Here is a 60,948-nt window from a genome sequence, read left to right on the forward strand (position 1 = left end):
CCTACTTACGTTTGACGCGTAATGGATTAAATAATCGCTTCTAACTCCTTAATAATATATAGTCATAGTAGATAAGGTATATATTTTTGACAAAATTATTGTGTTTGAGTGTAATTATAGCAGTAAAAATAGTCAACTTTTTTATATCCAAGTTGGTTGGATAAAATAAAAATGGGAGTATGGTATTCCAATCCAATGTTATATTTAGAAGATAAAGAGTGATAGGAAGAGATAAGGATAGATGAAATTGAAAGTAAAGTATGGGTATTGTACATTAATTCAGGAGGGGGCCCAGGGCATAATGGCCTAGGTAATAAGGACAAAATAAAATATCTCTAAAGAGGTAAATATACTGTAAAGAGTGGAGAGGAAGGAGTTTCAAATGAATGAAGGTGAAAGGGCTAAGAAGTATGATGGAGTTTTTTTAAAAGGGGGGATGGGAGGATAAAATAAAATTTCATAATAAGAAAATGAAGATTAGGACATTATGAGATTAGAATGGGTATAAATGAAGAAATAGGTTTAAGGCTGTAGACCAAAACAAAGTTCTAAATTTCAAAAACAAATTTTTTTTAAAAATATAAAACCAAAAACAAAATTTATATTTTTTAGCAACCCTATGTCTAAATGAGTGATCTGCATCGAGCCTAATTTTCCAAGCCCGAAATATGTTTCATATTTAACAAAGAATGAGACCGAGGGGCTAATTTTATATCTTCATAATCTCTTACCTATCATAGTAAAATCTAAGCTAAATCTGAATCTTCATTATTATTAAAATGTTTTAATAAACTAATTTTCTATTGTCAAGAAAAATAGATAGCACACATTAACAGCATAATAAAAAATGTTAGGCTTAATATTAGTTTGAGTTTTATAGAATATTGAATAATTTATCACTTATTGTGATTAGAATTATACACATTATTTTATACATTATATCAAAAATTAAATCAAAATAGATAGCACACATTAACAGCATAATAAAAAATGTTTGGCTTAATATTAGTTTGGGTTTTATAGAATATTGAATAATTTTTCACTTATTATGATTAGAATTAAACACTTATCAATTATTTTATACATTATATCAAATATTAAATCAATGAAAGTCAAAATAAATCATGTAATTTTTTTTTACCTAATAAGTATTGATTACTAGTGCAAGTTACTATTTTTCATATAAAAATTATTTAATTCTGGAATAAGTTTTTGTCTTTCATTATATTAAGTATTTTGATCAAATATAGTAATGCATCAAATTTATTTTTATTAACCAACCCTTAGAATTAGCATAGCATATAGAAGAAATAAATCATAATTAGTAGGATTCAAATTCTCATTATACAATAAAGATTTCTCTAAAAAAGGCACAATATAATACTTAATATACATTATTATTTGTGATAAGATGGGAGTCTTGACCACATGCGCCATATTTTTGCACGAAATTCCTCACGAATTCGGGGATTTCGCTATATTATTAAAATCGGGATTTAATACTTGGTCCGCCATTAAAGCTCAGGTATATATTTTTTACTCCGTAAATTTTCCATATATTATATTATCGATAATAATTTACATGTATAATATTTTATTTATAAAAATGAAAGATGATTACATCAATTGGATGCATATTAGGAGCGTTTTGTGGGATTCTTCCTTCGCTTCTTCCATCATTATTAATAAGTATTAATTAATTTCTAATCAAATGTTTATAAATCCTTTTTAAAAAAATTATAGCCTCTTCCACTTATCGCATATTGGCCTTTACTTCAGGAGGATTTATTCATATAGTCATGGTCAAAATACTTCCCGATTTATTGAAACAAAGCATAAATATTCGGTAAATAATATATATATATATATATATAATCTAAAATAACAAGCATTCATTTAACATGAATTTTCGATTTATTCTATTTATTTTTATGCGAATGATAAATTCAAAATATCTGTTTTACTAATATATTTTTTGCATGCATTTTTCCCCCGATTAAATGGGAAATTTATCCTCTAGTTTCCCCAATTATAGTGTTTTTTTTATAAAATAAAAGTTTTCTCATAGTTCAAACAAGTTTTCACTTTAGCTATGTCGTCTTTTGATAAGCCTATTCAACTATAGTCCACGCCCCGGCTGGATTACTAAAATTCTTTGTAAATAAGGTAGGTTTCTTATAGTGAAGGTCAACGGTCCTTTCCTGTAGATCTTAGACGGGGTTACAGGACCGGAAGGACCTGCCTTTATCAGAGGACCATGATCCAGATCTATCTTTAATTTTTCCCGATCCGGACCGGTATTTTATTAATTTTTAAGTTTGCCTTCATTTCTTGTTATATTTTTACCTAATTTTCATGTATATTTAATTTTATATTACCAAAAGTTTATTGTTTTTTGTTTTTCTTAGTTCATTTTTGTTTGCAATATACTATGAATGCGAAAAATTTTCAAAAAATTTTATTTTTAAAATAAATAGTTTTTTTCTTTCAATTATTTCTTTATATAAGGAAATTAAAAAGGAAAAACGTATTTTTTGAAAACAAAATTATTAGAGACGATAAATATAAAATTATTAGAGCCCGTCAAGAACTTTCTTTTTTATTCGATGATAGATGAATTAGAAATTTCCATTTTATTTGATGATGAGAATCAGAAATTTTCCTATCTTATGAAATGTAATTCAGAAATGAACCTTTATTTTGATGAGGGATTATTCTGAAATTTTTCAATATTGCTCCACAAACCCTCAAAATTTCTCCTAATCATAAATTATAACACAAAATATTTCGGTTATCAAACAATTCTGATTTTATTAACAATATAAATACTATACAATAATTTTGTAAATAAAACAAGATAAAATCTAATAAAGATAATTATGCCACGAGAAGAAATTAGAATGCCCCAGGTTTGATCCCGCCATTCCCTAGGACAATCCAAATAGTCAAGTCTAGCGACCTTTAAAGAGACCCAAAATACGGGTTTCATATACTAAAAAATACGATGAAAAAATATTGAAGAAATATGGCCTTAATTTCACAATTAAAAATAAAATTGGTATTCATTGTTAGGTGTTGTACATGAAAAAAAGGTATGATTACCATAAATTTTGAAGATTTCAAAATATGCTTTATGTTTTGATTAAAAAAAATTGAAAAAAGGCTAGCATCCGGTTATAGACCAACATAATGGAAACACTAGCCCATTTTTGAATAAATAAATATAAAAAAGGTCTAAATTAATTTTGTCAAATATTAGTATTTTTAATATTATTAAAAATGAAAAATTTGAGGATATTAAATATTATATATTCTTAATAAAATACGAAATCATAAATAGCAAGTAAGTTTTGTGTTTTATAGTTATAAAGATTTTTTAAATTCCACGTTAAATAAATATAAAAACGCTAATTAGGCTGGTTATTTTTTTGAAAAAGATTTTATCACGATAATAGTTCGAAACTTATTGACATCAATATTTTATATGATCATCTGAATCTTTATTACTGTTTAAAATACGGCTAATTACCTGATTTTAAACAAAGACAATTAATAGTAATATAATATATTCTCGAAAACTATTGGCTAAATTTGATTGACATTTTTTGAGGATTATATATTTAGGTAATATTTTTGAACTTGGGATTAATTCCAGTACAACTCGGTTTAGGAATATTTGAATCGTATATAAAAATCTTTTTTATATACTTAATCTCGTTTATGTATAAAAAATAAAATTTTTATTTTATTTATAATAATTTACTTTGGTGATTTTAAAGATTGGATAATAATAACGATTGTAAAAATTTTAAAACCATTAAAATATCGCAACCAAACGTTTCCAATCTAAACAGTTAACACTCACAGTTTTTTATGCAGAATAGTGAAGATGCCGCCCTAAACTAGAAAAAAATTTAAACCATTTTTCTCAATTACTTTATACTTGTCTTAAGGCAGAGAAGAATGGTTTATATAGAATGTCATTCTCTTAGCTGTGTGCGAAAAGGCATGTTAATTTATGGAGTCGGATTAAAACCATATCCACACCCATTTTTTCTTATAATAGTTCTGATGAAGTTATTTATTGAACAAGATGATTTCGAATAATTGATGCAACATAAAAAAAAGTCAAGAAAAAATACTTTAAAAAAGCAAACGATTGCATAGAAAAGTATTGGAACGATAATTACTATACGTAGCAGAAACAACAAATAAAATTATAGATAAAATATATCAGTCCCAAAAATGCAAAATATATTCCTTACATTTTAATTCAAAATTTCATTGAGACAATTTTTGGGATTCTAATTTTAATCATTTTTGTTTGGACCTTCTCCAGATATTAAATCTCGTTTTTTCCGCATGACTTAAATTCAAATAGGACGTCGCAACTTAAATCGATGGCGGGTCTATTCTCTATTCGATAATTAGCCAATTCTTATAGTTTCAATTTTTTTTCACCAAAACCTGATTACTTATTAGCCCTTAAGGGTTAGGACATTCATTATTTTAGCACGTTGGTTTACGACATGTTCTGATAAGAACTCACGTGGTTTCGGTTTTTTTTGCAAAGAAGGTGAAATAACTTTATTACCCAACTAAGAATTATAAGAGGGAGAACACTAAAAATCTCTTTCTAGTTGTTTAATTATATATAATGTAACAAAATATAAAAACTTAATTTTTAAGGTGGAATATTTATAAAATCTTAGAGCATTCTTTATATTAATAAATACTCCTTCTAATTTAGTTATCAATCAATGTTAATATTTTTTATTTTATAATAAATAAAGACCCGAAACTTTCCGATGCCAAAAGGCGCCACATTTATAATAACACTGAAATATAGTAAATATGATTTTAAAAAATTATCCAGAATGCATAGTGGTTTTAGAACGTTTCAGGTTCTCATAAAACTTTATAGCTTATCGAACATGATTGGAAAATATCTTTAAATTTTTTCTTAAAGGAACTAGGACCATTTTTAAATTTAAAAGAACGGAATTAAAAAATGCCAATAAAAATATAAATTTTTCTAATGTGTTAAGTTTCTATTCAGATTATTATTAACCATTTTTCATTTAGTATTATCATTGTTTTTTTTATTATATCATCTTTTAATTTATTTATTTTTAGCGAAAATTTCATACAGATAGCAGGATTCATCTCTGGACTCTTTTTAATGTATGTGGTAGCAAACATTGAGTAAAAATCTAAACAAAAGATAGTGCTCCAAAGCGGATCTTATTATTATTTTTTTTAATTTCATATTGAATTCACGGAAACTTAATATATAAAAGATAACAAATTATTTATATAACCAACCTTATTTCCAAAAATATTTATTATAACCTATTTATAAAACAAAATTTTTATTAATGCAATAAAAAAATTACACTATCCAAAATTATAAAATTACGCTATCCAAAATTATAAAATTACGCTGGCTTTTCATTTATACGCAATATATATCGCATAAAATAATTTAGGCGTTTAAAAAGTTTTCATAATTTATTAATTTTTTTTTTAAAATTCAATTTTTTTATTAAATATCGATTTTATAAATAAATATACAGTATCTTCATTGTACAAAATAATAAAAATTTATTCCATTATATTTTACAAATTTTAAATTACGATTAAGTGTAGATTTTTTTGCAAGCCACTCAAAATTTCATGACTATATCATTGTTTGGAATGGAAGTGATGAAAAAAAAAATTACAATTGCATAAGAATCAAATAAATATTTTTTTAATCAATTATTTGGGTTTAAAAATGCAATTATGTAACAAACCATTTATATAATAATTATGTTAAGCGATTCTTAATATTAAAATCTATAACTTTCTTAATTCTTATAATATGAATTGTTTTTAATTACAAATTTGATTGATTATATTTTACTAGTGATAAAAAAATTGTAAAATATTTTATATTAATAATATAAAAACGAGCATAGGATGAATAATGCGGATTATTAATTTTTGTGCATCATTGTACAACCTTTTCTTCTTTCTCTTCGCTATTTATATTTTCTTTTAGGTCTTGTTTTTCTTCATTAGTTTCGTAGTATTGATAAATAGGGGCCTCTCCATTTAATATAACTTTTTCGTGGATATTGACAAGTTTTATGCTGGAACCCGGGACTTCAAACATCGATTCTAACAGGAGATTTTCCTAATTTAAATAATCAAACATATGCTTAATCATAAACAGTCATTTGATATAGTTAAATTTAGTGCTGTAATGTTCTTTTTTTTAAGGAAAAGGACGCCATTCGTTATTTGTTTTAAAAGTTAACTAATAACAAGTTTCTTTTTTTGAGTAACGGTAAACGCAAAACGTTAATTAAAATTATTTCTTAAAAATTTATTTCATTATTTATTAGATTTTTGTTGTTGAGTCAAGATTGTTAATCTAATTAATATTGAATCAATCAAGATGTGTTAATTTATTTTATATGGAATATGTCAATAGTACTTATTTCTTCAGATGATTTAACTGCCCTGGTATTAAATATTTTTTACACACCAATAAAGGAAATTAAAGACACTAAACCTATACTTTGTAAGTGTAGATTGTGCCCTAATTCAAATGTTAAAAAAAAATATATTTAAATATTTTTAATAAATTTCCCCAATTAAAATTTTTATTTATTAAATAAAATACAACCCTACCATCCTCTGTGCCAGTTTATTTAATATTTTTTAAGTTACGCGTTCCCTTTTTCAAACGTAACGAATTTGTAATTTTGAAGTAACATTTACAATTAAATTTATTAAAATATCTACCATAATAGCACGAAGACCCCTAGCTCCTGTTTTCTTTTCCATAGCTTTTTTGGCTATTAATTTCAAAGCAATCTCGTTTATATCCAAGTCAACCTTTTTAGTATTTATATAGAATAATTTAACTTGAAAATTATTTTTGTTTAAAAAAAGAATTTTTTAAAATTATCAATTGAATTCTATATATTAGATAAAAATGGCGATATGTGGGATATAGCATACCCCCTTTTGGTTATATCTCATTCTAATTTTTATATTAAGCTTTAACATTTTAAACATATAAGTTAACCTTAAATTAATTATAATTTAAAAAAATTATAAGGATTTTTGTACAATTGAAAAAAAATTGCCATAAATATATTTCATATTTTTTGCTACAAAAATATTAAGATGAATAATTATAATTTTATTTTTCCAGGTAATATATTTATTTATTTTTAATAAGAATATATGATCATTTAATTGAGATGTTACAAAATATGATTTCAAAAATCACTTTTGTTGCAAACCCTAAAGTAGAAACGCATATTCAACTTCGCAACCAGGTCCGTTTCCAATTTTTTACTAAGGTTGCCTGGCCTGGTTTATTTAAATATAAGGTTTAACCTGAAATATATGTAGTTGAACATATTTATAATATGATTTATCACTTCTATCAAATATCAATTCCAGCCCAATAATTTTTTCCAAAAGTTACTCGCGCTGGGCATTGCAAACCTTTAATATGTACAGGCTTGTTAATCGATCCTTTTATAAGAATAAAATCACTATCTTTTCAAAAATAAGAATTATAGATATTTTTTAAAAATGATCGCGATGATCATTTTATAAACAACACAAATATTTTTTCACATTTCTAAAATCCGAAATACTTATTTTATAAAATCCTAAAGAAATATTATTCCCGATGCAAAATAAACCAATAAAAAAAATATATAGTATTAATATTTTGTAATAATATAACAAATTCATCAATCATTTTATATATGACCATAGCTGAACTTATTCAAGGGGCATGTTTCAGTACTTAATGCGTATTTATAAAGTTTTAGTGCTTTAACTCTTTTGGTAGATAATTTAAATTTTTGGCAAAATAATAAAAATCGGCATCATGCTAAAATAAAAAATTGAGTGTGCCGATATGTAATGCCTGAGCACTTACTAATTAATTAATCAGTTCCAATACCAGTTATAAAAGAAATTAAACTATAAGGGCACGCCTTAGCCCGAGTCTTAAATAAACAAAATACGTCTAAACGCATCAAGGTTTCTTTTTCGCCATTCTACGATCTTTATAAATATTATTTGTTCTTTTCAGTTTAAAAAAGTAAAATATTTGATTTTATTATATAGGGTAAATTATTAAAAAAAAACAAACAATTAAAATAAAATAACAATATGTTTTTTTATTTTTGCACAACCCTCAAAAAAATAAATGACAATCAAATATATAATATATAACAAAACAGATTTAAAAAATACATTAAAAATTGGATATTTTAATTTTCGTTTTTTCTTTATATATATATTCTCCTTTTTCTAAATTCCTTTAAAATATATTTCAATATAAATTATATTTTTATAAATTTACCTTAATTCATTGGTTGTCCTCGATAACCAATCTCCAAAAATTGATGCATTTTATTATAATAATTTGAAAAATCAAAAGGAATAGTAAATTCATTAAGAATTGATGTTACATTATTAATTATTTCGTTTCGAATATTTGGTCGGGGATTGATCGACCTATATTTGTTTTTTAACACTCCAAAAAAAAATTCTATCAGGTTTAGTTGCGGCGAATAGGGTGGCAAATATTCTATTCGCGCTCTAAAACGATGGATGCATTGTCCATAACAATAACTGCATCACTCGGTAGAATATTAATTAGTGCATTCATATAATCTCTAAATAAAAGGCTATTATAAGGTCCTTCAATGATGCGATAAAGTATCACACCATCGATTCCCATATTTAATGTAAATGAATTTGTATTACTAGATAAAATTTGTCGTATATTAAACATTTGAAAAAAATATTAAACTCTATTTTATAAAAAAAATTAAGTTATATAAAAATTGTAAATGCAAAAAAATTACCGTATGTATTTTATAAAAAAAATTAAATTATATAAAAATTGTAAATGCAAAAAAATTACCGTATGTATTTTTTAAATCTGTTTTGTTATATATTATATATTTGATTGTCATTTATTTTTTGAGGGTTGTGCAAAAATAAAAAAACACTGTTATTTTATTTTAATTGTTTGTTTTTTTTAAAATAATTTACCCTATATATTCAAAATTTGGATATAAATCTCATGAGTTTTAAGTACAATTTTGAAGGCACTAATTTTAAGGATACCCTTTAATTGCACAGTAGAATAATCGAAATTCAGTTTTATAATAATTTATTTCACAAGTTTTTAATTTATGAATTCAGTTTCAAATAAATTTTTCGGCTTTTGTTAATTATTATTTCTCCTCTACTAACCCTTATCTTAAGCTAGCCACTAGAGCAGTCCATAAGTTTGGTATGCTAATTTAAAAACTGTAAAATCACATTTAAAAAACTGCATATCGATTTATAAACTGTACATAGAATTTGCTCCCTAATATTAACGCTCAGGCCAATATGTAATGCACAAATATATATTTTAGTTTAATTCTTCAATCCATTCGGTAAATAGTATAGTAAGTGTTCGGTTTTGAGATTGGCATTCGGTCAGGCCATTTTCAATAAAAAAAATTTTTTATTTTATTTTTTTCAGGCTCAAACAATTTTTCCAGGCCAATATGTAATGCACAAATATATATTTTAGTTTAATTCTTCAATCCATTCGGTAAATAGTATAAAGAAGAAATTTTTAACAAAATAAGAAAATTTCTAAAATTGGTATCAAAATAAAGATAGAACGAATCCATTAAAATAATTATAATAAAAAAACATTAGATAAATGAAATATATCTAAAAAAATAACTATAATTATTATAAAATAAACTTTTTATTGTATTTTAAATATATGACTTTAGTCCTTAATAATAATTTTTTTTTCTAAATGAATGTTATTTAAACACCAACGTTTTTCATTAGGAACGTGTTAATACTAAACAAATGAAAGAAAGAAAGGTGTATTATATTCTATAAAGATTTGCTTAAAATTTTTAAAAATATTAATTGATTCAATAAAAAAATTATTAGCATAAAAAGTTTCAAGTTTTCCATATTATGATTATCATTGGAATCAAATCTTGATATGGTGATTAATTTAATTTTTCAAATGAGTGACAATTTGGTCTTTCAACAGCTTATTCTATGGCAGAAGGGCTTGAATCTTCAGTGGATCATTGCTATAATAATTGGTTCTTGTAAAGTGAAGGAAATCCATATTAAGAAATTTTAATTTTTCTTCACCAAGTAAAATACTTACGAAGCTGAGGAAGAGATAAAGGGTCTAATTTACATTACTATGATTTTATTCCTCTCCACTTGACCAATTGTATTTTTTTCTAGATCTGCATCTTTAACCTCAGTAATTATAGACATTGATAAACTTAAAAATTATTTATTTTATCATTCAATATTTTAAAAAAACTTGTGAACTTCTACCTAGAATAAAATACCTATTATCATATCACTTTAATCCCCATTGTTTCCGACACAATAGGTACTTTTGGATCCAGAGCCCATAATTTTTTCAAAACACTCGGCAAAAAATTGCGTTTAATTTCGGGTGATCTTTTCATCTCCCGCAAAGGATTTCAATTGAGATGCAGGTCAAATTGTATATCAATCGTGCCATTACCTAAAGGCACCTTTTCAAGTTTATTTATAAATATTTTTTTTAAATTTTCCTTTTTTAATTCTCACTTGTTTTTTTAAGTATTTTTAATTTTATCTTATCCTTATTTTATAAATTGAAATCGTTTTTAAATAAAATAATTTGACAAATAAAAAAAATTACCTTGATTAAGATTTAAATGAAAAATGAGCGACAAATTTGTTAAAATATGATGGAGATAGATTTCATTTATTTTAACTAATATTTTTTAAAATTTTTTTATTTTATTTATATATTTTATTTATATATTTTAAGATTATTTTAAATTTTTTTATTATATTTATATATTTTAAGAAAAATAAAAATTAAATTTTTAAAAGGATCGTATATTAAATTAACAAATAACGATCCACGAAAATCATCGACCGGACAATTGTCGATCTTTTGATCACGATCCTATAACAACTCTCTATGAACCATGGAAATGAAATATTAATGGGAAGAGTATTTGTTAATGTAAAATAAAGCTAATTTGCGTTTTATATATCTTTAATCTAATAAATGAAACGGATAGCGGTGAAACATGGCAAATTATTGTGTCCGAACACTAATATCTTATCATTTTTAGAAAATAATCATGCATCCATTCAAAAAATATAGTTTTTCGATTACATTATAAATAAAGTTAGCTCATTTGAATAATGGTTATATAGGTTAATTTAATTCAGGATAAATATATTGAGTACATATAAACAATTGTTAACATATTAATTTCTGCAGAAATAATATTTTCTTCATTTGGGCTGACTCATTCTAAATTTAGAAAACATTTGGGAACCAAAATAATAGGAAAATTAAAATGATAACGTATGTCAAAATTTTAAATAGAAAATAAAATCAAAGGAGAGATTATTTACTAACCTATTTAAATATAATCTAGTAAATAAGTTTAAAATACTGATTTAAATTATCAATTATTTTAGAAAAATTAGCGAATAACATTTATAAATTAAAAAACAAATGGGTGACAATTTGCCAAAATATCAAAAAATAGGGATAAACGAAGTCAAAATATTTACAGGTTTTTTGAAATCAAGATTTTAAATTTCTGAGGTACCAAACACCACCAAACCTATCGAGAAAGATAATATATAGCAATTTTGGGTAAGAAAATAGTGGACTATACAATCATGTGGGCAAGGGTAAATCTATGCAAGGCGAAGGCTAGATATATTTAAGGATGATTTTTAAACGATTACTACAATCCTTACAGAAAATATAATCCATCAACATAATTTAGCAATGTTTTTAATTTTTTATTTGCACAAACGATTTCCAATTTGCTCCTTTTTTTAAATCGTGTTATTTAAAAAAAATGTATTAAAAATTTTGTAACTAAAAGGAATCAAAACTATCCAGGATTATCCATCCCGGATTTAAAGGAATCCTTTTAAGAGTTCGAATTTTCAAAGAGTTTTAACCATGATAATAGGGAATCTAGATATGTCCAATATAATTGAATAGATAAATAATAAAATCTATCCATTTGGGTCATCCTCCCCTTCTTGTGAGGCGAACCGAAGCTATGTGAGGTCAGGAATATTTACATGAACACAAAAAAAGATATGGATATCTAATAAAAGCTAATTGGAATATCTTTTGACTGAAACTCGCCCTTGGTCTTAATGGGTTGGACTTGGTCTAGGGGGTTAAAAATAAAAATTCGATATGGATATCAAGGAAAAGGTTATTAAAATATCTTTTGATTCTAATAATATATAACACCTTAAAGGGTGTATCTAGGTTTGATTTTAGGGGGGGGGGGGTGGAGAGGAGGTCAGGAATTTCTAAAAACATAAATATTCATTATGGATATTAAATGGAAGTGAATTAAAAGATCGTTTGAGTGTAATGTAGTATTCACATTGGATCTCAATGTGTGGAACTTGATCTATGGGTGGGGGAAGTTAAAATATAAAACATCTTTTGACTATAATGTTAATTATGAGCGGGTCTGGGTCTTAGGGGGCAGGATTTTAAATGTCTTTTTTAAAATAAATATTCATTATAGGTATCAAATAAAAGAACATTAAAATATATTTTGATTCTAATGGTAGTTATAACTTTGTGTGAACGGGTCTAGATCTTGAAAGGGTGGGGTCAGAATTACTTTAAAAATTTTATGAGATAGAGATTGAATAGAGGTATCATCAAATGGAAGTTTAATGAAATATCTTTTGACTGAAATGATAATATTAATCTTGGTCCTATTAGTTAGGAATTAGTTCCGAGGGAGGGATTTAATATTATCGTCATTTTTTAAGCGCATCGTCCTTTCATGCTATTAAAAACAACAGAGCTCTTGATTCTTCTCACGCCTATTAAACTGAATAAAAAGATATATTGGTTTAATTTAAAATGACAAGAATCATCCATCAATTTTTGGGCAGGCTGCAGTTATCTGTGCTTACATAAAGGCTAGATTTATGCTTAAACGCTTATTGGTGGTAAAAGATAGTTTAAAAGAGCCCATCGCTTTAAACAAAATTTTCTTTTATTTGGTAAGGGGTTGCAACAGTTAAATTTAAATTTTACTGACTTGAAGTTTAATAGGTTTACACCTATGTTCGTGTGATAGCTTAGTTCTGAGATAATTTAGTTTTATATAGATATTCTAAAGATTTAATATAACATTATGAATTCAGATATATTCTAAATGAGTGAAATTTAATATTAAATTATATTTTCCTTCAAAATAAATATATTTCTTTTATCAATTGTTCAAATTCAGATTTAATCACCCTGGCATTAAAATGCGAAAAAGATTAAAAGTCTATGGCAGAGAGAAGATATTCTTTTCTTTTGGAAGGAAGGTTCTTTCTTCTCTTTGTCGAATGTAAATATATTAAGTATAATTCTAAGTTTATATCACATTTAAGGTTCATAATGCTTAATGCTCATCTATGATAAGTATTTTTTTATTAATTGAGTATATAATATAATAAATTAGTACGTTCCTACTGGTTAGCGTTAATTATACGTTAAAGAAAATGTTAGTTAGAATTATAGCGAATTAGGTTGAAATTTGGATACTGTTAGAGTTCCCAGTTTTTATGTAGTTATCTTTTGTTTTTAATATTTATTATTTAATTTGGTGAATTGTTTCATGTTTAATGGAGGCTGCTAACATCGCTTGAGGTTTTATATAACCAATATAATTTGTAAAATCTGTACTTCTTCCCTTTGTACGAGTTGAGCCACAGTAGAGCATCATATGTTACATTATGTTTATAATTCCTTAATATATGGCCCAGAAGTTCGATTCTCTTTTTCCGTAATGTTATGTTACAGGTATATGTGATGATTTTTCCCAAGTTTTTTTTGATATGATATTGGGATAAAAGTATCCGTTTAGTTGTCTGAGGCATTTATTTATAAAGTGGATTCTTTTTTAGTTTGTGATTTATTTATATCCATGTATCACCTCCTCCCCATTCAAACATCATTACTAAACCAAGTATCATTAATTAAGACAAAATATAAATACTATAATTGCACTCAAATTATCTTAATTAACACTCATTTAATACTCATATTTAATATTTGTTATAAAAAAATTAAATTTCACACCCTTCAAGACTTAACCCCCATTTAGAAGATCATTAATATTACAATCAAAATATAATTTAATTACCATATATTTGATACCCATATCAAATTTTTATTTTTTAACCCCTCCCACATTCTCTAATCTTCCTAGATTAAGTCCAACCCATTGAAACCAAGATTGAATACTATTATTTCAGTCAAAAGATATTTTAATTAGCTTTTATTTGATACCCATATTGATATTTTGTGTTAATAAAAATTTCATTATCACACCAAGCCTAGATTAGTCCATTAAGAAAAGAGGTTGATCTCCAATCAATTGAATAGATCTTTCGATTAGCCACATTGATACCTATATTGGATATATTTATTTTCATAAGGCTAAAAAAAATTAAATAAAACAAAACTAACTCAAAATGCTTTTTAAATAATATTTCCCATAGCATGGTTTAAAAGTGATATGCCTTATTATCATACCTTATATAAAAACCATACTTTTTATCAAAACTAGGCATTGGCTAATGTAAATGCTTGATGTGAAATAAACTAGAGGTTTGTAAAACCTGGCCTGCCCGTTAAGAATTTTTTAACAAGTGCCCAAATTTTTTTTACCAGGCTCGACTAATTAGTTTTTTTTAAATTTTCAAGGTCCTTAATAATTTCTTTAAAAGTTTTCTCAGCCTGGCCCATTAAAGTTTTACGAAAAGTCCTCCGTTAAATTTTGTTTGTACGAATTCCGGCCATCCCACTTAATATCTATAACCCTTTATCAATGTCAATTAAGACTATTATATCTCTCCTCTATAGCTATTTATAACAACTATTATATTATGTTTGTATCTGTATTGTGCATTTGTAATTGTAACATATCATTAAAAATTGTTTAATTTTTTGTGAATTTTTTATATTATTTATTGATTTAGTATTCTAGTTAGACCGCTCTTAAAATACAAAGAAATAATTATATTGCAATTTATATTCAATGTATAACAAAATATCAGACAGGACAGGCCAAAATTTTATTTTACCAATTTGCCCAGCCCGGACTGTTAAATATTTTGACCGCCCGTTTTAATTTTTTTTAATTAAGGGGCCGGCACGCGAGAGCTTTGCTGATCTCTAATGTGGACTCAGGTAAATATCTACTATTATTTTCTTTCAAATAATTAGTTTATTTATTAAATATACTGTTTATTGTAAAAGTATATGAAATTTTATTATCATTGCTTTTTTTAATTTAGGACTAAATAATTTTATTTGATAAAACAATATAAAAAGGGTATTTTTACTAGTATCTTTTTATCCTGGAATTTATTAGTTAATATATATTATAAATATTAAAAAGTCAAGGTACTTTTAACTCTATAAAATAAAACATTTGTCAGCCAAAATAAATATACTCGGTCCATCTTGAAGAGCGCCTTGTACTGGCTTACGAGGCAATTCTTGGGCTCGGTTAAGATTCTAACAAGTGATTCTTGATCTAATCCATGAAACGGAACGACGACTGGCATGCGCCCTACGAATTCCGGGATCATTCCAAACTCTATCAAGTCTCGACTCTCTACCAGTTTTAGCCATTGATCCCTTTCGTCAACCATGTAATCCGTATTTGCGGAGTTAGGTGTATTGCTATCTTTGATATATGCATTAGTGGCTTCTCGCCGGCTAAGACCTTCTGACGGGGTAAGGTGATCTTTCGAAACCCCGAAGCCTATGTACTTGAAGTATAAAATGGAAGGAAAGACGGAATTGTTTATAATATAAATTTGTTTTTTATTTAGAATTTGATGAAAGGTAGCGGTTGAAGGATAGATATCTAAGTTAATAAAAAGCAGCACATTGATGTAATCTTAAAAGAATTTATATATTGGTCAGAAATATATTATATATTAACAAAAAATAACTCTTTCGTTAATTCTACGACTGATGATTCTGTCTAGCCCGTTAAAAGCTCCAGAAGCTACAAATAAGATATTTGTTGTGTCGACTTGAATACTTTCTCCTCGAAGTTTTCTAGAATTTCTTTCGGGCACGTTGACCACAGTTCCTTCCAAAATTTTTAGGAGGCCCTTAATTATAATTTAAAAATATATTTTAATATTGGAATCTCCTAAAAAATTTTAATAAATTATTGTAAACTTGTTGAACTCCTTCACCACCCACATCTCTTAGTTGATGAATTCCAGGGACTGCTCCTATTTTATCAACTTCGTCCAGAAAGACTATACCTTTAAAGAAAATAATTTACTAGTTAATTCCAAAATTAAACAAAACTTTTTGTTTTCAATATCAAAAAGAAAAGATTAAATTTAAAAAATCAGCTAAATTTATTAATTAAATCAAGCTTAAATTTACATGGCTTATTTTAGAATTAAGAAATGAATATATTTACAAAAAATTAGACCTAGAAAAAAAATAACGTTAAAAAAGGAAAAAAGGAAGGAAGGTTTAATCTTTAAAGTGACTTTAATTATCTAATAAGGGAGCCTAAAGGCTGCTCATATCCCAAACATTTTTGAACCTACCAATTTATCACCAGTGGGTTTGTCTACAATCTCTTGGAAGCCAGGCAAATCTCTTATTTGGGACTTCATTTGCGTCTCCCTTTCCCCGTTAGACAAAATTTGAAACTTTACTAACAGCCAAAACAAAGAAAATATTTAGAATTATCAAACTACATGTTGACTGTTATATCAACAACAAATATTTTTCTCCCTTAACATAGAAATTTTTAAAACTTTTAAGCTCAAAATCAAGGCATTTACTAATGATTCAAGAGAATTTCTCTTTTTAAGGCAAAAAATGCAAATTGATATGTTCAAATACAAGTCTATTTGGGAACCCAACAAAATAATAGTTGGCCATGATATTTTATGCATTTATAATAAAATTCTCATTTCATTAAATTTGATTTTTATCAATTTTTATGTCTTTAAAGTATACTATTTTTTAGTGACGAAGCGTGAAGTTTACTAGCAGGGAAGTAATCAATTTTTTTACTTTCAATATCATCCAAAATTCTTTATCAGTCCAAACATATTTTTTATTGGGAATAATAGGCATGATGTACAATATAGAGAATTAGAAAATTCACATCCAGTGAGCCACTCATATTTTTCATATTTAAAGGGATATAATTACGAATGCAAGTTTTGATTTCATTTTTTAGTTTTGCAAAATTGGTTTTGGTCTTCCCTTTTCAATAATCAATTTCTTCACACCAAAATTTATTGAGCTAATTGATATTTTAAATCAATTTTCAATAATACAATTGCTTTTGAAAAAGGAAGATTAAAATAAAAAAAATTTCTTTCTCCTTTGTTTATTAAAAAATATGCACATTTTTATTTTCTTCCCCAATGCCAGTCCGAGTTTTTATTTATTCTTAAATCGGACCTTGGTTTTTCAATCATACCAATTTCCGCCTGTAGGTCTCTGAATTTTATAAGTAAGGGTTTTTCTATTTTAAAGTCTAGACACTGTGTTTTAATTAATAGTTCGCCAGCAGTCATAAGTACCAAAAATGATAAAGAAATTGTGGCAGATGTCGTTAAATATTGCATTGAAAGTTATTATTTAATGAATCACTATTTAGCAAATATACCATAACAAAGTATAAAGTTAAAGAAGTTGATTTATTGAAAATATTTGGAAAATTCCTTAGAAGAAAATTTTCCGTAATTTACATATTTCGATTATAAAAAGATTTCTAACTAAATAAAAACCATATTACTTATTCTTCGTTCGTTAGTTAATCATTTCCAAAAATTTTGTAATTAATAATAAAAAAATTTAAGTTTAAAAAAAACCCATTTGAGCCTTTTCTACATTGTTATTGGCGTCCTGAAGCAACTTGGAAATAACGCTTTCGATATCCTCCCCTACATAACCTGCTTGGGTAAGTGTAGTACAATCGCAAATAGCAAAAGGAACGTCCAGGCATTTAGCTATGGTGTGGGCTATCAGAGTTTTACCTGAATTATAAATAGAAGAGAAGTTTACATAAAATCAATCGTTTTGCGTGTTTTTTTTTAGATATATTGACTCAGGATTCACGTGTGTTCTGCCAAAATAATCATATGATACCAAGCTCATCACGTGAACTGGATTATGTAAAGATTCGTGTTCATTATAAAAAATGTTCAGTAAAAAATAATATTTCTGTTACAAGTTTGTTATAAATTAAAAGATTTTAAAATACTTGAAAATTGTAATTTTAGGCGAACGATTCAGCATAAATAACAATTTATTATTGATAATGACTTTTCATTTTTAGATTTATAGTTTAATTTGTTTATTATAATTATTAATTACAGTATTAAATTAAAAATATATAAATTTAGGAAATTATAAATGAGATGAAAATTTGGTATTTTTTAACCATCTTCTAAGTTAAAATGCTAGTTCCTTTGAAAATCACAAATGATTCTCATGACTAACTTGAAGAAACAAAGTAACACTTCCTATATATTTTAATTTTTATAGATATGCTAAATTCGATAAATATCGATGGACAAAAAGATAAAGCTAAAAATAAAGATACTCTGCAAGAGGCTGATATTAGAAAAAACTTATAAGTGTACCCCTAACTTTCAGTTATCTGTCAGGCCTAATCCATATCTATTTTCAGAGTAATAGAAAAATTATTAATTAATATTGTATCAACTTTAATCCCCGGTTGAGCAGCCAAATTTGTACCTGGCCCAGCTCTAATTTTCTACTAAGGTGCTAGGCTCGATTTTTAAAAATATAGGCCTAACCCAAAATATATGTAGTTGAACATCAAAATAAACAACTATTTATAATATTAAGGAGTGGTTAAATTAAGAACACTATACTTTATGGGATTATCACTTCTATCAAACATCAAATTCATCTATAAAGCCTAATACAGTACATAATAGGTCCTATTTCTGTCAATGATGATTTGACCATGTTTTAAGATTAAATTAAAATTCAAGATTATGAACAAAAATATGAGCAACAAACCTAATAATAATGTTAATTTTATTGTCATCTTTATTTAAATAGGGTTATATTGTTCACCATGACCGCCGTTATATTCTTTCCACGGTCTCACCCCAAATTAACATTTTCTGACTTTGACCATCCCTTCGACACTATGAAGAAGCGAATATTTTATTGGTTATATATATATATGATGATTTCATATCAAATCAACTAAGGTTTCAACTCGATCTCTTCAGAATTTTTAAAATTTTGTATATTGACATGAAATTTTACTTTGCATCACTAAGAGCAAAAAAGTGGTACATTTTTGATAAAATGCTCATCATTTAAATCAATATCTCGATAAAAAAAAATAGGTTAGATAAATAATTTAAATTTATTCGAATCTTAAATATTCTTAATATGGCATATAAAAAATGTGATCTGTTGAATAATGAATATTATTGTTAAATAATTTATTGTTATTTTCAATTGATATGTAAATCTTTATTTTTACTATCTAAGGCGTTAATTGCATATTATATTTTGACTTTACATGTCCATTTAAATGTTTTTTTATTTTGAGGCGTCAATTTAATTACAGATTAATTTATTTAACCAAGTGTATATATAACTGTATTATATATAAAAAATTGATTATTGAATTTTAAAAAAATAAAATTCGTATATATTATCAAAATATTATCGACTTAAACCCCAACGTTAGTGCATTCTCATTCTTATATATTATCAAAATATTATCGACTCAAAACTCCAACGTTAGTGCAAGTTTCCTCCCTTTCAACATGGTGGAGGATAGGGGCACCAGCTTATTGGTAGCTGGTGGGGAAGAAGCCTGAATACGACTTTCGCTCTCCTGGTATAGGATTGAACGAAGAGACGCTTGTTTAAATTGATGACAGACTCGATATAAAAAAAAATTTTTTCGTTTGTTCTTCCTCGAAATTGAATGATATTTTAGACAAGAACACTTGTATGGAAAATTTTGTAATCATATTTTTTTTAGTCAAAATGATTTTTAAAGGCTTTAAAATTTTTTTTGTGTAACATTTAAATTAAGTTTAATTTTTAATAACAATGATTAGTATTTTTAAGTAACTACGGTAGAAACAATATGTGGTGTAATAAAAACCAGAGGAAACAGATTCAATATGATGGTCAAAATCGCAACAATTACCGATCCTATAATTACAACTCATGATTACAACCAGAGAAAGTAAATACAATATAATGACCAGAATCAATATAACAATAACAATTACAACATAAATATTGAAGAAATTGTTGAAGACAAAGTCGGCACTGCCAAAGACAATAATGATAACGATCTTAACATCAAAAACTTAACCGAGAACACGCTTAATGATAATGCTTTTATGACTATCATAAAATTAAATGATGCTACAACAATGCAAGTCGACACAGGATTAAAATTCACCATCGTACCTCATAAGATGGCTAAGAAAATTGGCATAAAAGAAATTAAAAAATCCAAGATGCAACTTACAGCCTACGACGGAAACTTTATCAAAATCATAGGAACAACCCAAGTCAAAGTAAGTTATGAAGGTATCACTAAAAATTTACAAGCAGTGGTTGTTGAATCAAGAAAAAATGCATTATTAGAACGTTCACGGATTAACGCCTTCAAAAATATCTTGAACAAATTTATAGCAAATATTGACACAATTATGAAGATGAAATTAAAAAACTGATTAAAGATTATGAATCCAAAATGACCAATCAACAAAACAAATGTCAAATAAATTTAAGAAGAGATGCCCAACACCAAGACGTATACCCTATGCAAAGATTGATCTTGTGGACAAGAACTTAATAGATGGATACAAGAAAAAAACATTGAGCCGGTAAAAGATGTTCGATGGACAAATCCTATAACAGCTGTCTACAAAGATGATGGTAGCATTAGGTTTTGGGCTGATTTTAAAGACACTATAAACCTAGCTCTAGAAGATTTCAGATATCCACTTTCACGAATAAATAATCTAATAGCTAAACTTTCGGAAGGAAAGAAATTTACCAAGATCGATTTTAAAAATGCGTTTCTACAGATTCCGATTGACAAAAGTTGCAGAAATCTTTTGACAATATCCACACACAAGGATACTACCAATTTACTAGACTTCCTTTTGGGTTAAAGATCTCATCTGCAATCTTTCAACATATCATGGATCAAATATTCGGTGACATGAAAGATGTCATATTTTATATTGATGATTTACTTATAACTGGGAATAACGATGAAGCGCATTTAAACAACATCAAAAAAGTGTTTGAAAGAATATTATCATATGGATTAGTACCTAACTTCGCCAAAAGCTTATTTTTTAAAAACAAAGTGAGATTCCTGAGTCATGATATTAACGCCAAGGGGATTCATGCTAACCATGACAAAATTGAGGCAATAATAAACATGCCAGAACCAAAATCAGCTGCTGAATTATCAACATTTCTGGGAATGGCTGGTTACTATAAAAAATTTTTGACCAACTTAGCAGAAATTGCTGATCCTTAATACAAAAGTGTCATCAAAGAAAAATGGGCATTGAACTTAGAACACTCTAGAAATTTTAACGAAGTAAAGACGTTGATTAGTCTTCCTCCAGCTTTGACTTATTTTAATCCTGAATTATCTATCGGAATTGCAACTGATGCATCTAAATGTGGTTTAGGAGCTGTATTATTTCATACTGAAAAAGATGGCAAAGAAAAACCAATAGCTTTTGCGTCGAGAACCTTATTAAAATCCGAAATGAATTACACCAATATTGAGGGTGAGGCTCTCAATATTATGTTCGCTATAAAAAGATTCCAGGAATATTTAATATGGACTAAATTTACAATTATTACTGACCATAAATCTCTAGCCCATATCTTTACCAAAGGACTTAAGAACAATAGTACTATGTCCTTAAGACTTTAAAAATGGAATATAACATTTAGGAGGTTATGATTTCAACATAAAATATAAGCCGGAAGATATAACGTTGTTCCTGATTGTCTTTCAAGATTACCACAAGAAAGTAAAGATGAAGTTGTTGAAAATATCACAATTACAAATGATTTTGGGGATATATCTATAAATTTTAATAAAATATGTGATGAAATTCACAAAGATATTGAAATAACACAAGTCATCAATGATATTAAGAACAACAAGCCTATAAAAAATAAGATTTATAAAAACATTGAATTGGAATTAAGTATAATTAAAGATTGTCTATACAAAAACAACAAAATCATAATTCCATCTAGTATGAGGAAAAACGTATTGCAGGCATTACATGAAGGTCATTTGGGAGCAGGTAAAATCAAATCCTTAGCCAAAGATCATATGTGGCGGTCTGGTATGAATAATGAGATAGAGATGGAGGTAAAAAGTTGTGACGACTGTAACATATATCATGACAATCCTAAAAAGATATAAAAACCATGGGTTTCGGCAACCAAACCATTTGAAAGGATAAACATAGATTATGCGGGTTCGTTTTTCACAAAAAATTGGTTGATAATAGTCGATGCCTATCAGGGGTTCGAACCGAACCGAACCGCAAAACCGGAATGAACCGTTATGATTTTCTGAACCGTAACATTAACCGAACCGTTATGAAGAAAATATTAAAAGAGCGAACCGAACCGTTATTAAACCGGTTCAAAACGGTTTTAAAAATAATTAATTTTAAATTATTAACCTAAATTTAAAATTTTAATTTTCCTTGGGGGCATTTTTTAAATTAATGATTTCTTTTCAAATTAAATATTTCTATATTATCAACATTATATATCAAATTAAATATTTTTATATTATCAACATTATATATCAAATATACCAGGTTTGTTGTTTTTTCTTTAAATACTTAATTTATAAGAGATTAGACAATTAATCTGTTAATTAAATAAGATATCTTAAAATCATTAGTGACATATTAAAAGCTTTATATCCAGCATATGTTTTGACAAAATATTTACAAAGTGAACAATTGACAATGGGCGATTTTTATGCTGCGTGGATCAAATGTCTCATGCAAACGAGTAAAGTAGACACTCCATTTGCCAGACTTTTAGTTTCTACGATGAAAGCAAGAGAAATAAATTTCAAAAATGAAGTTTTTTGCTCTGCTATTTATCTCGACCCTAGATATAATGTATTTTTAACTTTTGAAGAAAGAGAGATCGCCAGAAAACATCTTTGTAAAACTTGGAACTTGATACAAAATCTAAATAATCAGAATATTGAAATTCTAAATACTATGCCTACGTGTTCGTATTCGAAGGATAATTTAGATGATGATTTTGAAGATTTATTAAAGTCGCATGAAAGTCTTAATAAGAATAATTCTCAGGGCATCAAAAATTATAATAAATGTATAGAAATAGAATATATAATTCGGTCATTTGATAATATAGAGAGATAAGATACTAATCTTTTGAATTATTGGGAAAATGTAAAGAATAGTATGCCAGAACTTTATAAGTTAGCTATAACTGTGCTAGCAGTTCCAGCTATGCAGGTCTCCGTAGAAAGAGCATTTTCAAGCCTTAAGTTTATACTCTCTGCGCAGAGAACTAAATTAAATCCTGAAATATTAGAAAATATTTTAGTTATCCGTTCGAATTCTCTTTTTAAACCTAAATAGTATAGTATACATATTATTTTATTCATTATTGTATTTACGCATGTTTGTTTTTATCTTATTTATTTATGAAATAAAAAAAAACTGTCTAATTTATATTTCCTAAATTTAATAAAAATATCTATTAGATTATCATGGATAAATTAAATAAGAAATTATAAACTAAAAAGATTTTTTTCTAAAATTAATATATACATGGTTAATGATTAATTTTTTTAAAAATTAAATTTATAAAAACCGGAACAAACCGAAAAGAACCGTTATAAATTATAAACCGAACCGAACCGATATGATTTTTTTTAAAAAACCGAAATCGAACAAAACTTTTATAAAATTTTAAACTAAAAACCGGAACGAACCGAACCGTTATACTAAACGGTTCGAAACCCTGATGCCTATAGTTAATTTCTAATTATTGTTCCTGTCAAAAATATTACGACAAAAATCACATTAAAAGAAATTTTTAAAGCCATTTCGCTATTCGGAATACCTGAAACTTTAGTTACTGATAATGGCAATAACTTCACAAGTAATGATTTTGAGAAAAATTGCAATGATTATGGTATTAAACATGTACTTACGTCCGCATACCACCAGCTGTCTAATGCCCGGAACGTATGGTGAGAACGTTTAAGGCACATATGAAAATAAATATAAAGATTGACTTAGATACTGCACTTGACAAAGAGGATAGAGTTAACATAACATTATCACGCAATAGAACCTTTAATGTAGGAGATTTGTTTGGTACAAAATACAAGGTGATGACAAATGGTGGAAAGGCAAGGTCATACACAAAGAAAGTGACATGATGTTCCAAGTTAAGACAGATAAAGGTATATTAAGGAGATTAGATTAATTAAGAAAAAGAGATTGTTATAACTAGTGCTGTAAACATTTCTAAAAAAATCGAACGCGTTCAACGTTCATTGATCGAATGCGTTCACTTTCAAAAAAAAGAACACGTTCACGAAGGCGTTCACATTCATGAACCGTTCAAAATTATGATAAATTTTTTTTTTAATTTCTAATATAAATGTCTTATATTTATTAACATAATATTAGCCATGTTAAAAAATATATAGTTTTATTTTGATAATATAATTATAAATTCAAAACAATATATCAAATAAAAAGATATTTTTATTTATAAAAAATTTTTCTTATTCATTTTTAATAACAATATTTTTCAAAATTTTCATCTGATAGACAAGAACGCTTGGCAGTTAATATGGCATTAGCTATACTAAAAACGCGCTCAAGGGTAGATGAGGTGATTGCGGTATTATACTTAATAAATAACTCTTTTAACGTCGGGAATTTATTAGAAACATTTATTGTTTTGTTATATGCTTCAAAAAATTGAGATAAGTATCCCTCCAATCCATTCTCTACTCCCTCGACAAAAAAAGGATATCTCAAAATTAACAGTTCTTGCATTATCATTTCTAGGGTTTTCAAAGCATTTTTTTCAATAACGCTATAAGTTTGTTTTTAATAGGTTCGTTCTGTGGAAGTTTTATCCATGGTTATTGAAGCTTGAATACTGGATGTATAATTGCAGAAAGAACATAATGATCTTCATATATATATGTTTAAATCTTTAAAAAAAATAAAATATATGTAATTAATTGAGAGTGATAGGTTTAATACCTTTTATTAATCCCATTTAATACAGCGTCTATTAATGGTTGACCATATTTGAGGCCACTAATTTTTTTAATTTTAAAATAACTATCGTTATTGTTCGGGTCAAATATCTTAAGTGCATTTCTTCAAATTTAATGATTTTAGTTAGTTATATTATATTATATAAAATAAAATAATTAATATTACAATCAAATGTCGTTTTAAATTGGAACCTAAAGATTTTGACAATATAATACTTTTTAAGCACATTTTACACTTGGTAAGCATTGAATTAGTTCCTTCAATATAGGATATTACTGTAAAACATTTATCATATTTGGCCATGGTAATGATAATTCATCTGATTTTGGATTTTCAGAATCAGATGATGAGGATTAAATATTAATACATGCTTATGCTAATCTATTAAATTAAAATATAAACAATAATATTCAAATTAATAAACTATGTGTTAAAAAAATTGAAATGTGAAAAGGAAATACGCAGCCGATTAAAAAACATAAATAATATTTTTTTAAAAAAATTCGGAAATAATAAATTTTTCAAATAAATAAAAATAAAAGTATTTTTAAAATTGAACGAACGTTAAATTCGAAAGCGTTCGTCATAAAAAGGGAACGCGTTCACGTTCAAAGTTCGTCAAATATAAAAGGAACGCCGTTCAACATTTTTTTCAAAAAGTTTGCTTACAACACTAGTTATAACACATTTTTAAATTATGATTCTAACTCTAAAAATTCTTTTAAGGAGGGAAAATGTGGACATAAATAAAAATACCATGGATAAAGATAAGATAATACCGATTTCTACACCAACATTAAACAATGCTTATTTAAAAGATTATAAAACTTAATATAAAAAAAATATATATAATAAATATTGGACACTAAAACGCGAAAAATAAATTAAACATTAAAAATATTATATAATAATTTTATTGATTTATCATTTCAATATTCGATTATTCGATTTATTCAATTTGATTCTATTCTATATATTATTCCAAATTCATATTATTCTAATATACAATCTGATCAATTATTATTCCTGATTATTCACGACTTATTGATGATAACAATTTTGAAAATTAATAATAATAACAACCGAGTACCACAAGCAGCATACACGATGATATTACGATCGATGAAGACAACTCACGATAAGGATATCAAACTAACGATTTGGACAATTTAAGGTAAAACTTTATAAAAACGATTAGGACAATCCAACGTACAAACTTTAAAAACAACGATTTGGATAAACCAACGTGTGAAGTCGAATGCGATACATACAAGCCAACGATAACAAATTTGACTTATGCAACGACGTGAACAAACGATAAACCATTTGGACAACAAGCTCTCGACGACATCTTAGGGAAAGCTTCGTCATAAAGGGAGAATGTTGAATAATGACCTTCTTATTTTTGAATTTTCTATTTTTATAAAAAAACTTATTCATATTAGCTTATTTTTACTTTTGTATAAGTTTATTTTATATTGAATAGATTATTTGATTATATTTTTCATTCAAATGATAAATGATATGTTTTGTATATATACTAGCGATATATTTTATAAAAAAGATAATACAATTTATGAAATAATAAAATGGTGTAAAAATAAAAAGCTTCTTTTTTACATGATCAAAACCCGGTTTATACTAAAAACTGGAAGTACAAAACTGAAAATGGTTATTGAAAAAAAGGGTATTTTTTTCCCCAATTTTTTTACTGAAGATGTATACCAGACTCTGCTTTATATTTGTACAATCTTAAACTTGGATGAACATGGGTCTAAGGGTTATGACCCTTCATAAGGATATAAGTGATAAATTTAACATAAATATCATCCTATTTAAATTTAATGGATACTTAGGTAATTATTTTTATTTAAAAATTATGTCTAAATGAAAGACCCTTACTATATTATTTTTAAAAAAATACATTTGAGGGGGAAGGGATGTATTTATTTAATACTTTGGTTAAATTTTCACTCGAAAATACGTGGGAAAATAATTCTAATAAAATTTATAACTTTATTTGGATAAATAATTTCTATAATTACATGTATTACAATCAAAAATTTATAATATATAAATAAAATGTACTAAATCACTTTGAATAAATTTTGACTTTCATTTTATTTTCTCCTAGGGAAATAAAAGTATAAAAATTTTGTGTTCAAGAAATTCGTTTTGCTGTGAAAAGCTGTTTTTCATACTTAATATTCATCATTGTTCGGTAATTCCATACCAAATCGATAACTATTCGGCCCGACCATTTTAATTTCGATAAAATTTTGCATACTAAGAGAATATCATAAAGCATCGAATCCAAAATTTTAGCCTCCTAGTACTCATAGTTCTTGATAGTGTTGTTAAACGGCTCGTTTTGAGCCGATTTTTAAAAACGGCTAACTCATTACTTCACTTAGAAAAATATTGCGCAAGCCTGAAGATTTTGCTCATAGAAGGAACAAAGGTCCATATATATTATCGAAATCTCAAGGCTTAGGCTATATTTTTCTGGCTAAAATATTGAGTTAGCCGTTTTTAAAAATCGGCTCAAAACGAGCCGTTTAACAACACTAGTTCCTGAGATATCAATGGTCAAAAGTGCCAAAAATGACCTTTTTCGAATACGATTTTTTAAAATAAAATAATGATTTTAAAAATATAAGTTATATGTGATTTTGTAACTCTATTAAAGGCTTTTTATTATTAAGGATTTTTTTGAAATAATATTGTTGCTATTTTTTTTACGTTATAAATTTTAAACATGAAAACTCCAGGTGTTTCTCTTTCCAAATTTTCTTAAATTTAATATTTTTTTATTCGCTAACCTTATATCTATTCATAAAAAAAATTTAAACTTGGCAGCCATGGGTTTTTTAGTTATTAAGATTTAAAAAATTAAAAAATAGATGGCGCTCCTTTATAAAAAACGTGTTTTGTTAAGATTATTATTTTTTTAAACTTTTTTATATTTTTAAACATAAATAACAAGATTTTCTATCATTAATATCATAAAATGAGATTATTTAGCTGCGGTTATAATCATATTTTTCTTATAGAAAATTTCAATTTTCGTAAAATTATTTTATAAATTTTGTAGATATACTAGATAAATTAAAATTCATGAAAGATATTACCTATTTTCGGTTTTTCATTAAATTTAGTTTTTTTGACGCCATGATAATTTCGTTTTGCGATAAATTATATGTACGCCTAGTAGCCGTTGATGGGCTAACTATTGTTAAATATTATTTTTTGGTATGAAAAGGATATTTTGTGCAGCTGGATAAATAAAAGAATTTGTTGGTCCTTTAGGGGGAAGAAAATTAATTTTTACTTCATCTCTAATTACGTTCACTTCTTGTACAAATCCTAACCACCAATTGTTTTCATATGCAAATGTTACATATCCTCTAATCTCATCGATTAATAGATCCTCAACCAAAGGATCCTCACGTGGATATACTAAATTCTCCACAATAAATGTCTGCGAATTAGAATATAGTTTAGTGTTGAGTTTAGTTAAACCAATGAAACACTGCATGAATTTTTTGTGTCCCAGGTATTGACATAAATTTACTAAATTTATACCTTTTATATGCTCTTCCGCATATTATAAAAATTGTAAAAGTGTAATTATTTGTTCAGTATAAGATCTATGTAAGCTTGCATTGGCAACTAACCTTTTTACTGTGCCGCCTATGCCGTCGCAGGCACTTTTATCATGTGCCGTAGGAAAAAAATGTCATTCTGCTTGAACACCAAAATCAATTTCATGGTAGCAAACAATAATGTTTTCCTATTTTTATATTGCGCTGCTGAACCATCAGAAAAGTAGTGAATTTTTTCTGGTGGAGTGTAGAATTTTTTTTTTTTAAATGAATCAAATGCGATAAGAATAAAAGGAATGAAACAGTATTATGAATTAAGGATTCCGATATTACCACAAAAGGTTGTTTATTTGTCATTTTATAATAAATTGAGAAAGGATGCAACGTAACTTGCGAAGTTGTCCAATGATAACCCTGAATTTCGTCTTGGACAATAAAGGAATAATTTTCTAAAAGTCACAAATAATTAGATAGTGATTATTTTCTAAACTATTTTTAATATTGTGAAATGAACTTTGTTGTTCACAAATAAATGAATGGCATATGAGAATATTCATTTTATCGAAAAAATAATGAATAAATTCGTCTGCAGATTGAGAAATAGTCTCCAGTTGTTCTATCTACCGAAACTCACTGTTTAAACGTAACAAAAGCTATATCAATTTTTATAAATAATTTTTCGATGCGTTCTTTTATAAGAGTGTCGAGCCAGGACACTTTTGCAGTCACCAAAATAACAGGTGGGTAACAGGGGATTGCAAATCATTCTGCCTATAACATCTCTATAATTGTTAATGTACCTCACCATTTTTATGTTGCTATTTCACATTCTAAGATCATAAGTTTAATATTCTGGTGTATGCCACAAACGCATACACTATGGGTTCCGCTAGCCCCTGCTAATATACAATTTTTTTGTCTTAAGCTAGCAAATTTCAAAATTCCAATTGTTATGTTTGAATTACTCGCCTTAAAATGATTATATAATTCTTTTAAATTATTAAGAACTAACCTTTTTTGAGCGCTCACTCGTTCCCCCTTTTCAATGATAGATATGCAATCCTTTTTTCCTGGTAATACCCTACTAACTTCATCACTACAAAATTTTTTTTTAACAATATTAACTGTTTTTTAATTGAGATATTTTGCAGGCTTTCGATTTGGAGTTAAAAGTATTCCCTTTTCTTCTAAAATGATTTTGGGATTATATGCCATATGATATGTAGCGTTGAATGTAGTTTTTATTTTATTTGCTCTCCAATTAGGAGGCAGAATGGTCAGCAATTAAATAAATTAAGATATTGTGATTTCATATTATTAAGTATATCAATATTGTCTTTTGCATCCGATTCTGGATTGTTAATTATTATATCTGAAACAGCTTTTGATATTTTAGCTACCTTTTTTTTAGCTAATTTTTTTCGGTTATAATAGGAGATATTACAATTTCGTTTAAAGTTATATTGTATCAATTGATGTTGATGTTGTGTTGATATTATTTACTTACATATTCGCTATAAGAATTTATATTTTCAATATTTTTTTGTGATAACCGTTTAGACATTTATCACAAATATAGTGTTCCGCCTCAATGTTTGGATATTGTGTCATCCACGTCATGACTTTACGCAGGTTCTTTTTGTAACTAAAGTGTTTAGATTCTTTAAAAGGATTTACGCATTTATATTTATACATTATAAAGAATTTTAAGAAAAAAAAAATTAATATCAAATATTTGTAAAATAAAAATTAATTAATATTAGGGCAGGCATGAAAACTTGCTTTTATCTTTCAACAATTAATTATATATTTTCTTGTTAGAGATATCGGAATCCTATCTTTTTAGGAAATTTAATCATTTATTATAAAAACACTAATTTTTACAAGTTATCAATATAGTAATATAAGTAAGCCTATCAAACGATCTATATAATATTTTTTCATAATAGTAATGCTGGAAAATCTTATTATTTATGTTTAAAAATGAAAAAAAGTTTGAAAAAATAATAATCTTAACAAAACACGTTATCTTATAAAGGAGGGCTCATCTATTTTTGAAAAAATATTTATTTTTTGATTTTTTAAATCGTAATCTAAAAACCCATGGCTGTCCCAAGTTTAAATTTTTTGAAAGTATTAAACACCTGGAGTTTTCATGTTTAAAATTTATAACGTAAATAAATATCCGCAACAATATTATTTCAAAAAAATCTTTGATATTTAATAAAAGGCCTAACTTATATTTATAAAATCTTTATTTTTTAACTTATCTCAAAAAAATCGTATTTTTCGAAAAAAGGCCATTTTTGGCAATTTTCATTGATATCTCAGGAAATATGAGTACTAGGAGGCTAAAATTTTGGATTCGATGCTTTCTAATGATATTCTCTCATGCAAAATTTTATCGAAATTAAAAAAGCCGGGCCGAAAAGTTATCGATTTGGTATCACAAATATAAATTTATCCCTCAGATATATTTCTTGCATAGTTATATAAATCAATTGTTGTCAATATATGATATGCATGTTGCAAGCTGCTAACCTTTTAGAAACGCTCCCGAAACTGTCGCAGGGACTTTTATCAGATGCGGTTGCAAAGAAATGCCACTCTGCCTAATAGTTTGGCACTCTTCCAAATCCTTTTTTTTAAAGAATAAGATAAATTTTGTTTGAAATGAATAAAATGCACATCCAATGAAATCTTTTTGTATGGTTCTGCACTACAAATGCATAATTTTTTAAAGGTCAGCAATAACCAAGAATTCGCCAACATATAATGTGGATTTTAATGTGAAATAAGGATTGTTGGGAGGTTATATGAATGAGGAATCATTATTTAATTTTTTAATGAAATCTATAAGTTGGCGGATTTTGTCAGCGTTTCAAGAAATGTTATATAGTCTATTGAATTCACGTCAAAATTAAGCCTTTCTTTTATTTTTGTATAGGCTAAAATAAAATATTAATAATAATTTTGCCAAGTAATTCCAAGAGAAGATTTAACCAAAGTGTTAAATAAACCAAATTGCACCCACCCCTCACCTCTCAAAATTTTTTAAATAATTTGACATAATTTTTAAATAAAAAATATTACGTAAATATTCGTTAAATTTAAATATGATGATATTTATGTTAAATTTGATCAATTTTCGCCATATAAATAGACATAACTCCTAGATCCACGTTCATCTCAGTCTAGAAACTTGTACAATTATAAAGCAGTTTGGTATACATCTATAGAAAACATATCTTTTTATTCTATAGCCATTTCCGGTTTTGTACTTAAGGTTTTTGGTATTAATTGGCTTTCTATCACATTCATTTATATGTCATAAAAGATCTAATATTCAGCTATATAATGAAATTAAAATTTTTGCTTAACTTAATTTTTTCTTGAGATATTTTAAAATTAATGAAGTGCATTTTGTCAAAAATATACCTTTCCGCTCTTTAAACCCACATATCTTAGCGAGAAAGTAGTGAAAGAAAGTAAAATTTCATTTTTTCTTAGTTATAGTATATACTACCAATATAAATTTAAAAATATTATGAGTGGTTCGGGTTGACAATCGACTTATTTAAAGTTTATTTGATATGGAATTCATCATATATATAATATGTATAAAATAGTAAATATTTTAACAATTTTTTGTTCGGCTCGTCAATTTTTCTTCCCGGTCAGGTTCATATAAATTTTTCAAACGTTGCCTGCAGATAATTAATTTGGATCGAGGGGGATTAAAGAAAGGTGATTAACCTGATCCAGTGGGTCCGAGCATCAAAATATTGCTCTTTTCTATTTTTAGATCGATTTCCTCGTTATCCAATATATCACTACCGATTGCAGAATTACTGTATTTGGTGAAATTGATATTTGCATTGCCAGTACCATTATTTGTATTTTGAGTAGTGTGGTTGAATGGATGTTTGAGATTTTGAAAATCGATCGGCGTAGTTGGATCGTCGTTATTTGGATTTTGCCCTGAAGGTGGAGGAGCTGTAAACTGAGACATATTCTTGTGAGTGTCTAAGATAGAAAAGCCTGTCAAGTTTAGGATATCTAAACATGTATTTTTTTTAAAAAACGGATAACATTAATGGGCCATTTTTGTGTCAAAAATAAAATTGAGATTTTCGGCCCTTTCAATTTAAAATTTGCAGGAACGTTATATATGTTCTAGTAATATCTGAAGCAAAATTTTAGCTCATTATCAATTATATTACTTGAGGTAATGGGGATTAAAGGTATTAAAAATCGACCTTTTTTTATATACCTTTTACTGATGCTAAATAATTAGTTTTAAATTAAAGGCTAAATTACTTCGAATATTGAATCTAATATTATTAACTAAGTCAATAATTGATAATTATGGGCAAAATATGAAAAAAAATTTCTTTAAATATTGGTCATCTTATACCTATTTTGAAATTTAATCTTAATAATATTTCGTATATATTATGAGCTTCAATTTTTTATTTTCTATTATTCTTTTACTATTTTTTTATTAATTTCTTCAATAATTAACGCAGCTGGATAATTATAAAAATTAAAATAAATAATGTATAAAAAACATATAGATGGCACTATATATATGAATATTTCAAAGCAATAAAGGGATTTTCTATCTTTAAAAATCATTTTGAGGCATTATAAATGATTCATGAGTAATTTTATTTTCAATATGCATGATATTACTCGTAAATCAAATTTAAAGCCTTGAAATCATTAAAAAAAATAAGCCTTTTATTGCATTGGAATGTCCATATATAGCGTCATTTCAACTATATATTCTATGTTATTCACAATATTTTAAAATAATTGTCGTGCGAATTATTGAAAAAATTATTAGAAAAAAAAATGCAAAATTTAAGCTCATAATCATTTTGAAATATTAATTTTAAATTTTCTGCTGGACGTAAGATGATATATATTTTTAAGAAAATTGATTTTGATACTTTCCCCTTAATTATCAATTATTGACTTAGTTATTAATATTAGATTCAATATTCGAACTAATATAGTTTTTAATTTTAAACTAATTATTTAACATCAGTAAAAGGTTAAAAAAGGCAGATTTTTGTACCTTTAATTCCCATTAACTCAAATAATATAATTGCTAATGAGCTAAAATTTCGTTTCAGATATACCTAAAATATATATAACGTGCCTACAAATTATGAAAATATTTGATAATATTATTATGAATTTAAATGCATAAAAGTTTCATATCTGCCGATTTTTAAAAACGACTCGCTCAATATTTTATCCAGAAAAATATTACGCAAACCTGAGGATTTTTCTTATAGGCACAAAGGACATCTTAGCAAAATCTCGAGGATTAGGCAATATTTTTCGGGCTAAAATACTGAGTTAGCCGATTATAGAAAATCGGCGTAAACTGAGCCATTTAACAACACTAATATTATAAAGAAATCATATAGTTTTGCGAATTAAAATAAATTTAAACATGAGCGATAGTATATTTTTTTAAAATAAATTTTCAAATTATTTAAAAAAATATTCCAATAAAGTATTTATAAGGGCCAATAAATTGAAAAATAAAGTAACATAAATACCTCCTCTATGAGTTGTAACAATCTGATCGGGATGTGATGGTTTACCAAAATGAATCACAGAATTTTCATTCTCTACAAGCACTGAATTGCTATTAGAACCAAAATATGGGGAGTTAGAATGTTTTGATGTATTTTTGATAGTAGAAGTTTGACTAGATGGGAAGTTACTTTTTGGGCTGTTACCCTTGAACGCAGAAAATGGAGGATTATAGGGAGGGGAAAATTTGAATTCTTGGCTTGCCTCTCCCGGTGGCCCTTTACTGTCGGAAAATAATTTGGAAGTTGATTGTGGACAGATAATATTTGTGTAAATTCGTTTATAATGATTGTAAACTGCTACGGATAGCACTTTTTTGGCACGTTCTTGACCAATTACATACCTGTTTAGGAACTCATAAATCTGATTGGGGGTTATCGATAAATTAAAAAGAGAATTATAATTCGAAAATAATTAGTAGTTGGATACCTATTTCTAGCTTGCTAAACCTAGTACTTAGCCAAAAGCGATCATTTCTGCATCGCGGTTTTATTGATATATAGTTCAACTTTGAAGAAAGTATAAATAAATTAACTAGCAGATTTTCTTTTACTGTAATTCTAATTAATAATCAATTATATTAGATACCTGAGCATTGATCTTATACAACGACAATAATTAATAAAGGAAATTGAGTTTAAAATGTCTGACTACCGAATAGAATTTCATTAGAGGTGTACCGATACTACCTTTTGAAGGCCGATCCTATATTGCCTATATATAGTATCGGCCGATTACCGATTCCATATTAATATAATTTTCTCATTATACATATTTAATATATTTTAAATTTTAATGTACTCATCCACTTTTTTTAATAGCATACCACAACCTATGTCTATACCATAAGCATAAGAATAGTCATTCAAAAAATACTACTATCATTTTATCGGATCAAAAAATTTAATCATATCGGTCGATAACCGATATTTAAGAAAAAAGGAATGATCGGCCCAATCCTATAAAAACTATCGGTTCCCTAAATTTCATTATATTTTTGGCGATACATATACATATTGATTAAATATTATTTTCATCTTAAAATGGCACTTAGAAGCATAGTTTAGAATGGAAACCTCAAAACCGGGACCAATATATTAGCAGGAAACACACTCCTTTCTCAAAATTTACAGAAATAGGAACCCATTTTAAAATTTCAGGAACCAGATATAATAAAAAGTGCAACTAATTTATATGTATATAATTCAAAATGTTGTTATGATTTATTCTAGAAAATTTATTTAGTGTTTAAATTTTTTGAATTATTAATCTAGGTTGCAAACTCTGCCTCGATAAAACCAACACTTAAGTAACGATATCATCATGTTAGTGAAATAACCTAAAATATCGTTTTTTCCAGTAAGTAATAAATTAAAATTATTTACCTGAAAAATAATCTCAAAATAGATTTATAAAACATAAAATAATTCAAATCAAATTAATAAACCTAAAAGGTATCTTTTTTAAAATAAGAAATTTGTTTTTATTGCTCTTTAAATTTTAGTAATTTCTTAATAAACGAAATATAATTTAAACCTTAGTAAATAACGCGACACATCTTTCCAAATGCTTATTATCAATAGAAAATAAATTAAATTAAATATTTAAACCTTTTTAGGGTGCGGGGGAGGTTTGGAGAAGGGACCTTGTGCGTATGGCATCTGCTTTTCAGCAGTTTGCGTTCCCAAGAACGACGAATTATTCCTATAATACTTCTTAGTTTCGTTTTCGGTTAACACGACAAAAAAATGGTGGCATTTTTCGCATTTAACAAATCGAGTCGAAACTATTAAAAGAATTGATTTAAAAAAAATATTATTAACATATTTATTATCTACGATATATGTAAATAATAAAAAAAGGCTAGTAATTTTTAAAGATGTGTAAAATTTATCAAGATGGGAAAATTTAATTCGGGGATGTTTGATTGATTGGTCTTTTAGCACTTACGAGGAAAGGCCACTAGCTTCTCCTTGTAAAACTCTGTGCCTTGACTAGTCCTTTTCTCGGCTTGCGACATGTGGGCTAAAAAATTCCTTGCAATTTCCTTCCTCAATGCATCTTTCATGGCATTGTCTAAATGAATACCTTTGTCACTTTTGCTTCCGTCAAAGGCATCATCATCAGAGAAATGATGGGTTCGATTATTGTGTCCGGGAGCCCCGGCAGGTTTCAATGACACAATTAAACTCAAATCATTACTTTTTAGCAACTCCCAAACACGCGAATCTTTTATTCGATAAACGGATTAGCAAAAAAAAGTGTCATGTAAATTTAATTTAAAATAAATTTTTAAATAAAAACTACAAATAAAGGCAAACATTTTATTAAAAAAAATAAAAGATAGTAGTTGCCTTTTGTCGTGATTCATGCTATATTGACTGACTATAACTAGTGACGATTATCAAAATACATAATTATGGGTTAATTAAACCGGAAAAGTAATAAACAAAAGATGATTAAAATATGATTTTATTATAAGATGCTTTTTTACATGAAAAACATTCTTAAAAAAGAGAAAAATGTTTAAAAAAATTTCGATATTATCAAGCTGAACTAACATATCAAAGTATCAACATTCGAGCAATTCATCCCGCATTTGGGACAACGGATTTTGGTTGGACCGCCGGTAGTATTATTGTAAGAACTTCCACCATTTCCGGACGATAAATTTTTTATTTGAATAGTAGAATTAGTCGTAGAAAGTGGTGGTAGCAACCCCTTGCTATTCGTATTATCACCATCGTCTTTGTTTCCTATTAATAAATATATATAAGTTCAATTTTTATACAAAGCAAAATCTTTAGAGATGATTACCTTTATAATTAAATGCCCCTCGAAAATGACCAATAAAATCAGTTTCCAAACCATAGGAATAAATTACAAGATTGCTATATATATTGATAGACTTTTTTTATGCGGCCAAAAAATAATTATGCAAATTTTAACTTTATATTTTTATGCAATAATATATATTCATTTTTAATTTTTTTACCACTTCCGCCTTTAGAAGAACTTGAATTGGATGAGTTATTATTGTTGTTGCTGCTAGAACCACCTTTTCTTCTCAGCGTAAATATAATAGTGTAATGACAATTCGGTGCCAAATTAGGATAAATAGATGGAGATAAAAAGAGGCTAAAATGAAATGAATGTAACATTTATTTTTAATATAATTTTGATGAAAAAATAATATCCTTCCATTCTATATAACTTTATTAACATTTTATATATTGGAAATGAAGGACAACACATCCATTAAGGTATTTAAGTTTTTTCACCTTCAATAATAATTAGGAGTATGAAAGAGCATATCAAGTTTGTTTATTATAATTATAAGGGCATAAAGTGCAATGAATAATTTGTTACAGGATTTCTCATCCAAAAAAGAAAAGAGTCCAATCAAAAAAGAAAAAGATTCGATTCGGTAGGAACAAAAATTCAATTTATTTGTAATTTTTTAAAAAAAAATATAATTAAATGACAGGGTAAAAATTTAATATAATTTTTTGTTATATTCTCTGCGACAAGAAAAGGATTTAAAAATGCTGTGTTGTTACACGTCTTGACTTAGAAAATTTTCAAAAAGGTCTAAACTCAAGATTTTAAAGCTTTGATTTTACCCATAGATGGCAGAAAGGTTCGCATATTTATTAGCAAAATTTAGAGGTTTATATACTAATAATTTGGTCAAAATCTTGATTTAACCCTTTTCAAAATAGGCTAAATCGGGTAGTTTAACAACACTACATTGAGACATAAAATTTCCGATATATTAAATGAGATGATTAACTTTTGGAGAATAAAAAAAACAGAATAAATTTAATCATAAGTAAAAGTTGTTGGTTTTTTATTTATTTATAGATAGATAAATAAATAAAAATCAATATAAATATTGGATCGTTACATAATGTCTTAATAAAAAAATACTACCTCATTAAAAAAAAATTTCTTTCATTTATTCAGTATGAACTTCACTTATTTTAATAAAATAGAATGGAGTAAATATGATCTTGTGTTTTTTTCTTTGGAAACTAGGATCACAAAATTAATATTTAAATATATAAACTGTCAACTTTATCTGTACAATTCGATTTATAATTTTAAAAAAATAAAAAGTATATGTATTTATTTGAAATTGTAATAAACATAAACCTTTTATTTTTCAATATTTAATATATAAATATTATACATTCTCTATCAGAGAGCTGCAGAGGTACCATTTCATAGCCCGGCCCTGATTTTAAAAAAATAAAATTTCGGACTGGCCCTGGCGATTTAAAATATTTAATTTTAAAATAATCGGCCCGGCTCAGATATTAAAAAAAAAAGTTTTAAGCCCTGCACGGATATTTAAAAATAACTTTAAAAAAATTGAAGTTAAACTTAAATCGAAACATTATGAGATAGAGAGTTAATAAAATTAATTAACAATAATAAGGAGTTAACTATACCAGAGTAATTTAACAATACGTCAGATAGGCTTCTGACCGGACTTTCAAATTTAATTAACAGTAAGGAAAGTTATATCCAAGTTACCTATAGAAGTTAACTTACCTTATATATTTTTTAAAAAGGACAAAGAGCGCTTCTGAGTGAGAAAGGGACATATTAAAAATTGCTTTCGTAAAAGGAACTGTATCAGCAAAAAGGGGACAGTCGGCAAAAGTATCGTAATATAATATATGTTTATCTTAAAGATAACGCTCAACCTAGTGTTGTTAAACGGCTCGTTTTGAGCCAATTTTTAAAAAAGGCTAACTCAATACTTCATCCAGAAAAATATTACCCAAGCTGGAAGATTTTGCTAATAGAAGGAACAAGGATCTGCACATATATTATAAAAATCTTGAGGTTTAGGCAATATTTTTCTGGCTAAAATATTGAGTTAGCCGTTTTTAAAAATTAGCTCACAACGAGCCGTTTAACAACACTGGCTCAACCCAATGATAATTCTGATAAATCCGTGATTAGAAAGGCTTTGCCTAGTTTTAACTGTTATTCTCCATAAAAAGTTTATTTGAAATCCATTTATATTATTATATAATTAATATTATTTAAATATTTTATATAAATGATCAAGGTTATTTTATTATGAACCTTGAAATTGAAATATTATTATATTGTGTGCGAAAATTTGACAAATATTAAATTATTTTCGTCTAAAAAATAATAACTTATGAAAATCATTAACTTGGTTAAATTAAATGGATCCACGTGAAACGATCTGAAATTATGGGTGGTTGCTGATAAATTGAGAATCGGATACAATTGACTGGGAAGTAGGGATCTAAAATTTTCCGGGCTTTTAAAAGATAGACTCCTGATCTCTTCCCAAATTAAATTGGAGATGCTACCATTATTAAAGGACGTTTCTTTCAAATTTGCCGCTAACAAGGAGATCACGTTTTCTGAATTGTAGTTAGAGGCATCTAAACGTCCGCGAGGGAGAGTATATCGAATATTAATGTAGCGGGAATTATTTTCGTGTTCATTTACAATTTTCACCCCTAATTAAAAAAAAGTATATATTTATACTGCACACATTGACATACATAAATACTTATCATGAAGAAAAAAAATTCATAAGATTGTTTGCCCTATTGTAATAAAAAAATTCAATGGTCCTTATAACGTTTTTTTTAAAATAAAATATACCATCCCTATTTCCTATTAAAGTAAGCATAAATAAGGCAAACAATCATGGCCTCTAATTGAACAATTTTGCCAATATTGTCTTAATGCTTATTCTATGTACATTTAGGTCTATGACTGCACACGAATAATTAATAATTGTAAAAAAAATAATTTAGCCCAATCAGCAATGTAGAAATATCCGTTAATTGCATGATTATTTATAAAATACTACAATATATCGAGAACAAAATTTAAGGTTTGATAAGACTTAATTTTAACAAGATAAATTTCTTTCATTATATATTAATTAGAATACCAATTTAAATATCCATAGAAATCTAAAGCTTTCTGCCATCTATGAGCAATATTATTTTGGCCAAAATCCTATACGAGTCGTTTTTTTAAATAGACCCGGCGGGCTTTTTAGAAACTCAGTAATAACTAGTCATATATAGATACATATTAAACTTAAAAATTATTTATGATTTATTGATTTTTTATAGTTGTTATCATTATTGTATTATATTCATAAAATAACTATTTTTTGTTGTGATATTTAGAAAATAGAAAAATATTCCAAAAATATGAGAATTTGTTTATTGACCTAAATATGACATTGTCAGTATAATTTTCATAAAATATAAAATGTTTAGCCATTAGATTTATAACATAAATATTACTAAGTATTTTCGCCCTGGACTAAAGAACCGTCCGTTATTGTTTAAAAAAATTTAACCTGCTACCACTAGTTTTAAAATTATTTTAACCGACCCAGCAATGTTTAAAATTAACCAGCCAACCCACCAAAAATATATAAAAATCTGGGCAGGATTTAATATAAATACCAGGGTCAAATATAATTCAAAAAAATCTGGGATGAGCTTGAAATTTAAATCTTGCGAAGGCTTAAAATTTTCACCTTCTGATTTATCATTTACTTTGTAAAATCGATGTATAAAAAATATTTATCACCATTTACAGTTTATTAGGAAGGTGGTACTCGTAAGCACAGACAAATGACACTAATCCGATTCAAATCTCAGCTCAACATATATCTGATGAGTATTAGAACGAAACTAGTCATATGTTAGCACACCTACAATAAAAAATCCAATATAACAATAATTAAATAACAATTTGCTTACAATGTTCATTTATTTCAATGTCTTTATCTTAAGTTGTTCTTTCAAAGGAAGATAATATAAATATAGTACTTTCAATGCAAAATAATATGAATTAAATATATATCTGCATTGAAAAAAAGACAATTAATACGGTTGATAATTAAGCATTATATATATTGATTGACGAAGCCACAATTAACGGCGGCGTTTAAAAAATTTTATTGGCGTTCGGCGGCGTGACGATTTCGCTATTAATTTAAAATTTTTTTTAATGAATTTAATATAATAACAATGTATTACATTTTTTTTATAATTTATTTGGGCGCACTTAGTTCTAACATTGTTAATATAGTAAATTTTTTAGATTATTTTCTGTTTCACTCCTATTTAAATTTGTTTTTCTTATTCTCAGAAATAGACGAAGGAATTACATTTTTACTCAGATCAGTCACATAAACAACACCAAAATATAAAGTAAGAAATATATTAAATTAGAAAGATTAAATAAAATTATAATTAACATGAATAAATAGTATTATCAAGATTCGTGGGATATAAAATATCTTTTTGCATTGAGTATTAATCCAGCGATAGAAAAAATTCTTCACCTAGGTGAACTGGTTGCAGGTATATAAAGAACCTTCCTAGATAAATTAGCAAGCCTAGGAAGTTCCAGTAGCTTTTTCCCCAAATAGTCAGTGCATTCTCTTCTGGTATACTAAGTTGGCTGAGAAAAATATGGCATTCTTGCTCTATATTGCTAATGTTGTTATAATCATTGCGAATAGTTTATTTAAGAGCTATTATAGCTATATATGAACTGGATGTTTACCCAGTATCTCCAACTTGAATCTAACTCTGTGCATTTCTATCATGCTCAAAAGTTATAAATGTCTAATTAAAAATTGCAATGATGTCGTAAAGTTCAAATTAATATATTCTGAAACAATTTTAAGATTTTGAAGTAGTGTCGCTAATATCAAATTTTTATAATATAATTTTATTAATAAAAATATAAGATAAAATAAATACTTGAAGTTCGGTAATATGCAATCAGATTTATTGATTAGTATATGTGTTTATATTTCACTGCGAAATAAATCCTAAATTTATTGTTGATCCCTTTTGAGAGGGAAATTCCACCGACTCACTGAATGGATTTAATAATGTGTAAAGTCCGTTAATTATATCAAGGTATTAAAGGGTTTTAAAGATGTTTTTCTATTTTATTTAGAACATTATTTATAGAAATCTTGAACACTACGGATACTTTCTAGCATAATTAAGTGCCAGCGGGTAGGGAAATTTAATTTTTTTAATATTAATTAAATTTATTGGTGCAAAATGCAATTTATAATATCAGCCTTACCAAAGATATTAAAATGTTCATCAAGGTATGGATCAGAACTATCAATATCTAAAATATGGCCTGTCTTATAAATCGATTACAGGCATTTACAATGCTCATCCTCAATTTCACATTCTAAATCAACTACTCGATATCTGAGGGTTGAAATGATTTCTCTAATTTTTTTTTAGTCAGGCAACTTTTTTATGTCATCAACCATAACTAAATTATGATTATGCCCTAAGCATATATGAGGCTTATAATCCCACAATCTGGCGCTTATTTTGGCATTGCCTTAGCACCAGTTACCATCTACATTATTTTTTTTAAATGGATTACCTTATCGATCTCAGATAATATGGTTTCACCCGTATGCTTTTGCGTAAAGTTTCTAATTACCAGGGTAAAATATTTTAAATCAAAATTTTCATTTAAATAACGAAGACCAAATGTTTTATAATTTCGACGCTTAAAATGATCTGTCCATAGATCAAAGGTGATAGAATAGAATTTTGATCCAGAATTAATCAGATTTAAACCATGCACCTTTATAGATGAATAAACATCATCTAGTGCACCCTAACGGTTGTCCTATCAGACAAATTCTGAAGAGGAATCTGTTAAATATGTATTCCATATTTTATTTTAATCTAGTTTTTATCCCTCTTTTGTTTAGCCTTAAATACACTTCAATTAAAAATAGTTTTTTTTATCCCTTTTTTGTTTTGTCTTAAATACAAATAAAGTTTGTTTTTAGATCTCTCTTTTGTTTGATTTAATTACATTAAAAGTAAAACATATGGTTTTTGTGTTCTTTTTTAATCAGGGGTTTTTCATATTTTTGGATTCCTTAGGTGTTCAGTAAATATAAATATATAAATTAGATATTAAGGTCCAGGAGATCGCCCTGAATCCAATGGTATAATTTGGCTTCCGAAAAGTATTGGGGGGGGGGTAGGTTTTATCTCTAATTATGTAAGATAAAACCTACACAACTCCTTTTGGCAAAAACGTTCTATTTTTATCTTGGGTCAATTTTATTTTAATTTATAATTTCGCTTTTTATTTTTTTTATGTTTTATGTATATATTATATTTTTGGTTTATAAATTTTTATAATTAATTTTTTTTTGTACGTGATAAAATTTAAATAAGTTCTGTCTGTTTAATATTATTATGGTTCATACTCGATCCCATAGACTAACTGGCCAGGTATCTCCAACTATACTACCCATAACTGAAGCCCCACAACTTTAATCAAATATCATATTACTATTTTTTTAGACAATATTTTTTAATAATCATTTTATTTCAATTTCAAACCTATAGAAAATCAGTTATTCCTTTATTGTTTATAGAATAAAATGACATTAAATCTAAGCATCACATCAAAACATAATTTCGCCCTATTAGATTTTATATTTATTTTATATATTAAAAGATATTTTAAAAATATCAAAATAATTAGAGCTAATATAAAACAAATTTTTGAACTTTTAGAATATAGTTTTATATAATTAATTTGATAAACAGTTATATATTAGGTTCATACATTAAAAAGATACTCAAAAAATATTAATTATAGAGCTGGCAATAAACAAACTAGGGTGGTTTAAAACGTGTAAATCCATAAAAAAAATTGAGAAGTATTATGTTTGTGTAATTTTGAAATATAAATGAATATTATATGTCAACATCGGTTTCGATCTGACTCACTACCTGCCATCGTTTAAAAATTATCATCAAAAAGTTATATATATATATATATATTAGAATTTTATTTAAAATATTATTCAAATAAGTTCTTTCCATAGAGAGACATATACTCTATCGGTCTACAGTAATTATGCACTTGTCCTAAACTAATAAAAGAGAACAGTTCTGGAACGTTTGGAAAACTAAAAAATTATTTTATTACATAATTGCAAATATAATATTTATAATAGCTCATTCATAAATATTGGTTTGCTGCACATAATAATATCACCCATTATTTAGTGTTATATTTTATGAATTAAGGTTTCGAGGAATATGACACATATATTCCCCTCAAAAAGTCTAGTTATATATGTGCAACCCTATTTATTTTTTTCTCTTAAGTTATAAATAATGTAATGTGAGTATAGAAAATAGGAATCGGTGCTAGTGTTGTCAAACGGCTTGCTTTGAGCCATTTTTAAAAACAGCTAACTCAATATTTTAGCTAAAAAAATATTGCCTAAGCCTCGAGATTTCGCTAATATATGTCCAAACCATTATGCCATCTATGAGCAAAATTTTCAGACTTGTGTAATATTTTTATAGAATTAGCCGTTTTTAAAATTCGGCATATTAATCGACACATGATGTAAAGATAATATATAGGGTTAATTTTATTCATTTATAAAACAATGTATTAAATTACAATCATTAATCAAATATAGAGACCTAGAGGCCTGGTAGTTGCTATATATATAATAATTTTTATATATTAAGAAAATGGACTAAAATGTGTTTGAAATTATGCAAAGTATCAATAGCATTTTATGGAACATTATCAACCATCTTTACCTTTTATACTATGGTGTGTATTACACTATTAATGCATCATGGGATAATTTAATGTACTGTGATCATAATATCTACAGATTTGTAATGTCTAATTATGATTTCATTCATTTGAGTTATAAAAGTATCCAAGAGGTAGATAAAGAGATTTATTTTATAATTTCTAAACAGCTTGAATTGGAACAATGGGCATACCTTTATGCAAGACTTTTGATTCAACAATGACATATAATTTATGAAATTTGTTATCTATATTTTCTCTAATTTTTTGAGTTCCAATATAATGCTTTCAGTTATTCTAATAGTCTTCAAATTGAGATCATTTTTTTTTGAAATATTTACTTTAATTTTGCAGTTAAAAGTTTCAAGTGATATAGTGGGAAATAGATAAATACAATGGCTAGGAAATTGAAATCAATATTTTAATTGATAAATAAATTAGTATCGTATTTATTTCTGCTATGAATATAATAAATAAATGCAATTGGAATATATATGCAATAAGAGGTAGGACTGATTATTAAAAAAATCTAAATTATTAATCATAAAACATAAATATTTGTGAAAAATATTATGGCAGGAATCTAAATTTTTTGGTTTTGGGGACTTCCCCCACCTTGTATATATACCTGTACAGTACTTATAAAATTGCCTAAAATGAATTTGGGTGAGTTTGATCAGGTCAAAATTCAGAGTTATAAAAAAAATCCTGATTAGATAACTGCAAAATAAACATTTTTGGATCAAGCCTCCAAAATTTTATCATAACAGGCAAAAAATGAAGATTAGCATGAAAATATAATATTAATATTTTTGTAGCACAGGCCAGACCTATATTTTATGGATGGTGTTGCCACTGGATTGGTCCAGGAATAAGGTTGATGGACCAACCTTTAGGATTTTAATCCTAATTATATTTTAATAAAGAAAAGTAATTATTTTGGCATATATTCAACTAAGTAAAACTAATTTTATTATCTAATACAAATCATCAAACCAATAGATGACAATAGAAGGTAAACTATTAAGGGGTTTGTAAAAGTTTTGATAGTAAAAAGTTAGCTAGGAATAAATTCCAATTTGGTTATAATAGATTTCTTAAATCATCTAATATAAAAGATAAAGAAAGTAGGATTTAAATTGAACCTGATATTGTAAATAATGTTTAATCTTAAATATGATTAAAAAAAGAAGTATTTTAAAAATATGGCTAGAAGAATATTAATATATGAAATTTATGATGAATCGTTGTTGGTTAAATAATATATATTCTGATTAAATTTTAATTATTAGCTAATGAATCTTACAAAGTTAAATTGTTAATTCATTATAGATATTTTGCATATAAGAATTATTTAAATCTGAGCTAAATAAAATAACGTCCTACACCACAAATATTTTAAATATATAACATTACTCTTATGTGAAGGTTTCATATTCTTAGGATATATATTAGAGAAAGGTATTTTTCCAATAATATTCATCTTCAGCATTAAATTTAAAAATAACTATAAAATTAAAGAGCAAAAATATTATTATGACGAAATCAGATGATTTTTAAAAATTAGATATTTTTTCGTTTCGGGTGTTTTTTAAATTAAAAATAGATGTATACAGTACTAATACACTGTATAAAAACAGGATTGAAAACAATTAGCCTATAAATAATAGTACTACAATATATTTTTTATATTATTTCAGTTAAAATTTAAATTTATATTAATTAAATATTATAATTCATTTTAAATATAAATTAAATATTGTTCACTGAGGTGTATTGTGAGGAGGATAGGTTGCTAATCCTCCCGCTAACATTTTTTGATATTTAGCTTTCTTTTAAAATTTTGAGGAGCAGCTAAGTCACCCCCTTCCCCGCCAAAAAAATTTATCATTGAAAAGTGTTAAATTTGAATCCATTTTATTTATTATTGTTATGAAAATAGAAAAAATCAATTTTTATATAGACACATAGAAGATAGAGAAGAAAAAGGTTTTATTTTTTAATATTTTTGTTTTCATTATATTTGGAGCCGCCGCTTATATATTTAAAGTATAGAGTGAGGCACCACAAACAAGTGATGGCAAATTAGTTCAATTTTTAACAGTATTTGAGTCAACTCTAGAAATGCAAAACCTTGCTATCTGTTCTACTGGCGGTAGACTGTATTAAATTTAATAAATAAAAGTTTTAATCGAAGTTTATTTTAAATATTAACCCTTAATAGCACAGGTGAAAAATATGACACTAATGTCTAGAAGGTGAAATTCTCTGGCACCCCAATCTAGATATGCTATTTCTTAGAATTAAATTATTTAGCTTTCATATTTTATATCATATATTAAATAAACTCTAATTTAGTGACTCTTATTGTTATTTTCATTTTTAAAAATTTTATGACAGCTTTTGCCAAGAATCAAAAAAGTGGCAGGCTATTTAAAATGTCATAATAGTATATAAAAAAATATTAAATAACATTTATAATGCTAATGTTAATTTAAAGTTCAAATATAATATAATTTTTAATTTAAAAGCTGTATAAAAAGTGTTTATTTACGCTTAATATATTAATTTTAAAGGAAATAAAAGCTACATGGATAAAAAGGTGAGGTCTATGCAGACCCCAATCTCCAAAAACAGTGAGAACTCATGAACTACTGAACAAAATCAAAATTAATTATTAACTGCTTAAAGATCCAAACAAAAATATCAAAATAATTTTTAGCAATAATGTTTTTTTAAATGACTCAGATCTGCATTCTTCTACCTGTGCTATGATGGGTTTAGGTATAACTTTATTTCAAAAGTCATAATCATATCATCTTCACAAAAATCCTTATTCAGATCCTCATCAAATTTTTTTTTTAAATCTTTATCAGAATTTTATCAGAATAATCTGAATTCATATTTATGTTTTATATTTTTTGTTATTTTTAAAATTAAGCCTTTGGCTATTGTATCTATATTATTTATATACAAGAGAAGAGTAACTTTGTTATATAACAATTTACTTTCATATCAACAAGAAAATTTATTTACTTTTTTATATCGATAATTGACTTTTTATATCAATAATTGATTTACTTTTCATATAAAAAAGGATTTTAGTAGAATCCAAATCAGTTATTTCACTTTCAATTTATTATACTTAAATATAATCAAGACAAGACTTGTCTAATTCGGTCTTAAATCACTACAGATTTGAGCTATTGGACATCAAGGTTGAAATATTTGAATTAGGTCATAATCTAAACCTGAAATGTGTAGACCTAAGCCCTAAATTTTCTTTATATGTTCAAAATATGTTTCATACTGGGGCTAGGGGATAAATCCTCTTCATCATAGAAATAAGTACTATTGACATATATTTTTATGTTAGTGAATATAAATTAACATACCATGATTGATTCTATATTAATTAGAATGACAATCTTGACTGTATGAAATTAACAAAAAAGATGTAACAAATAAAATAAAAATGAAAAACTTAGAAGTTGACCTGAATTAAAAACTGCTTAAAATTTATGAAATTTAAAAAAAAACATTATATATAAAAATAAATCATATTTTTCGCAAATTTTTAAGAAAAAATTTAAAGTAACGTTGCGTTACTTACGGTTAATAAAAAAAATAAACGCTTTACACGTTACTCTCTGTACCAAGTAACGAATGACGTTCTTTTTCCTCAAAAAAGCAACTGCAGATGTTAGAATTAAAACAAAATAATATGAATAAAATATTATAAAAATGTCAATCATTTTTGTAGTTTTTATAAAGAAATATATTGTTTATAAAAAAAAGGCTTTTTATTATTATTTTTTTTACTTGACTTTAAAACTTTTTTAATTCTTGTATTAATTTTAAAAAAAATGTTTTGTTGTAATTTGGGTATAAATTTAAAATCAATAAAGAAATAAATATCTAATAATAAATTCTTTAATTAATTGGTGCACATGACTTAGAATTTTTCGTATTCTGAATTAAGACATTTATTATAAAAAAAATTTCTATGACACAGTTTGACACAGTTCACATCGTGGAGGATTCTATAACAGGGTTCTAATAAATTATTCTTATAAGGATTTAAAGGTAAAAAATTTTTTTTTATATATTCAACGCAGTTATTAAATTTTTGGTAATAGTGTTTTTATTATAAGTATTTTAAATGGTTTATTATTTTATTAGTTTTCATAGGAATTCTACTTTTAATAAAATGCAAATTTATAAGAATAATATTTTTAAATTTTTTTAATTCGAGTTTTGATAAATTGGATGTGACCAATTATTGTGTGGTTACAGCTTTAATATTTTTCATCTTATATATATCATTAATTTTTGTGCAGTAATTCGTGAAGATAATTAAGAAAAAATATTTTACAAATAAAGTGAGTAAGTTAGATGATTCAAATGTGTGGATGTGATTTCTATGACATCTGCTAAGTTTTTAGATTTTTCTGAAGATATAAAATAAATAGTTTGAACTTGATTTTACTTGAACTTAAAAATTCAAGTATTCGTAAAATAAATAATTCCAGTGGGAATGAGGAGTCAAACAGTAGTGAAGTACCTCCTATGAAAATATTATGATATAGAAAGATATAAATGATAGTTTAAATTCACTTGTGAATGAAATTAAAAAACATGTGGAGGTTATAAAAAGTAATAGTGTTACTCATAATGTTAAACAAAGTGGAAATGAATGTTTAATTCCACATGAGATCAAAGAAATTAGAGAAAGTTTAAAAAATCTTTCTAGAGATATAGATACACTTAGAAATAAAAAAAATAATTTTAGTGAAAATTGCAAAAATTGTTTTTCGTGTGATCGAAAAATAAATGACTCATGTCATATAAAAAGAAATTGTATGGTGAAAGAAGTAAATTTTAAAGATGGTTTTTAATGGTTTGTAATATAAAAAATCCTATTATTTCAAATCTAAGTGAAAAAGATATATATAATATGGATAATGACCGAATGTGTTTCAAGTGCGAAGAAATGAGTCATATTGCTATGAAATATGTTCAATCCATGAGTGGATTGCAGTGACTATATGATTTGAAAGAGAATCATATAAATATCGAAAAATCATATATTAATAATAAAATTTATAATATATATAGTGTTATTAAAATTTTTCGGATATATTTAATAATAAAAAAGTTATTCATATTCAGAGGCCATTAAATTCAGAGTTGAATTTAGGCATGAATATTAATTATATTAGAGATAATTTAAATATAAAAATATAATTCAGCTGATTAGAATGAATAAAATTCTAATGACTGAAAGAGAGGTTAGTAAATGTTCATATCCTCATGTTAATATAAATTTTGATGGACAAAATATTGAAAGGTTGTTTGACACTGGGGCAAGCATTTCAATAAGGTCTGCAGAAAATTTTTATAAATATTGGCCTGAGGGTACACTTGGGAAAAAATTTATGTGTGTGAGACAATTTGATGGGTCTGAAATTGTGATTTTGGGTAAAACCAAATTGGGAATAGTTCTCAATGATATAACATTTTTTCTTGATTTATGGGTGGTAGAAAAAAATGTTGAGACTATCATGGGTTGGGATTGGTTAATCAAACTTGGTCCTCCAAACAATTATTAGAATATTTTTACAATAAATAGGGATTTGATATTAAATAATGCTGAAAGAAAAATTATTGTGTATAATGTCCGAAATAAAATTCATGAAATAGAAATGACGGATTTAATAAGAGAGGAAGTGAATCCCTTATTAATTCTGATATGTGTAAAATTTCTGATGAATTAATTGTTAAATCAGATAATTTTAAAAATAATATTGAAATTAATGAAGATCAAATTGTTGATTTAGAATTTAATAAATTAAATAAAATGTGAAAAGATATATCTATTTTAATGGAGAAATATGGTATAATTTTTGATGACACTTTGGTATGTCTTAATGATTATCAAGTAGATGTGAAATTAAAAGAGGGATTTTCACCCATTTTTTTAGCATGTCGACGAGTTCCTAATGGAAAAAGGAAATTGAAGACGAATTGGACCGTTTGGTCAGAGATGGCATTATTATTCTGGTGGAATATAGTGAATGGGCTACACCATTGGTTCCAGTGAAAAAAGCTAATGAAAAGTTTAGGCTATTTGCTGATTTTTTTGTAACTTTAAACCGGTGAGTTGTTGAAGCTAGATATCCATTGTCCAAAATGGCTAATTTAAAGTGCAAAATATTTTTCCAAAGTTGATTTTTCTTCAGCCTATTTTATTATATAGATGATGTCCTTTTTTCTATATATATATATATATATATCTGATTTTATCAGCAATATTTGGGTTAATTAAGATACCCTTTTTTTGAAAAATATATATATCTAATAATAATTTCACATTCTTTATTGTTATCTTTTCTTTATATGGTCATGATGACGTACTCCTGTAGTTCCACCACAAATTTTATAAGGTTCAATTTTATACCCACATTCTCTATTATAATACCTTTTTCGCGTTTTTATTCTGTCGAATACACGAGCCCATATAGTTTGTCCCGCAGGACTTTATATTTACTTTCTCACATGGTAATATAATAGCATTGCCTTTCGGTTAAAAAAATCTAGGGGCAATCTGGTTCTTCAACCTAGGAACAATTTAACAAGAGTAAACCCCTCCTTATTTTTAGAATTATTATAATATAATAGTGTTATCCAAATCTCAGTTTTTTCTTGTTTGGCCTTTTTAATCCAACTTTTTACTATGGCTACCATTCTTTCAGCCTGGCCATTTGAGCTAGGATGATATGGCGGAGCCATCACATGTTTTATTTGTAATGATATATAAAAATGTCAAAAATTTTTACTTATAAACGCTGGACCTCCATCAGACACAATTGTTTTAGGAATCCCAAATTTAGACCACAATTTTTGTAATAATTTAATAACAACCTTGGTTGGTAACCCATGATCTTCTTCATATTCAATCCACTTAGAATATGAAACTAAAATTAAAAAATATGTTTTTTATCCAAATCAAAGAAATCTGTGGACCCTTTCCCACGGTTGACTTGACTTTGGCCACACGCCTCCCAACTCTTTACAGGATTACATGGAACACATTTATTTGTAATTTTTTTCCAAAATAATACCAGGGGCCACCAAACATATTCATGCATCCATGATTTTATCTCTATCTAGATGACCGGCATGAAATAAACATAAAATCTAAGCGCAATTTAAATGGTATTACAGCACGATTCCCACGCATTATAAAATCATCCACAATTGACAATTCATTTTGTATTTTTTTATATGAATCATGCCTGCTTTTCCAATGTTTTTCACCCGTTAAACGCAATTTTAATTAACTTAAATCCTTATATCTCAAAGTATTTGATCTAAGATCCTCCCAAGTTGTAGGACCTCCCTTTATATAATAGAGTACGCACTAATGCATTTTATCTATCTACAATTATATTGTCCATTATTTCAGGATCTGCACATTCCGATCCTAATCTACACAAAATATCTGGCAAATAATTTTCTTTCCCTCGCCGATATTTAATTTCTACGTTAAAGCTTCCCACCAGTAACAACCAACGTTGTAATCTCGTGGATATCATTAATTCATTGCTATCTTTTTTAAACAAATAAACCAATGGTTTATGATCAGTATAAATCACAAATTTTCTACCAATTAAATATTCACACTTGGTTAATCCAAAAATAACCGCTAAGGCTTCCTGTTCAATAACAGAATATCTAGTTTCAACTTCATGAAAAATTCTTGAAAAAAAAATAATTGGTCTCAACCATCAATCGCCTACTACACCTTTCTTAGAGGCATCTATGGCTCAGATTATTTCTAAATCATTTTAAGACACAGGAAAAACTTGAAAACCATAAAGTTCTTTATTCCATTTAAATCAATTTCTATACATCTGAAGTATCATAAAATATTGAAGCGCACACTAATTGTAGAAACTGGAAAAAACAGGATTAAAGTTTAGATTCAACCATTAAAAAACTTATAGATCAATTTAATCAAAAAATTATTAAGTAATTTATAATACTATAACATCCAAAAGTTCATATGAGTAATTTTGATGAAATTAAAACGCAAGTGAAGCAAATTAAAGTTAAATACATATATGAATTTTATTTCTCAAAAGTCTTCATTTCAATTTTATATTGAAATTTATTAAATAAAGGCAAAATAAATGGAGATAACTATATAAATCATCAAATTATATAATATAAACATACAATCTGAATTTATCTGAGGCTGCTTCCAAAATCATAAAAATATAAATAAATAAATACATTTTGAAGAAAAAAATAACAAGATATTTTTAATGTAAAAATAAAATGGTGTCCAATTTCATTTTTCGGTATTTATAAAAATTAATTTAAAAAAAAAAAAATTAAAATAAATAAATTCGAATAAAAATTTAATCAAAATTTATTTATTTGTGAAATTTTTATAAAAAAATTAGTAAGTACAATTTTTAATGCTGTTAATTTTTATAAATTTATCAACCCAAACGATTATAGCCTTTTATATTAATATATTTTTTAGTGTCAGAATATAATTTTATAGAAAGCATAAGAGTGCACAAGGACCTCTAGTGCAAAAATGTCTTAAAATTCAGAGATTCTGTAGAATATAGGAAAATAAATTTGTGAGGAAATAATAGGAAAAACATAATTTGAATTATGATCTAGTGAAAAAGAAATTATTAGCTGTAAGGCTAAATTTAATAAATTTTATTCTTTCACCCACAAAATCTGGTAAAAATAAAAATTATATTATAATTTAATTTAAAAGGTATATGTTGAACACTATATATGGTTAAAAGAAAATATTGATGATATTACCAAATATATTTTATTAGACTGCATCATACCTTAATAAAATTGCTAACCCACTTAATGATATAAATATTGGGCAAAATATGTCTTTTGATTCTTTTGATGATACTATAATTTCTTTACATTATATTACTATTATTTGATATTTATTATTGAATAATAGCTAGATCAAGATAATACCAACAAAGAAAATGAAAACCCTAGTTATTACAGTGAAACGAGTGTTAAAAATCAACTAACAATAAAAGGGGATAAACATAATAAAGTTTTATTTTAATTTAATACATATTGAAATTAAATATGGACAAGTAATTAATTAACAAGATTAATCGTTGTGTTGGAAATTTAATTAAAAATAAAAAAATGTGTTAGACTTTTATTAATTTTTTAAATTTTTCTTAAATAAGTAAAATAATATTTATTAATTTTTTAAATTTTTCTTAAATATTTAAAAAAAATGTTTAATATAGAATCTTTATTATCCAATAGTAATATTAATTTTTCCAATTTAAATGAAAACTCCCAATCTTCGTCGAGAATTCAAAGACCAAAAAGAATACACAAATATTGGAATAAAGAAAAAATAGATATAGTTACCAAAAAAATGTTATCAATGCCAGAAAGAGAACAGATGAAAATTAAAAACATTGCAAAATACGTAGAAATGTCTACAGTATCAGTTCATAAATTTAGACGGGACACATTCCCAGATAAAAATGGAGAACCTTTAAAAGAATATAATATTCAAAAAAGAGGAAGTAAAAAAAAGATACTTCCATAATTGAAAGACTCATCATAAATTTATTGATGGATAATAATACTCTTACTATCCAGCAGATAATAGAAAATTTACCTCCTGGTAGTCCAAGAACGAAAACAACAATTAGCAAATATATAAAAAATATAGGTTGGTCGAAAAAAAGAGCTGGCAAGGAGCCTGATAGAAGAAATACTCCTGGGGCAATCAATATTAGTCAAATCTATTGTGTAAAGATCTTAAATACCCCAAGAGAAAAATTATATTTCTTAGATGAAACTGGAATAAACTTGCACGTTGTACCAATCTACGCCTGGGCACCATATAATGTCCGTCCAGTAATAAAAATTTCACCCTCTAAGGGTAAAAATGACTTTGTACAATTGGAATTGGAGGGGTAATCCATTATAAAATAATCGAAGGAGCTTATAATGGGTTGTTATTCCGTGATTTTATGACAGAGCTTATCAGTGTCTTACCACCAGATGCAATTATTGTAATGGATAATGCATCTATCCATAGAAGCCATCTTATCGATGCATATAAAGATAGGATTGAATATCTACCACCATATTCACCTCAGCTAAATCCCATCGAAATTTTTTTTGGAGTCTTGAAAAATAAATATCGAGCAATAAACCCCGCCCTAATTCAAGAGATGAAATTATTGGGAATATTATTCAGCTCTTACACGGATTTATTCCTTATGACTTTACTAACTTTTACAATCACATGCAAAACTATTTGGAGTTGGGTTATCGCGGGCAACTGATTAATTAGGTAATCCTTTTAATTGATTTGTATAAATAATTATAATATTAACTCTTTTAATTTCTAAATAGGTACCATCATCAAATTCGTGGAACAAAAGAATATTTTGATAAATTATAATTATATTTTTTATGTATTAATTATTTTATCGAAGTTATTATAAAAATTTATAGTATATCATATTTTTATCGAAATAAATTGGTGCAAAATTTCAAAATAGATTACATTTAAGAAATTCTAAAATATTTTCAAATATCAAAAAGACTTTTTACAAAAAATGATTTAAAATTTTAGATAAAATAACAAAAATCTTACTTGTACATTTTCAAAGAAGATCAAAAAAAAATTTCCATTTTTTATTACAAATTTATATTTACAACATAATTTCTTTTTATTAATTTAAAAACGATTAATCTTGTTAATTAATTGCTTGTCCATATTTAATTTCAATTATTACTATTTCAATAAATAGAAAATGAAAAAAAATTCAAGGTTGATTTTTAGAAAAATTTATTTATAAAAATATATAAAGAGCATATCTCCTCTTCCGGTTTTTATATTTTCTGGATTTTCTTATTCCCTGAGCCTCTACTAATGCCCGATCATAGTTATCGAAATTGACTATTCTTTCCTACGATGATTTTCTCCAACAATTTCTTATATAAGGTCGTAGATAATGTTCTCTCCATTCACGGAAAATATCGTCCCTTTTCAATTCTCCTAAAAAAAAAAGAAGACATCTTGTCCAATTAAAATGTCGATTTCTAAAATATAATAATCTACACTCTTCAAAGATTATATAATATTATACCAACATATTCGAAATAATCAATTATCGCTCTTCCAACTACTTATCAACATTCGCGGAAAGCACAATTTTCGAGCAATAAAAAAAACAATAGTTTATTTATTTTTGAGCATATCTCCTCTTCCGGTTTTTATATTTTCTGGATTTTCTTATTCCCTGAGCCTCTACTAATGCCCGATCATAGTTATCAAAATTGACTATTCTTTCCTACGATGATTTTCTCCAACAATTTCTTATATAAGGTCGTAGATAATGTTCTCTCCATTCACGGAAAATATCGTCCCTTTTCAATTCTCCCAAAAAAAAAGACATCTTGTCCAATTAAAACGTCGATTTCTAAAATATAATAATCTACACTCTTCAAAGATGATAATATTATGCCAACATATTCGAAATAATCAATTATCGCTCTTCCAACTACATATCAACATTCGCTGAAAGCACTATCGAGGGGGGCTTGCCCTATCAAACCTTTCTTTTTCAAATAGTAGAAGCGCTTAACTTCTTTTGTGTAACGAATAGTTCTAAGACAACCTTAAGATTTCCCTATTTTGCGGCCGTAGAAAAATTTCCTTAAATTTGAATTCTTTTTACATCACCACACCCTAAAGATTTCCCCGACAAAGTTTAATTATTTTTTTTTGCATTCCTTGGTTTACCAGTATTTTCGATTATTTTTTTATTTGCCAATGCATCTAATTTATTATTATTTTAAATTTACCAACCCTCCTAATTTCGATTGTTCATAATCTTTCTTTTTTCTTTCAATTTTTGATTTTTTCTTTCCCCCTTTTTTCTTGTTTATACCCCCCCCCCCCTTTTTTTTTTTGTAATAATACTTTTTATACTTTATGTACCTAGTCTTATTTTATAAATATTATTGTTTATTTATTATTTTATTTTTTTCAAATTTACCAACCCCTCTAATCTCGATAATACTTCTGAAAGGATAGATCAGGTATCTTCCTCTCTTCCCAATTTTGGTTTTTTTTTCCCCATTTCCCTAATTAATATCTTCTTTTTTTTTCTTTCTTCCAATCAAAATTATATCCTTTAATATATTTTTTTTTGTGTTTTCTCCCTTTCAAAGCCATCTCATGGTTAACTCTTGTTGTCAAGTATGCTTAAAAATAGTTTCGCTTAATTTAAATGGCGTGTTTAGGAAACATGGTTCACCCGTGTGCCACAATTCTGGAAAATTTCCCCTCTCTTACGGCCCAGATCCTTTAATTAACGCTCCTCACTCGTATGACCCCAGTCCACCTTGTTCCTCAAGCTCTGTTGATTTATTCCTTAATTCGCATAAGCCCCCAGTTCTTTCTAGGATCCCTATAGCCGCCCGAGAGTCTATCTCAAGGTTCCTCACGTCACTTATAAATAATTTGAATTCGGATTTCTCCTCACTACCCTTATGGTTAGACCTGGTTAGTTTTTGTTTTCGAGTCCTAGTTAAACCCAAAAATAAAATAAATAACTTATCTGCCTTAATTAAGGAAAAAGTTTCCAATTTTGGAAATACAATTATCGATGAATTTTCTCCTTCTTACGCTTTAAACCCCAACTCCTTCCGTCACAAATTGATCTCCGAAAAACTAGATCTTGGAGATATTAGCGGTGCGGCCCGAATATTGTCTTCCGATGACTCTATTTCACCTATCAACGTTACCATATTTAAACAACTTCTTGAAAAATATCCACGAGCGTCCCCTTTTAACATCCACCCGCATGCCTCCTCCCCTATTCCCTTTACCTGTGACGAAGTACTTAAGTGCTTAAAGTCCTTTAAAAAAGGGACGACAGGTGGGTTGGACAGCTTCAGACCTGGTTTCTTTGTGGAGCTAATTCAATGCTCTGATAGTGGTTTCATCGACCCTTTGTTGAAAGCATTAACCGAACTGTGCAATAATATCCTCGTACACGAAGTTCCCCTTTGCATTCGTCCTATTATTTTTGGCGCCCGTCTTGTCTCCTTGACCAAACCGGATGGCGGCGTTAGACCCATAGCCATAGGGTCATTCTTTCGTCGTTTAGTCGCCAAGGCTATTGTAAATAGGATTCGCTAAGGCCAGTTCCTTCTTATTTCCTTCACAGTTAGGATTTGGAGTGAGAGGTGGGTGTGAAGTGGCCTCACATGTTGCGCGTATTTTTATAAATACTGAGGCCGATAAGGTTTTCTGCAAGTTAGACTTCAGAAATGCCTTCAACACCATCCATAGGAGGTCATTCTTACCATCTTTTTTACACCATTTCTCAAAGTATGGGAATTTCCTTAATTCCTGTTATGGATTCCCTTCGTTACTCAAATTCGGGGAATTTTCCATATCCTCCGAAGAGGGGATACAGCAAGGTGATCCTCTAGGCCCCCTGCTCTTTACTATGGGGATTCATGATTTGATCAAATATTTAAAGTCTAATTTCCAATTAGACCTTAATTTATGGTATCTCGACGATGGCTCTTTTGGCGGTTCTTTATCCAATGTTATGTCGGCCATAGAGTACGTTGAAATGGAAGCCTCGAAAATTGGTCTTTCCCTAAATAGGAAAAAGTGTGAAATTTCCTCCCTCAACAATAAGGATTTTATTCCTCCCTTAGATTTTACAATCATTCCGCACGAGGAACTCTGTCTTTTAGGTTCCCCTATCGGTTTTTCAACCTCCTTTTGTCAAAAAACTTTTGACGATTTGATCCAGTCCCTTTCCAATTCACTCAAGAATCTTCCTCATCTCCCCAAGCATCAGTTCTTCTTTCTCACCAAAAAATGTCTTTTTCTACCTAAATTCTTACATTTATTTAAATCTTCCACCGTTTTCCAGTACAATACTCTCCTTAAGGTCTTCGAATTAAAATTTAAACATTTTATCGAATCCCTTTTAGGCTTAAATTTTTCCGATTTCAATTGGTCCCTCGCCTCTATGCCCGCTTACCGGGGTGGACTGGGATTGTCACCCCCCTTCCTTATGGCAATTGCGTGTTTTCTTTCATCTCGAATATCCTTCGCCGATTCTATTTCCTCGCTTATCGAGTTGGACGATCCCCTTTCAGCTAAACAAGAGTGGCTTACTCTAATCACCCAAGACTCCGAGCAGCCAATTTCCTGTCATCTAAAGAGCTTCCTGGTCCCTATGCTTCAATGCTCGTTTGAAAAACTTTGTATGTATCCTGAGCTAACTAACCTTCAACTGCTCAGAAACGCAAAAAAAACTCTAACGGCCATGAATGGCTAGACGCGATTCCGAGTGGTAAAAAGGAAACGTTACTCACAGACGATGAGTTTCAAACTGCCATTGGCCATAGGCTTGGTTGCCTTATCCCTTCTGTGGACACCTGTGCTGCCTGTCACAAACAGGTTGATCCTTTCTCTAGACATTGTTTCTCGTGCCTCAAAGTCAGTGGCCGTTTCCTGAGGCACGACAACCTTAATAGGTTAATCGGCAAAGCCTTGATTTCGGCCGGTTTCCCCAATAGCTTGGAGCCATTGGGTCTCCTAAATGCTGACGGTAAGCGTACTGACGGCATGTCTTTAACGTCTTGGCACGGCGGCAAAAGACTTGTCTGGGACGTCTCTTGTGTTACCTCCTTTCCGGCTAACGGAAATACCGACCCCTTGGAACTACAAGAAACCAATAAGATTAATAAATATAGATTCCTCCCTAACTCTTTTATATTTATTCCCCTAATTTTTAGCGTCCTTGGAAACCCCGGTCCCCAATCCCTAAAGTTCTTAAATCAATTGGGTAGAAGAATTTCGTTAAGGACAGGGGTTAAAAACGAGTCCCTATCTCTTAAACAAAAAGTCCAATTTGAAATCCTAAAGGGGAACTACAAATGTTTCTTCGAAACACTCCCATTTCCCTCCTAGTTTATCAAATATAGTCATTTGTTGTATTAAATTAAAATAAAACTTTATTATATTTATTCCCTTTTATTGTTAGTTGATTTTTAACACTCGTTTCACTGTAATAAAAATATTGCTATTCCTACTTTTAAAAGATATTATATTATTTCTATTTCAATTTTATTATATAACTCAAATATAATAATTTATATATATTTTATGGAAAAATTATCTTTCAAAATAAAAGTTATTAATGGTTTTCCAACTGTTTATTAAATATTGATACAATTATTTACAACATATATGTATTTATTAAGTATATAAATAAAATTTAAATATAACCATTATCAAATAATAGGTTCATACTGTTGTGAATAATTATAATAATTTATTTTTTCAATTTCGTTTTTTTCAAAAAAATTATTTTTTTTTATAAAGAAATAATTATTATTATATATATCATTTTTTAATATATAAAAAAGATTTCGAAAATTTATTAATTTTTTCTTATATATATCATTTTTTAATATATAAAAAAGATTTCGAAAATTTATTTTTCTTTGGGTTTAAAATTAT

General features: G+C 26.9%; 1 protein-coding gene across 3 annotated transcripts; it reads right to left on the bottom strand.

Moving 5' to 3' along the window:
• Positions 1 to 5,943: 5,943 nt before the first annotated feature.
• Positions 5,944 to 46,899, bottom strand: LOC135925051 (ATP-dependent Clp protease ATP-binding subunit clpX-like, mitochondrial). Of its 3 annotated transcripts, none has more exons than XM_065460202.1 (14): positions 46,770 to 46,899; positions 39,892 to 40,207; positions 37,693 to 37,835; positions 37,259 to 37,453; positions 36,648 to 36,926; positions 36,308 to 36,483; positions 34,661 to 35,060; positions 32,841 to 33,143; positions 17,992 to 18,156; positions 16,322 to 16,404; positions 16,087 to 16,251; positions 15,580 to 15,900; positions 6,793 to 6,885; positions 5,944 to 6,178 (listed from the first exon to the last, which is right to left on the bottom strand). In XM_065460202.1, exons 1-14 carry the CDS (start codon positions 46,843 to 46,845, stop codon positions 5,993 to 5,995), a joined length of 2,901 nt encoding a protein of 966 aa, XP_065316274.1. In that variant the 5' UTR covers positions 46,846 to 46,899; the 3' UTR covers positions 5,944 to 5,992. The 3 variants fall into 3 exon arrangements, with proteins under 3 accessions (XP_065316274.1, XP_065316273.1, XP_065316275.1); XM_065460201.1 differs by having other exon boundaries at positions 5,945 to 6,178; positions 16,322 to 16,410; XM_065460203.1 differs by lacking the exon at positions 36,648 to 36,926 and having other exon boundaries at positions 5,946 to 6,178; positions 16,322 to 16,410.
• Between the last annotated feature and the right edge of the window lie 14,049 nt (positions 46,900 to 60,948).

Source organism: Gordionus sp. m RMFG-2023, chromosome 2 (genome assembly GCF_954871325.1).
Source record: "Gordionus sp. m RMFG-2023 chromosome 2, tfGorSpeb1-WG-v2, whole genome shotgun sequence".
Classification (NCBI taxonomy): domain Eukaryota; kingdom Metazoa; phylum Nematomorpha; class Gordioida; order Chordodea; family Parachordodidae; genus Gordionus; species Gordionus sp. m RMFG-2023.

Bases quoted from the DNA above. Each gene is read 5' to 3' on its own strand.
- LOC135925051 (XM_065460201.1), bottom strand. From the start codon at position 46,845: ATGCTGAAGATGAATATTATTGGAAAAATACCTTTCTCTAATATATAT. The intron at 36,484-36,647 runs GTAAGTGCTAAA...TTCTTTTAATAG, and splicing joins GAAGCTAGTGGCCTTTCCTC to TTTCGACTCGATTTGTTAAA. The intron at 18,157-32,840 runs GTTAATCACCTT...TTTATAATTCAG, and splicing joins GCTCGGACCCACTGGATCAG to GTAAAACTCTGATAGCCCAC.